General features: G+C 39.2%; 3 protein-coding genes across 4 annotated transcripts; 1 reads left to right on the forward strand and 2 right to left on the reverse strand.

Annotated features, from left to right (window-relative positions):
• Positions 1-17,695: 17,695 nt before the first annotated feature.
• cnot6a (CCR4-NOT transcription complex, subunit 6a) lies at positions 17,696-28,496 on the reverse strand. The gene is made up of 12 exons (XM_006781478.3): positions 28,417-28,496; positions 27,304-27,425; positions 26,803-26,989; positions 26,383-26,468; positions 25,747-25,851; positions 25,467-25,535; positions 24,214-24,371; positions 22,688-22,842; positions 21,029-21,183; positions 20,578-20,811; positions 19,075-19,277; positions 17,696-18,891 (listed from the first exon to the last, which is right to left on the reverse strand). The coding sequence occupies exons 2-12, from the start codon at positions 27,413-27,415 to the stop codon at positions 18,676-18,678; spliced, it is 1,680 nt and encodes a 559-aa protein (XP_006781541.1). The 5' UTR covers positions 27,416-27,425; positions 28,417-28,496; the 3' UTR covers positions 17,696-18,675.
• A 537-nt stretch (positions 28,497-29,033) lies between these two features.
• Positions 29,034-38,188, reverse strand: simc1 (SUMO interacting motifs containing 1). Of its 2 annotated transcripts, none has more exons than XM_006781474.3 (10): positions 37,664-38,188; positions 33,457-34,659; positions 33,116-33,363; positions 32,915-32,984; positions 32,524-32,684; positions 31,970-32,059; positions 31,446-31,577; positions 30,601-30,757; positions 29,764-29,848; positions 29,034-29,270 (listed from the first exon to the last, which is right to left on the reverse strand). In XM_006781474.3, exons 1-10 carry the CDS (start codon positions 37,805-37,807, stop codon positions 29,059-29,061), a joined length of 2,502 nt encoding a protein of 833 aa, XP_006781537.2. In that variant the 5' UTR covers positions 37,808-38,188; the 3' UTR covers positions 29,034-29,058. The 2 variants fall into 2 exon arrangements, with proteins under 2 accessions (XP_006781537.2, XP_006781538.2); XM_006781475.3 differs by having other exon boundaries at positions 33,457-34,104; positions 37,664-38,186.
• Positions 38,189-53,402: 15,214 nt separating this feature from the next.
• Positions 53,403-55,626, forward strand: adra2db (adrenergic, alpha-2D-, receptor b). Its single transcript, XM_006781473.3, has one exon. The coding sequence runs from the start codon at positions 53,779-53,781 to the stop codon at positions 55,048-55,050; it is 1,272 nt and encodes a 423-aa protein (XP_006781536.1). The 5' UTR covers positions 53,403-53,778; the 3' UTR covers positions 55,051-55,626.
• The last annotated feature ends 16,463 nt before the right edge of the window (positions 55,627-72,089 follow it).

Genomic DNA, 72,089 nt, shown 5'->3' on the forward strand with positions numbered 1-72,089 from the left:
AAAGAGAGAGTGTGTAAAACATTAGACAGAAATCTACTGAAAATTTCATTGGCATCCACGAATCTTTCATCATTCAACCCAGTCTCGGGGCAAGTCATGAAATAGTCAAGAAATGCAATCCATTTATTAATGTACATGGACACAAATTGTCCTTTGTTTTTGTAAGAGTCAGATTAACTTTGAAATTCATACATTTCAAATGGAAGTGTGTTTCACGCCATCATAACACATTTTTTTTAGCTTCTTCTAATGAGCGTTCTCATCCATGCAACCTGGAAAAAAAGGGATTGTAAAGAAATGATGAAAGTTCAGTTCTAACCCAAACCTGTAAAGAATGAATACACAATTAAAACTGAGAATAAAATAATGGTTAAAAAAAACCAACAATACAAAAGAAAGTTAAAAGTCCCACATGTCATATATGCCAAAAGCTCCTACCTTCCAACTACTACAGACAACTGGAAGCATTCCAAGTGGTTTCCATGGTCACAAATAGGAAAAAAAATCCATGACTGTTTCACAAATTGATTTTTAGACTGGACATGTTTGCCCGTGCCCATGAACACAAATCAGTAGATTCAATTTTGTGAGTATTTCACAAGCTGATGTGAGTCATGTAATGAAATGTGTGTTCAATTCAATTTCATGACGAGTTTGTAACAACTATTATCTCATGGGCACTTTATGTTATGAGGTCAGGTCACCTTATACTTTTCCACAATGCACTTTCAGACCTGCTGCAGCTGCTGATAGGCTTAAACAAGGTCCACTACCAGTACATTACAGTACAGCGATTTTCTCAGTAAAGTGATTGGGTAAAGTTCAGAAAATTGAATGGCAGCAATTCTCATGCGGTATATATCAAGCTATGAAATATTACTTACTGTGCAGCAGCTAAAGCCAACAAAGGCTTGATAAAACGTTTTTTTAAGAAAAATGTTGGGTACTACCAAAAGTGTATCGGCAATGTTAAAGAAAATATTCACTTTTATAAGCAGAAATTTTGGTTTTGGAGATTTTAGGTTCAGTATTTACTATATAACAGTAAGATTCCAGCTAAAATCTTCAAAGGTGCATCTTGCATAATCTCCCTGTCTTCATACATATATCATTAACTAAAGTTGCTTCAACTGATTTCAAAATTGGCAGAGCTGTACTCTTGTTTAAAAAGGAGACAGCAATTTTGAAGTTCACTCTAGACTTGTATATTGCCAGTTGCATCCAAAATACTTAAGAACTTTTTAATGATCAGTGGCAAGACGCTATTATATAAATTTCATTGAGGTTTCAGACCAGGGTATTCAACTGATACTGCTCTCATATACTAAGATTTAATATGAATAGTGGTTTGATGTTGTATTGACTGACCTTCAAAAGGCTTTTGATCGGATCTTTCTATTGTAGAAGCAAAATTAAAAGCAATAGGGTTTGGTCATTTTTTTGTAACTTGGCTGAAATCCCATCTGTCAGAAAGAAACAGTATGTAGACTCAAACAATGGCTCCTGTAGGTTCCCTCTTGGAAATGTTAATTGTGGTGTACCACAAGGCTCTATTTTATGCCCATTACTTTTTTTCCCCATCTATGCTAATGCCACGTCTCAGGCTGTGTAGTCAGTGAAAAAAATCCCAAAAATAATAAAATTGTGTCAGAAATGACAATATGTTAGCCTTTGGCTGGTATTAAAAGTAAACTACAACATTTAGATTCTTACGCTGGGGGAACGAAGGCATCCTTTTCATTAAAAGAAATGTAAAGGTTATGCTCTGCACTGATCTAACCAAACTGCATCTGAGTCATGGTTTAGCAACCTTCAGGAAAAACCCAATACCTAATCACAGACAGCTCAAAATAAATTTGTACCTTATATTCTTAATTATCCAAATCAGTAAAGCCTGGTGTTTAATAACTTCTGTAGACTAAAGTGGTTAAGCGTTCCAGTAGTGGTGGATCACTTATCTTTAAACCTCATGTATAATATTCATAGCAATACTTCTATCGTGGTTTGGAGACCTCTTTGCAGTCCCTCAGTCATTTTCCATAAGTTACTCTTAGTGTTAAAACACAGAGACAAAAAGAAACTATGGAACGAATCATGCTTCTGTGTAAACATGCTGAATTTAGGCAAAATGTTAATATTTTTGTTAATCACAATGAAGAGTGTTGCACAATCAACTCAGTATGTACTTTGTTACAGGCATAATTATGGTAATGGTTGTTATTTTAATGTGATGGTTAAATAATGTCTTTGAATTCTAGTTAGCCAGCTTGTGATTTTTTTTTTTTTGTTTGTTTTTTTTAAAACGTGCACTTTTTCTGTTGGGTTTTCTGTCATGTAAATCTTCCAAAAGATCCACAATGGAAATAAGCTGACCTTTATGATTAGTTTTTGGCGATCCTTATTGTGGTATATTATTACATCCACAGTATCATGGTCTTTATTCATATATGTTTTAGTCTGTGATATTGTTTGGTTTGTGATATGCACTGGAAGTAAATAATTTTTTTTTTTTTTTTTTTGCCTGTCCCGTTTGGTTCTTTTGCCATCAGAATTATTGTCTAAAGGCGAGGAAAGATGCCCAACGGATTTCCTTTACCAAATTGACCATCCCAGCCTTGCCGTAATGGTCTATTTGATTCATCTTTTATTGTTTATTTTATTTATTTATTTATTTTTATTTTCACTAGCTAGATATGGGACAGACTTGAATGAGGAACAGAAAAGGGAGAAAGGAAGAGGGGGGGGAAACAGCGGAGAAGAGGGACGGGGATAAAGGGCAAAAAAACCAAAAACCAACTAAATAAGCAGACAAAAAAAAAATACATATATCAATCACCTGGATCACCTGTTGAGAAAGAAAAAAGAAAACAAGCAGAAGAAAACGAGAGCAATACAATAAACAACATCACGATGATATATGTGAATATAACAGTAAATACTGTCACGGTCTCTGGGGCAGACCGTGGGGATGAGGGGAATGAGGACCCAAGATGCAGGACTTTGTGATGAAGGCAGTGTGTTTATTTACAATGGTGTAAACAGTTCACAGAATAAACCCCATGTTTTCCCCTTGACTTCCGTGTCGTGTCTTCACCCACAAGTTCGTGCTCCGTGGTCTTCGCTCCAGTGTGTCCCCGCACCCCGTGCTCGCTGCTCTTGTCTTCCCTGCTCCTTCCTGGAGAAAAATAACAAAGAAGCAACTTGTCAGGACACTCGACTACCGCGGGCATGTACTCACTGGACTTGGTGCTAATGACACTAACGTGGAGTCAAACTCAATATTCCAGCGACGAATGGCTCAGAGCCCCAGCCTTAAAAGCCAGAGAACTGCAATCGCTTGATCAGCAGCAGGTGCGTGGCCAAGGGCAGGAGCCCAGTCAGAGCTCCGCCCAGGCAGACAGGTAGGAGAGAGAGAGCGTGAGAGAACAACAACACTTGTGGCCACACTGGGCTGGCCGGGGAGGCACAGGGACCATGACAAATACTAAATATTAAACATTATTGTGCAGCACGTAAGATCGACAGCACACAGTGTGCTTTGAGGTAGGAGCCAAAAAGGGTGTCGTTTGTGTGTGTGAGCACCCGTGTGTACACCTGTGAGCATGGACGCGCTTGTTTTTAAAAGGTTCCTTCATGTAATGATCTGCTAGAGGGTGTGGGGGGCCACAGCCCCGTCCTCCAGGGCATGAAGCAGGTATGGAGGAGATCAAGACTCCAGACATCCAGAGGCCCTCAGAACACAAGAGACCAACGAAGACTTACAGAGGGGCAGCTGCGCCACTATCCCAGAAGGAGCTGAGGAGAGTCCCAGATGAGGGGTCACTCAGCAGTCGCGGAGCAGAAGCCAGGGGGGGATTGCAGTGACGTGCCCTTGAGCTCCGCCGGCAGCCAGCTGCGCCAGAGTGACCGAGCCCCAGGCCGAGAGGCCGAGGGCACCCCACCCCCGAAGTGGCCCGAGCGAGCCCCAGGCTCCAGGCCCCGATAAGCAACCGCCAAGGAGTGAGCCGGTGTGTACCTGGGCGCCCACCCCCGGACACAAAGAACCACCAACGCACCGATGTCTGAGGGCGTCTGCCACCGGCAGGGGAAGTGGTGGGGGGAGATAGGCCTCCAAACCTTGGAGGGCCTGAGATGTCCCCAGAGAGGTGGCGTCTGATACCCAACCTGACATATAGACACAGACATACAGGCGCACACAGATACAAACATCCATTCCCACCCTCATGCTCTCATATGCAATTACTCAGCACTCAACCAACGTGGAGACAGACCAAGGTTATTATCGTTAACGAAAACTAACGAAATAACGAAAACTAGAAGTGAAAAAACATTTTCGTTAACGGAAATAAAAATAAAAACAAAAAAGGAAAACTAACTAAAACTGGAATGAGTGTTCACAAAACTAACTAAAATTAACTGAATTTATAGCAAAAATGTGTTTAGTTTTCATTGATGTGTGCATGTCATACAATAGCCAAGGGTGAAAATGAAGTTTAGTTTCCAGATTTTTTTCTTGCTGTGTCTCATTATGCCAGCAGGTGGCAAGTACGTTAGTCGAGTCGTCTGTGTTGCTGCTCCGTCCATGCCCAGAATCATGTCAGGAAAAGTCAGAAGAAAGCGCCAGAGTCCAATTTGGGATTACTTTGAATATGACTGTGTTTTGGATAAAGCAAGTGTCTTGTAGTGGAAACAGACAAATTATGAGGGACATTTCTAAAGGGAAAAAAATCCCACAAACCTTAAAGTGCACTAGAAAAGCTCACACAAGAAGGCTAACCTAGCTTACCTTGAGAAGGTAAGGGGGCACACTCAACCCTCATCCCCAGAAAACAGAAGCTAACCCCAGGCAAGGCAGCGTGATGCATCCCGAGACAACAGGACTGGGATATCTACACAACTGTGTGAGTCAATTACCTTCAAAAAGTTTATCAATTCACTTGAACCAAAATTACGAACACCCGGTGCTGCAAGAGTTAATAGTCTCATTGGGGCCAAGATATACATTTTATAGTTGCCTGGTATCAATGGTTGTTCATCTGCCTTTATTTATTTATTTAAAGAACCCATAGGTGGGAATGTGAGTTGTCTGTCTCTGCATGTTAGCCCTGCGACAGACAGGCGACCTGTCCAGGGTGCAGTATGGTAGCTGGAATAGCAACATACCCAAGGATAAGCAGAAGAGAATGACTGATATGATGAAACTGTTAAAACTTGTTACACTTAATTATTGCAAACACAACTAAAACTATAACTAAAACTATAACTGAAAAAAAAACTAATTAAAACTGATATAAAATTGAAAATCTGAAGTCAAAACTAAATAAAAATAAAAACTAATGAAAATTGCAAAACTATTAAAACCCTGAGACAGACATAGAGAGACACTGTACACACAATCACACTCCCCAAGCGTACTCTAAGAACCGGGTCTAGGTACCTTTGCCCCTGGAGGGGGAAACTGCACCCAGACCCAGGTGGCGTTACCCTTTTTCCCTGCGGTGGGGAGAAGCAGACCGCCCCGACTCCGCAGCAGCAGGGAGGCCCCACACTCCAGACCCCAGTAAATAAAGTAAATAAAGTAAATAACATGAATTAATCAGTCATTTAAAAAAATCCAAAATTCCTTCAATTACAACTTATTACCCACTGTGTGTTGGTGAATTTGTCTGCAGAAACTCTGCCCTCCGACTGTGCTTTCTAATTTTCTTCCTGTTTTTCTGCTGTGGGCAGAGTGGGTGAGTATCCCCCACAATGTCTATTTGCATGAACCCTATTATGAAGTGGCAACCATATTTCATTCTTTTAGCACCTCCTTCTTCAGTGCTTTCTGTCATGGATGAATAAAATGCAGATCAGTGTGCCTATTTGACCAGTGGCAAAGCTGAGGGACACATAAAAACACAAAGAAAGGAGGCAACAGAGAACAAGATGCAGTGTGTATGCACTGAGCCACTTTACCACAGGTTTGTGTGAAAGTGTTTATTTGTTCTTTAAAATGTTGCCGCCATGAAACAGTTCACTGCTTTGTTCATGCTAATGCCTCTTTCTCGTCATTAACTCTCCATATAGCTCAACCATAGCTGTTATCACTCTCTTGCGCTTGGTTAGCCTGGAACACTGCACAAAGTTTAAATGTCTACACAGAAGTACAATTGCTTTATTATACCTTTAGGTTAGGTTATGATTTTTTTTCACTCTAAAGTACAGATTTTTATCCAACGCTACTGCTGGTAACTCCCATCCCAGCATCCCTTCGAAAATAACTAAGTCACACCCTGTAGTTAAACAGGGTATTAAACACACAGAGACACACACGCATGTGCTTTGTACACAGAAACAAATGAGCAGGTGTCATTACCTCCACAATAAAATGTTTTGGTCAAACATTTTCTCCAGATTATTTCATTCTCATTAGTTTTCATTCAGCAACCATAAAACTCCTTTGTGATTTCCACTCACGCAAACTCTCAGGTCCAAGCACTGGCCAGGCTCTGTTAGGCCTGCGTCTGGTCTGGCACGCCAATGCTCAGCTGGACTCACGCAGATATGCTTCATGTACTCATTTCTGGAGCTTTACAACTCGAATCCACAACCATTCAACCCAAAGAAGTATTCTGAGAAAATGTTAGGAGGAGCTGGCTGCACATCACACGGCAACGGGCCCAGTAGTCATTCGTGAGCGTGTAAGTACACACACACACACACACACACACACCTACACACACACACACCTACACACACACACACACACTTAGACGCACCAGCAGGAATTTCAGAGGAAAAGGGAAACAGGGGCGAGACAGAAAGAGAGAGTACATGTGTAAGAAAGTGCAGAGCCTTTGAAATCATGCTGCCACGTCAACAACTTGAACTAATGTCCTCCTTCTGATGCACTAACGCAGAAAAAAAACATTTGGCTAGCTGTCACTACAACGAATTCCACTTCTAACAAAAACTAGTTCATGACCTCGAGAACAAAAATTACCTCTTGGACAACCCTTAATGTTTTCTTCCAACTTCCTAACACCCATTTTAAACCGATTAAATCGACTGAATTAAGGCAACATGTTTAGAAAGCCTCTGGTTTCCATATGATAACAGCAAGGTGAGAATGTTTTTTACTCTCACAGAGCATTTTGGGCTAAAAAAATGATCCGTGTGGCTTTTTGCACACAACTTTTGCTGCATTAAAAGCTTTTTATTAACTGTATAGAAGTGGGCATCCACTAACAACGCAACAAAAATACAGGTACACTTATTTTATATTGTTTTGAGTGCAGGTTTGCCTGCATTTGTTAGTGGCTTTCTCAGATTTATTCTGCAACCATTTCATCATGTCCTCACCATTGAAAAAAAGGGCTCAGACTCTTGAAGGTCTGTTAACTACAACTAATATAATGAAAAACAAGTGAAGCAGACACAAGCGCAGTACTGAAAGTCCACAAAGTTCTGCAAAATCAAATTTCCCTGTGCAACTACAACAGTTTGAAAGGAAATGTTAATTTGTTTTTACAGTCAGTAAAGAAGCAAAACAGAAGCAGTGGATGCCACACTGATTACAGACTGGTTATGCTGCATTCTCAGCAACATTGCGGACTGTTCAAGGCATGCATGGTGTCATGAGGAAAGTTGCAATTATTGGAGTGTTGGACTGATTAATAACTCTGTTGTTTAAGAGTCAAAAACTTAAAAAAAATCCAAATAAATGGCTTTAAACTTTAAATCCACTAGCCAATCAGGGGCCTTTCTGTGCAGGATTTCTCCAGGCACCCTTTGACACCTGGGAGGACTTCAATCCTCAATGCAACCCTGAATTGTATGAGAACTTAAGAAAATGAAATGCTGAAAAATCCAAATTAAAACAAAATTTGAAAAAATAACGTGCTTTTACGAACAATTTATAAATCAAGTGCAATTACAGAATTTATAACAATTTTTAACAATTTTTTTAGGTTAAAATCGAGAGCATGTTTGCTTGTCCTTGAGAAAATATCTACTTATACAGGGTGCATCGTCAAGAATCAAATGATTTCAAAAGGCTTTTTTAAAAAATAAAGTAATGGACATAGAAGCTTAAAATGTGAGGCTAAACAAAGTTTTACATGTGTCCACCTGTGGACACAGAACATATGCCCATACGATGACACCCCTCATTAATACTAGGTTTTGCATTCCCTTGGAGAAATGCTTCAGATAAAGGTAAAATAGTTATTTACAGCTGTGTTTTAATATTGTATTCCTGAACTCCCACTGTGTGGTAGGAACACACTCGATTGTCTTTATTTATGGGGAGTGAAACCTGTAATCCACATTTCCTAGCTCAGCTCCTCAAGTGGAACAACATAACTGAAGTCACTTTAAGCGGAGCGGTTCACAGATTTGTTGCCTTGTGTGCTGTGACTGTTTACTCAGCCTGTTCAATAATGGCCTGAAAGGTACCCCTGTTTGTGTGTTATTAGTTTAGCTGGACTGTGTTTGTCTTTGAAAGTCAATCCCAGTAATAGCACAAACATTTTCTTTAGACTTCATTTAATAGAAACACCACAGGTAGAAATCCTGTATGGATTAACAGCGCCATCTTAGCTGATGCTAATAGCGGTAAAGACTAATTCAATGGCTTTTAATGTCTAGTACAGCTAAACTATGCTAGCACAGTGATAACTTAACCTAGGATCTTCAGAAAACTGCAGCCGTGTTCACAGATAGCAGTTGGATACTCTTGCAGCCAGTTCTTCTCAAACAGTAACACATCTGTAGCATTTTCATAGTGTTTCCCTAATCTAGCCATGTGTTATAAACAGATCATCTGTTTATGTGGATCAAAGTGTGGGAAAAGGCCCAAAGGTTAATATCAGGAGGGTTTGTGTGTCAGTTATGTCACACAATTTGCCCCCAGCTTGAGTACACCTTTGCTTCAGTTGCCAACATTTAGCTGCAATTCAATTGAACAACAGTTGCTTCACTCAGTTTTAATTACTATTTTTAGCATGTGATCAACATACTGTATAGAATGTAACTACTAAGTACTTGTACTTGCAGCTTGTAAAACCACCATCTGCAATAACTTGAAATAATTGTTTTTTGTATGACTTTTTCAGTCACTCACATTATTGCGGAACAGCTTTGGCCCCCCTTCCTCCTTACGGCAATGCTTGTCTTCAGGTCCTGACACGCAATTTCAAACAGTCTAACGTTTGACCGAGGCATAGCAACACTTGGATATTTTCTTTTTAATACATTCTGCTGTCAATTTGGTGCTGTGCCTGGGATCATTGTGCTGTTGCGTGATCCAGTGTCGGCCAGGCCTTAGCTTTTGACTCTGGAATACTGTGGTCCACAGAGGAGTTCATGGTTGACTCAGTGACTGCAAACAAGTCCAAACCATCACACATTCACCACCGTGCTTGACAGCTGGTAGGAGGTGTCTGTGCTGATACGCTGTGTTTGTCTATGACATCTCAGCATTAGCACACACCTGAATGCCCCAGACCAACAAATTGTCAAGACTTTTGCACAGAGTCCTGCAAATTAAAAAATTATGTACATTTTTTCAAGATTATTTAAGATAACTTATGAAAGAACAACATTTGTTCAGAGTTCTGATATTATTCTTTTTTAAATGCACACACTGCTATTCTGGCTAACAGTTTGGAGTGGAGTTTGATTTATTGGTCAGCATCAGAATAATCAGGAAAAAATCTGATTTTCCTTGTTTAAGATTTTATGTGGTACATCTGAGATTTTTTCCATTCTTCACATTGCTGTCAGGATCAGATCAGTGCGCTGTGCTTGTCCAGAGGTAATCCTCTAGCTCCATCATGTGCCCGTGAAAGTTAATGCAAAAAACTGTCATCCTCAACCTACTTAAGGTACTAAATGTTAATGTTAAACTTTATTGATCCCCAATGGGAAATTCTAGTTTCATTTGCTGTTCTGGAGGAAAACCAAAGGTCAGTCTCAGCTAGATAACAGCACCCGTGGCGCTGTTAACGGTTTAGTGTCTTACTAAAGGACACTTCAGGGGGTGAGTGCGCTTGCTGAGACAGGTGCTTCAACCGAGACAGTCCTCCTCGCCCCACAGTCTGGAAAAAGTGTGTCACAGAGAGCCGTGAGTGCGCAGGTTTTAATTTTGAGCAGATATTCACGTATTCTAATGAAGCTGGAGGAAGGCTTGGCTGGAACAAAAACCTGCAAACTTGCATACCCTTGGGTCTCATAATCCAGCCTTCGCCAGCTGTGTGACACACTTACAGCTACGGCAACAACTGCCACACGATGCTCCTGAATCTAGTTTAAAAATGTTGAATTATCACCTCACCGTTGCAAGCTTGTGCCGCTCAGTTTTACAGTTTTAAAAACACACGCCTGTCTATAGACTGCCACAAACCGAAGATATCATAGAAAAAGTATTGAGTGATTCTTGTTCATTGAAAATATTGATGCTTTCTCCACATTATCAGGTGGGGTGACAAACATGCTTTGAGATTTCTTTTACAGTATCTCACAAAAGTGAGTACACCTCTCACATTTTTGTAAATATTTTATTTTATCTTTTCATGGGACAACACTGAAGATATGACACTTTGATACAATGTAAAGTAGTCAGTGTACAGCTTGTATAACAGTGTAAATTTGCTGTCACCTGAAAATAACTTAACATAGAGCCATTAATGTCTAAACCGCTGGCAACAAACGTGAGTACACCCCTAAGTGAAAATGTCCAAACTGTGCCCAAAGTGTCAATAATTTGTGTGGCCACCAGAGATGGGCAGTAACCAATGACTGTATATGGCAGTAACGCGTTACAAGTAACATATTGGATTACAGTAACGCGTAACAAGTAAAGTAAGGGATTATTATTGCAAAAAAGGTAATTAGATTACTGTTACTTTCAAGTAAGCACACTGCGTTACTGTGTTACTAAAACTGATTTTTTTGCGAGAATGTCTCATGACAATGACGTAAGCGAGTGCGACGCAACAGCTGTGTGCAGATTAACAATGGATAATATAACGAGGGCGGGAGAGAGTATGACCGTGCAGCATTTAAAGCGTGGAAATACTGACCTTACTTTCAGTTTGATTCTGTAAAAAGTGACAAAAACATTAGCCTCCGCTGCTCACTGCGTCGGAAGAAAACTTCTTTTTACAGCAAAAAACCCCCCTAAACCTCCGAGCACACACCGAGTGCGCTACCACGTAATGGGAAATTCACAGAGGAATTCGCGGATCCTTCCACTGACCGCTGCGGCACACCTGCACCAGGGAAAACATCCGCCTGCCTCACTCCCACTATACAGGTGAAAATAGAGCAACAGGACCGCTAGTCTTTGATTTTATTTATTTTCTGCTGTGTTTCACTTGCATTTATTTGAAAGAGTGAGTGTAAACACAAAAATCTATTGTATTTCATGTGCTGGAATGTGCAGAAAAGAGGTTTAAATGTTAAACAAATTTCTTCCAGTCAGAGAATGTTGCATATAATTTAATGTTTGCTTCATGCATAAAGTTAAAAGATTAAAACTAATAAAACAAAATTTAAAAAGAGACTTTTTCCATTTGATTAAAGTTTATATGATGGATTATGCAGAAAAAGTAGAATTGGGCTGAAAGATCTATTGCTTTATTATCTATTCAGGTTGTAAATCATGTTTTTAAAAAGTAACTAAGTAACTAATTACTTTTGAAAATAAGTAATCAGTGAAGTAACGAGATTACTTTTGGGGGGAGTAATCAGTAATTAGTTACTGATTACTTTTTTCAAGTAACTTGACCAACACTGGTGGCCACCATTATTTTCCAACACTGCCTTAATTCTGTTGGGCACGGAGTTCACTAGAGCTTCACAGGCTGCCACTGGAATCCTCTTCCAGTCCTCCATGATGACATAATGGAGCTGGTGGATGTAAGAGACCTTGCGCTCCTCCACCTTCCATCTAAGGATGCTCAGTAGGATTTAAGTCTGTAGACATGGTCAAGTCAAGTCAAGTCAAGTTTATTTATAAAGCACATTTAAAAACAACCAAGGCTGACCAAAGTGCTGTACAATAAAATACAAATATAAAATACAATAAAACACAAGTACATAAAACACCTCACTGATAAAAACAATAAGTTAAAACAGTAAGTTAAACCTTGCTAAAAGCCAATGAGAAGAGGTGAGTTTTAAGAGCAGTTTTAAAAGTTCCTAGGCTTGTGGAGAATCTGATGTGAGGAGGTAAACTGTTCCACAGTCTGGGTGCAGCCACAGCAAAAGCCCTCTCTCCCCTAGTCTTTTTGGAGGTGTGTTGGGGTTGTTATCATGTTGGAATACTGTCCTGTGGCCCAGTTTCTGAAGAGAAGTAATCATGCTGTGCTTGAGTATGTCACAGTACATGTTGGCATTCATGGTTACCTCAGTTAACTGTAGCTCGCAAGTGCAAGCAGCATTCATGCAGCCCCCAAACAATGACATCCCACCACCATACTTGACTGTAGGGAAGACACACATGCCTTTGTACTCCTCACCTCGTTGCTGCCACACACGACTGACACCATCTGAACCAAATACATTTATCTTGGTCTCATCAGACCACAGGTAATCCATGTCCTTAGTCTGCTTGTCTTCAGCAAACTGATTGTGCGGTTTCTTGTGCATTATCTTTAAAACAGGCTTCTTTCTGGGATGACAGCCATTTGATGCAGTGTATGGCATATTGTCTGAGCACTGACAGGCTGACCTCCCCATGCATTCAACCTCTGCAGCAAAGCTCACAGCACTCATACATCCATTTACAAAAGACAACCTCTGAATAAGTCGCTGAGAATGTGCACTCAACTTTGTTGGTCAACCATGGCGAGGCCTGTCCTGAGTGGAACCTGTCCTGGTAAACTGCTGTATGGTCTTGTCTACCTTGCTGCAGCTCAGTTTCAGGGTGTTGGTAATATTCTTATAGCCATCTTTATGTAGAGTAGCATTTTTTTTTCCAGATCCTCAGAGAATTCTTTGCCATGATGTGCAATGTTGAACTTCCTGTGACCAAATTCAACACACCTGTTCCCCATTTGCATCTGAGACCTTGTAACACTAACGAGTCACCAGGAAGGGAAAACAGCTGATTGAAAATGTCTAAATTGTGCCCAATTAGGGGTGTACTCACTTTTATTGCCTGCGGTTGAGGCAATAACAGCTGCATGCTGAGGTATTTAGAGGGGACAGCAAATTTAATTCAGTTCAGCTCAATTCAATTTATACAGCACCAAATCACAACATCAGTTGCCTCAAGGTACTTTATATTGTAAGGTAGATCCTACAATAATACATACAGAGAAAAACCCAACAATCACTTGGCCCCCTATGAGCAAGCACTTTGGCAACAGTGGGAAAGAAAAACTCCTTTAATGGGAAGAAACCTCCAGCAGAGCTGTGTATCATCACTTTGTGGAACCAGACTCAGAGAGTGGGGGCTCTGAGCCTGGTTCCACAAAGTGATGATGCACAGCTCATCATCAGTGAGGTGGTGGACTAGAGGAATTTGAGAAAAATGAATTACGGGGGTCTCTTACAAGTTAAAAAAAAAAAATCATCAGGATGGGCAGACCGCACTTTCACTTTTCAGAAGACAAAATTGCTTCATTTTCTCCCAAGTTATATAAATAACTGACAAATTACTTATAACATTAAGCTATATTATAAAATATAATCTGACTTTCTTCCTTCAAAATTAAACCTTTGAATTATATTTAGCGTATAGAGTCTCAACACAAGAGGTCAAAGTGCCCTTCACCCTCAGCGTTTCTGAGATCATGTTCACAAGAACGGTACAGATGGAAACCACCACAGAATGACTCCGACTGTGTGGAGCCGTGAGAAAACGATATATAATCTGAGCCAGTGATCTCCAGTTGGCAACATCTGTAACATCTGATGAAGTCACCAACCGAGGAAGAGGAACAGAAATACGCAAGTGTTGGGAGGAGGGAGGAAAAAAGCAGGCACGACAAGGAGAACAGATATAGAATTTATTTTCCAATATCCATTGCAAAGAATAAGAGGTGACACGGCTTGAAACAGATAATACAGAATTTATTTTCAACCAGAAGTAGGAAAATACATAGGTAGGTGTAAAGGAAACGAGCAGAACCTGTAGTCAAAGAAAAAAAATAAAAATATAAGAAACGAAAAATAATAAAAACTAGACCAAAGAGAATTGAGAGGACGGCTAAGGGGGTACAACGGAAAGCATTGTTTACCATTCAGTTTCATTTTAAAACAGTATGTGTTGATTTGAAAACAGCTGCCTTGATTTCTCATCTGGGTTAATGGACATTCTACAACATTGTGCAAGTGTTTTTGTCTTTTTTTTCCTTTTTTTGCTGGTATTTCATGAATGGTAAACAATAATTGGTCCAGTGCATAAACACAGTGACACAGATCAATATATGTACTCAGCTGACTACAGATAGACAATCCTGATCATTGAACAACTACCACTAAATTGGCAGGGAGAAGGAGATGAGTAAATATACAAGATGGATGATAAAAGGAGAGAGAGAAAAAATGCTGTTCAGGTAACCTGGAAGGGTAAAGATGGGAGTTTTAAAAATAATTAAACAACCACACTGTGAAAGATGAAATAGCTACATATTCCAGGTAAACATCTAAAGAAAATCTGAATGTGTTTGAATGCTTCTGGGTATTATTGCCAAGTTTTTAGGACAAAAAAAAGAAGGGGATGCATCTGAAATGAGACGCCAGGTTGAGAACTCAAACTGAAAACGGGTGAATATGCGGTTCAGGAAAAGGACAAAAGTGCTTCGTTTTCCTTACAGCCCTACATTTCATGAAAACTATGAGCTGGATTTAAAAAAAACAAAAAAACCCAAAACAAAACCCTGAACTGGATCTAGACTGGAGAACTTAACTACGAGCAGCTTTGGTGTGCACCCATGCAAAGAGACGCAGCCTGGGGAGGTTAGAAAAAAAAAAAAAATACAGGGGAAAAAAACTTTTAAAATCTCTTTACACCTAAAAATGAAACAATGTAAGGAAGAAAAAGGAAAAGCCAAAAACGTGATTAGTCACTGGGGCTTACAGGTTGTCACAACTCAGCTTTGATTTGACAAGATTCAGTCTGAAGCCATCTGTGGTTTAACGGGAAATGATGAAGAGGACGTTTTTATCAATAGTAGCCAACTAGTTTGACAGATTTAACCACTGTGATGCACAAGAACAGAATGAGATGGACTAGTAGTACTCAAATCATCACAGTACCAGTCTAGCGGCACATCATTAGCTTAATCTTACAAACATGTTTTACACCTCTCACAAAAAAAATCGAAAGACACAGAAAGAAAAATAAAAAATGTTTTTTGTACTGAACTGCAGCCACTAGAAGACAGCTCTGCTGCCCTAACCTACAAGCACTAGCACTCTCCTGCTAGTGCCATGCAAAATCTAAAATAAAGCTGAAATGTAAAATAATAAGAAGAAAAAATTAAAACTGCATATCCCTGCGCTCAAAGTCGTGCTGTTACCAATGATGCAGGGATTTGTTTTTCCTTTTACCCCCATCAGTAAGCTCTCCATCCTTCACTGTGGGAGGTATTATTCAGAACATTCAACTTATGATCAACCCATCAAAGACTACGTCTCATGATTTCTACAGAGGATTTGGTTTGTGATGGGATGAGTCGAACGGGGAAAGAAAAATTGAGTTTAAGTAAAAACAGCGTAGCAAACATAACACCATCGTAGAATTCATGATTTACACATCAACAAACACAATTCAATCTGTTTAGAAAGGAAACATGAGATACATCTTTTATTCACACTTTACAACAAAAAAAGAAAAGAAAATATATATAAAAAAAAAAAAAAACTACCCTTTGAATCTACTACAATACTAATGCCATTCAGGAAAGAAGACGGAAAAAAACATATGCATTAAAAAAAATTATTAAAAAAAAAAAGAAGATGGGGACCAAATTTATTCTTCTTATTTAGGTGCTTCCCTCTCACTTTAAAACCTGAATTTCAATGCATTTAAAGTAATGAGATCTTTACTACAAATACAACAGGGAAGGGAGTGAGGGAAGCTGCATATGAACCTACTAAGTGCTTCTCATCTGTATAAAAGCATGACTGTTTAAGTAGCCATCTTGCTTGTGACAGATTTAATTCATTTTTTTAAAAAAGATGTATCAAATTCATAAGCAACAGGTTAGCCCATCCTAAGTTTGCTGACCCTCATCCCTTGTTTATCCAATCGCAGAGAAAGGAGGACCTTCAACCCTTTCCAAATTATAGAGGGAGGGGCGGGTCCACAAATGGCACTATAGCTGCAGTAACAAGGGTAGGAAAACTATACAAAGTGGTTGAAAAGGGGATTAAAAGATGCAGCTTGTGTAAGATAGTCGAGAGGTTAAAGTCCTAGATGGGCAGTTTGGGTGAGAGGTGTTAGGTTGATGGACAGGCTTAGGGAGGTTTAAATTTGTGGCCGGGCAGGGGAAAGCTAGGGGCTATGCATTTCTGGGGGCATGGAGCTGTGTAAAAAGAGAGCAAAACATGAGGGGATTTATAAAGACAGGAAACCCTACTCATGTTCCTAAGAAAAGGAGAAAGGGTTGGTAGTGAAAGCATACCTGATTACTAGAGAGCTTAATGAATAGCAAGGATATACACATCATCATAACATTGTCACAGCTCATAAAAAAGGAAAATAAACATTAACAAAAACCAAAAAGGACATAAAATCTTCACAAATGTCTCAACAGTATTTAAAAATAAAAGGAGAAAAGGTTGTTCAGGCGTTCGTCGCATGTAAATAGTGCAAGACAACGTCAACTGCTACAGTGAGGCACGATGTACATATATGTGGGGTTTATATAGGTTTTGCCAGTTACATCACTATTGAGCAAGTTATAGAAATGAACAGATGTAACTCATCCTTGCGTGTCCTTTTGTCAGAAGTGATGGCAGCGGTGTGGATTAATGGCTTTGTTAATGGGCAAGAAGCAACAGTTTACTCTGTCTATTTACATATCAGCAAATGCCAGCAAATCATTTAAAAAAAACTGCAGAGAGAAAGGGGAAAAATATACTGATGCATTAATTACAGTTAATCTCAAGGAAGTGCAAAGTTGTGACAGCGAACGCCTTGAACAATCTCTTCTTACGTCTTTTGTACAAGCTGGTAATATCAATTCATCTCAACATTAACTGGATAAAAATTTAGCCTTAGTTTACAATACAATCTTTTTTTTTCTGATCATAATTTACTGATCATAATTTACTCTTCGTACAAAAAACGCCAGAAAACAGGTCTTTTGTGGTTCATATACAATCATGTAAAGACTGAGTCTAGATTTCTATTCTGTACAAACACTTGTGAAAAAAAAAACCCACGGCTTTGTGTATGGAATTTACGGCTGGGGAAAGTCACTACTGGCCTCAGTGCTACAGATCTGCCTGCAAATTACCTGTGTGGTGTGTTTATTTGTGTTTGTGTGTGTGGCATGTGTGGAGCTGGATGGCAACTCCTGACAGTGAGAGGAATGCTGGTTTTATTCCCGTGTATCAGCCATTACTCGCTGTCCCTGCCCTAGAAGCAATCAAGACAAATATTGGTAATAGCCCCCCCACTCCCCAATCGCTTTGCCCATCAGCCTAAATCCTCTCACCGCTTGGTCAAAAAAAAAAAAAAAAGTGACGCATGGGCCACATGAGCTCCTAAGCACAAGACTAACCTAACAGCTATACAGGCTGGGGTGAAATTGTCAGCAAACAGGATGGTAGCGTCTATCAAATTTTCACATCGTGGCTTTTCAGCACTACACACCATCTGTGTGAAACATCAAACCTAAGCTCAGGATTCTTGTTTTCTAGGCATCTGTGGATTTTGGTAGCAGTACCAGGTCCAGGGTCAGAGGTGTAGACTATCTTGTAGCACCACGGGAGGCCATGACTACACAAAAGGCCTCAGCACCACAGTATGACAGCAGGAAATCTCACCTCATACGAGCTGCGCTACATCCGCCTCCTGGGATACTTAAACTACCAGCAAAAAGCTGCTCTAATCCCAACACATCTGCCTCAACAAATGTGTGTATCCTAGAAAACCGATCATGTAAGCTGGCTGCCCAAAGTGTAGGGGAGAACTAGCACAAGCAAAGGATGGAATATTGAGACTGACAAGTCTGCTGTCTTTGCTGGTTTCAGGTTTATACAGGACAGACAGACATGCAGACCATCAGCCATGGAGCTCTTCAGTGGAAAGTAATTTCCTTCAGCCAAAATAAAAAAAATCCCCCCTCACTCTTAAACCAAACAGTGCCCTAAGTGACAAATATGAATGAGCTACCATCCCTTCTCATTTTAAAAGACAGAAGCAAAGTGTGTAGGGTTGGTGGATCTTGAGAACAAAGGGGAGTCCAAAAACAAAATATGGTACATGAACAGGACTGAATTGAGCAGTTAAAAAACAAAACAAAACAAAAAAGAAACAAAAGAAAAAGAAAAATATAGAATATCTATAACATTATACGAAATCCCTGTCAGCCAGACCTCACTGTATGAATATTTTACAGGTTGTGTTTTTATGTCTTCCTCCTTCAGTTTGGTGGAGGGAAGAGCTGGTAGTGGGAGGAAGGAGGGTTGAGAGGGAGAGGCTCCCCCTGGTGGTTAGGCAGGGTCTCACTACCTGCGTGTCGGCAGATGGAGCCCATTCACCTGGGGGGGCAGGTTGGGCAGGAGCAACTCCAGCTGAGCAAAGAGGGAGAAGTGGTCAGAGGGGATGTGTGGATGTGGGCAGCCGCTGACATTGTTCTCTACAAGCCAGTGGTGGTCCAAAGGGCCCAAGATACCCAGCACGTTCAGGTGAGGCTTCGAGTAGAAAATATAGTCGATGACACCCTGAGAAGAGAAATAGAGAAGTGACTTTTGCACAATTTTGTGTAAGAACAGACTGGTCCTCAATATCATTAAAAAAAAAAAACAAAAACAAAAAAAAACAAATACATTTAAAATAAAAAAAAAAAAACAAATAAAAAAACAAAAAGAAAAAAAACAAAAAACACACCACATATGTGCAATTACCTTAAAATCGAAGGTGTAGTTGGTATAAGGCATCAGGCCGTTCTCATAGGCGCTCTTTAACTTGAAGCCGTGGGTGATCCTGCCATTAGACGTGCTGTTCTTGCCATTGCAATTGAATTTGGTCAGACAGTCGCTGTAACGGAGCTCCTTGAAGTCCTTGTGTGTGCAGTCCACTCCACCAGTACTCAGGTACTCCACTACGCCTGAACAGAGAAGAACTGAACCATCAGCATTTAAAAACAAAAAACAGATGATGATGACGACGACGACGACAACAACTTATCCCACTATAAAAATATTTTTAAAAATTAAAACAACAGGTGGAACATGGAACATTTTTTATTAGTTAAGAAAAAATACACAGTTTGCAAAGTAATTTGTGAGACTCCATTGTTATTTCAACTCAAATTTGACTATAGTAAAAAACTTAAATATATTGCACTACTGTATGCAGTGAGCAGGCTAACAATTTTGTTCACCACCACAAAAAGGCAAATACTGATGTAATTTATGTTTTTATGAATGCCAAACAATTATTTTCATCTATTTATCCAATTATAATCAAACCCATTCTCAATTGCAAGGCAAGAGAAAATTAGGCAAAACAAGGTTGTCAGCATCTTTAAACGTGCCAGATTTAACCATCCTTTACTCGCTTCACTGAGATATGTTCGGCAGCTACAACATTAATCAGCTGTTAACATAAACTCAGCACTTCACTGGAGGCACCTCAAACACCCTCAAACCTGCCTGGCATGAAGGTTAACGTGCCCAAGTGTCAGAAGAATAAAGCATAACCACTGAATAGGCTAAAAGTAGTCTTTTAACCACTGTACAATTTTTACTGGACAGTTTTAATTTATCATGCTTTTTTTAAAAAAAACAAAAAAACAAACAAAAACCTTTGACTTAATGTATCCCTTTATTGGCAATTAGATTTTCCACTTAATAATCATGTGGAATTTATCCACTTTTTTTACTTCATGTTCTGATTTTTTTTTTGTAAGACATCAAGCCCCCCCTTAAGGGAGTAAAACAAAATCAACCCACAAAAATAATAGATACATAAACTGTGGCCATAAACACCTGAAGAGCAACATTGTTTGGTATAATATTTTAGTATTGTCCTAAGACAACTCCAACAGTATTATTTATTTAATTATTTAACATTTAGAAATACACCAAATAATTATATTAGAAAAAATATTTTGTAAATGGTATGACAGATAACACTGTTAGGAGATACTAAAAGATCCTTACAAATACTTCTCTATTTTTAATTACTACTGTTTTACGTTGTGGTATTTATGCAACAAGGCTTTAATGAGTACAAAGTTGTAGAAACATTGCTCAAAGCTTTATAATACAAAAAAACAAAAACTTTTGTTTTTAATTTATTAAAAAAAATGTTTACTTTTTTTATTTTAATTTTATGAACAATTGGTGCACTCCAAATAAAACATTTTCTTAAGAGCAGGTCGAGTACAGCTCTTTCCTACTTACCCGAGTCAGGCAAGGAGTTGAGGTCAGCGCACAGCACCAGTGGAATGGCATTAGTCTCGCCAGAGACAGAGGACAACTTGAGGCTGCGTGTGGCCTTATCCACTATGCTTTTCACCTCTGACAGGAACATCATGGTCTGGACCAGCTTGACATCAGAATACTCTGGGTCCCAGTGCATGTGAGCATTGGCTACAAGGAGCAGCTGCTTTTCCATGCCATGGAGAGACTTACCAGCTGAAATGAGTGGCAGAGAAAGAAGGGTGGGGCATATATTAACAGGCATGTTTAACAGGGTGAAGGGGTACTAAGAGCATTAGGACAAACTGAACACATTGCCCTTGGCATAATCATCAACAAAATCCTCTGCAATACCTCTCTTGAATAAAATTCAGCGAGAAGATGAATTTGTAGTACAAAGGGCAGAACTGTCTGATCTTAACTGTCTACTCACAGGAGAGCTCCATCATCTCTTTGCGGACCTCAAGCAGTACAGCTACCCCAATGTTATCCTTTGTCATCACCCTGTTCAGCATAGCCTCTGAGCCCTCGGAGTTAGCCATGGCCAGCTGGTTAAACTCCACTGTGTGCTTCTGCACTGCACTGAACCTAAAGACAAACGGGGAAAAAGAACTACTTAAAACACTTTCTAAGCAGAGATGAGCAGAAATAAATAGAAAAGTCTTAAGAGGCCCATAGAAATCAAAACCTGACTTATATTTGGCATTTCTCACATTCGGGGTTATGACTTTGCTATTGTGGACCATCTTTTGTGCGATACTGGCAGTCTTTCCTTGGGGAGTCCAGTTCAAAATGCACAGCCTGAATAGAGCCTACCCACCAACATATTGTTTGCAATCAAACTAAAATAAAATTAAAAACAAAATCCATAAATATTGTATCGGTCTGAATGCTACAAAGAAATAAGCATACTTTTCCTCTGACTCTACACAAAACTGGATGGCTTTAGATTTGGGAACTAACTGAAAACCACTCAGCCTTGTTTGGGGACCCAGGTTTCATAAATATTTATGATGATTCACACAAAAATTCAGGTCACTGTGAAAGCACAAGAGTGCAAGTGGTTAGAAGAACCAAGATGATGATCTGGATTTGAGAGCAGCCAAATATCAATCAGGTAAGGTTTCTCATTTCATGGTCCTGCTATCAGAAGCTTTTAATCACCTTACTAAAGGAGTTCAGGACCTCAAACCTGAGAGGTTGGGGTTAAAATTATACATGAATGGTGTGTATTATATAATTATTTATTCTTTTAAACCTCACTGACTGTATGCATTCTCTGGTAAATCACAACTTCTCTAAAAGAGACAACTAGAGGTGAGCAACAACTATTTGAATGCTAATAAAAGCTACATGTAAAGCTTTTCATGTCTCTAGAACAGTTTTAACAAAATGTTACAAGGTTTATCGTTTCAGTTTAACTGTTTGTTGCACATATTATCTTTATGATGGAACTTTTTGACAGTGATAAAAACATTACTACTATAAGGTGCTATATGCATAAACCTTTTAGCTTTAACGCAAGCATTACTAAAGACAAACTACATTAACCACTAAAGAGTGAAACAAAACTACACATACCAAAATAATAGTTTCACTTCAAGTTGAAAACAACAGTTAAACTTTAAGTTAAGCTAAAGCTAGATTAGCCTTTTTGGTAATGGCATTATACGGCTGATGGCATCACTGTCTGGAGATTACAATAAAAACCTAATAGACTTTCTCCTTTGAAGTGTAGTTAAACTGATAAGATATACATAGCAATACTTAAGCATAGGTTACAGTGTCCCAGTGTAATAGACTAGATTTTGAGTGAAAGGTTTACAACATGATATTTCATTTCTTTCTGAGAACTACTGCATCCACTTTGTGGACACTAGAGACAACCCAAAAGGAACATCGGTCACTTGGACAACAGCAGTAGGTGACGTCAGGTTTAATTGAGATTGTTTTATCACTAAGCACTGGCTAACAAGTATTAGTGAATATAGTGAAGCAGTTTCAATCTAATTCACCACAGGAATTCAAATCACTGCGAGCTATTCTTAAACCAAGAAATAGTTGCCATGGGACAAAAGCTATAGACACATACTTTTCTGTCCTGTAAAAAATTGCACATCCATCCACGTGCTTTCGATCCGACTCAGACATAGTTCTGGCTCGTGACTTTGGACTGAAGAACCCATCATATCCTTGCTCCTTCAGCTCGGGCAAGAAGAAATTGTAGTACTGCTCTGTCTCAACTTCCTGCAATTAACAGCAAAAAACAAGTTCCAGGGTAAACAGGAAAGGCTGTTATTCATGGAAGTACATCAGTTAACTCCCTCTAGATATAAAGCCATCTGGCTACATTAGCCATCTATTAACAGGATGGGTAAGAGACAGCGTGTGATAAAATAGCCATGGAAATCTGCACAATATAATAACTAATGGTGATCTTTGGGGATGACACTGATGAATAGGAGAAAGATCTTTGTGGAAGACATAATTTAAAAAGCTCCCAATTAACACTTCTTGGGGTATGTACACATTTGAAATGCAATACTATTTCCACCTTTTTATTCTTTTATATCTACAATTTCCAAAACTCATTTTGTTTTTATGTTTTATCTGATTTTCTTTTTTTTCCTTTTCATTTTTCACAAAAAAGTATAACATTTTAATTTGACGCAGACTAGAGTTTACATATTAAAGTATTTTCTGTTTTAAAATCTGGTTTTGAGCTTACACATTTTTACAAATGTAAAATGTAAAAACTAAATTACAACATTGATAAATAATAAAACTGAAAGTGATACCAGAAGATTCAGGTTCAAGGAAAGTAAGACAATAATATAATTTAACCTACATGTCCATTGAATAAGTATCATCTGAAAACATCATAAATCTCTGATTATTAGAACTGGTAGTCAATTTAGTATTGATGATCATGCACTAAATTAAATGGGCCAGGCTTGGAAGAGATTCCCAGAAACCAATACAAGTCTCTCCAGCTTGTATAGTTTTGCCTTTTAGCCGACATGACCCCTCCCAAGCATAGCTGCTACATCCATAACAAAACAGTGCAAAACTAGTTTTGCTTCACTCAGTATATGTGCTTGTCTTTACCCCTCAGCGGTCCTAAGGGCTGACAGGTTGCAAAGCAAATAAAAACCCATCTAGTGGTGTCTTTATAATGAACAGGTGGCATCAGAGCTAACGTGGTGCATTTAAAAAAAAATTTAAATTAAATGGATAACAAACAAATGGATAAAAACATAATGAATTAGGCCTAACAAACACATAAAGATCACTAGTTCCAACAGAAGCACCTGATTATTTAGCTTCAAACAAAGGTCTAATCTAAGCACTCAACCACAAAAGAAAAGTTTGCAATTTGTTGACACTGTCCATTAAACTGAACACATCACAATTTTCACAACTGTCAACTGAACATAGTACTCTTATTAGAGTGTTAGCATAACAGTTTAAATGTGATATTGTTAAAATAATGAGTAACAGAATTTTGTGTTTGTGTGCAGTCATGAGAAAATGTTTGACCAATTTCTTGGATCCATTTGATAGAAAACAAAATGGAAACAATTAGGAGACAGTGAAAGAAACTTTGACATCTCTCACCTGCAAGCTGATGATGTCTGCATTGCAGCCCATGATCTCCTGCATTATGGATTTTTTCCTGTACTCCCAGTTTAGAGCCCAAGTGGGGCAATAGCCATATAGCTGACGTGTGGCATACTTATCACACAGCACATTGTAGCACATCACAGAGAACAATGCTGAGGAGACAAACAGGAGAAAAACAAACAAAAACATCTTATCAAACTGTGCACACAGTTACAATTAAAAATACATTTTAAAAAAACAACAAAAGAACCACAAATCTGCAGTTGCTTGCAACAGTAAAAGAAAATAAAAATGCTGAGTAAATCTCATCATTACAGAAAATGGTAAATGGCCTGCATTTGTAATGCGCTTTTCTAGTCCTTAAGGACCCCAAAGCGCTTTACACTACATTCAGTCATTCACCCATTCACACTCACATTCACACACTGGCGATGGCAAGCTACATTGTAGCCACAGCTGCCCTGGGGCGCACTGACAGAGGCGAGGCTGCCGGACACAGGCGCCACCGGGCCCTCTGACCACCACCAGTAGGCAAACATGGGGTTCTTCTGATTAGTGGCTGACCTGCTCTGCCACCTGAGCTACAAACACCAAAATCAACTACCAGTATATCTTCAAACCAGGAATCAGATCAGCCGTTCTTTTTGACTAATTTGTTTTGCTTCAGCAACCGAAACAATGCTTATACACTAGACTAAACACAAGAGGTAGAGCTTCTGCTCTAGAAAGAGGGGCGGCACTAAATTTCACACCAAACAGATTATAAATTTTTGCACCTTTCAGATCATAGGAAACATTCAGCATGTTTGTGTCAAACTGGGCATTTTCTTGATGATCAGATACCTGCGAATGGCAGTCAGTTTATGTGGGTGCAAGCTGGAGCCATACTAAACTACATCAAACTTTGGTTTGCAAACTTTGTACTTTACATAACTGTAGCTTCCAGACTTGATATCATCGTTTACAAATCCACTACCAACTGTTGTAACCTGATGACGCAGTCTTCTCTGGACTGTATACTACTACGAGGACACTTGTGCGCAGTGTATATCTTTAACAGGTCTGAGCTGTCTAAATGAGTTGCAGTCTGAACTGCTCTTTTAGGATCTACCAAATATTTGTGGTTTAAAGCCACAGTGCTCAACTGATCACTGCATTGCATACCATCCTGAAACTCACAACCACACAAGACAAAAACCATACAGGTACTTCTGTTCAAAGTCATGTTGTGTGTGTTTTGTTCTTACCAGAGGGCCGTGCTCGATCAGTTTCCTGGAGTGTAATCCACGACCGGGGTGGGGGTTGTTCTGTTGGCACTGAGTTTATGGAAAATGGTTCAGCATAGGTATCAACATGATATTGTCAAACAGTGATTTATTTAAAGAAAACAAACAACAACAACAAAAAAAAAAAAAAACCCACACACACACTACATGATCTGTTGAGCCTGCTTACTGATTTACCTTTTCAGTAAAAATGACAACATATGCTGAAACTTCTCACAAAAGCAAGAGAGAGAACACTCACTGCGCTTTATAGCCCCCGCCAGATTGTCTAACAAGTAGCTCAGCAGCCTCCGCGTGCCATCAGGTTCCTGGTAGAGGCTCAGAATTTCTTGTGCAAGTGGGTTTCCTGTTGAAGGAAAAGCAAGTCAGGCTAAATAATCAGTGTTTCCCCTACCCGAGACCTCCTGGGCCCCCAACTAAACATAGGAGGAAAAAAGAAATGTAGACACAAAAAAAAGGATATATTTATTTTGTACATGTCATTACCAATGAGCATTTGTTCATTTCCGCTTGAGTCTGAACTGTACACGTGTTTAACCATGTACTTCACTGAAAATGTACAACCCCTAACCACCCACCCACACGAGGGGATCAGGATAATGTTACTCAAGTGGAACACTTGTTAGGTTACTGTACATGCAATGAAATGTTGCCAGCAGGAGTTACTCTGTCTAAAACAACAGCGTGTATGACCCTATTTCAAGTTTGTCTTTAATAACAGAAGAAAATGATAAAATAAACATCAGTTGCCACCACTGCCAATTCACCCTCTACTGTTGCTGCATCCCTAGAGAAATTTAAAAAAAAAAACAACTTATAATAAAATGGAGGGATTTTCAGTCCAGAATGGCTACAAAAACATTGAAGAGCCACTCACCTTTCAACCCCAGTGTTTGTAACTGAAAGAGTTTCCCCAATTCAAATGGCAGAACCCGCAACTGGTTGTTATTTAAAAGCAGTTCCCTGTGGAGGGCAGATGGGAAGTGGATCATTAGAAACTAAACTTCTAAGATTAAAAATAAATAAATAAAAATCTTTGTCTTTCAAAAACATTTTCCAAAAGTCGTCATTTAAAAATACAAGCATTACTTGACAGTGTTAAAATGATTATGAATGTAGCCTTTTAAATTAAAGGGAGACATTTCAACAGATGGGACAAGAGTGACAGTGGTAAAAATCAGCAGCTGGTCATTGCAGCTATATATATATATATATATATATATATATATATATTAAAGTAAGGTATGAAGAAAATAGTCCTTTATAACCAAATTTAGGATACAGGTTTATCACTTACCTGAGAGACACCATGTTGCCGAGCTCTGCCGGCAGGCTCCTGATCTTATTGGATGAGAGATCCAGGTACACCAGGTTGTGTAGTTTGGCAATGTCTGGCGGGATGCGTGACAGTGAGTTGTCACTGAGGTGCAGGGCAGTGAGGTGGGTCAGAGACCACAGGGCTGTGCTGAGACTCCTTACTCTGCCTGTGGCGAAAATGGGAAAAGGCCAAACAGGACAATAAGTCCAAGAATCCAACGCCATTTTCACAAAGATAAATGTGAAAGAAAACTGTTCCCCATTGATATGAATAAGTCAAAACAGGTGAGCTGATTTCACAGTGGAGAAAAAAAACCAAACAAACATGTTTGCAATATTTCTCTTTGATAGTGAGGATTTAGTAATTACTTGTGTGCAGCTGTGCAAAGCAATGGAAAAAAAAAATATGTGAGAGGAAAATAAGTTTAAAATCCCCCAAATGATTTATCTACACAAGCACAAACACCATGAAGATACTCACCACTGATTTCCAGCTCAGCCCAGTATGACTTCTTCCCATTTGCTGCCTCCTCGCTGGACATAATTGTGTACATCCGCCTGGGATCCGGCGGGTCATATTTTTCCTTGGGCATTCCTATAACACTAGAGAAATCATTTATATTTTAATTCACCAACAACTATATACTAGTATACTAAAAATGAAGTTCAAGCTCATAAATGTAGCCTGAAATAATCCAAAGTAAGTTTGAAGTGATGTGTCTCGCTCATCAGGTTAGCCCAGGTGACTGTAGCGACCACCGAGATGTGATTAAAGTCATAAGTTTCTGTTTACTGATTATAAAGCAATGCGTTTCCTTCATATGGAGCTGTTAAAATGTCAACAGCTCCCTATAAAGACCGTGATTTCGCTTGAGTTACATAATTTAACAGCGTAAAATAATTACAACTGTAGAGCCATATTTTCCACGCCAACTTGAAAAACTAGGCTCTTAACAGTGTGAAGCTTTAATTTGTGCAATAATAAAACCACATTTTTTGAATTTAGGTTAGCACATTTTTCCTCTCAGTGACGCTAACTGATTAGTCTAGCTTAACCTAATTAGGCAGCTATCGAACTATACATAACAGACGCTAGTTAACGAACTAGCTCGCTTGCTAACTAGCACGACGGAAAACAGACAAACAAAATTTACCAGTTAGCCGACGCTAACGCCCTTTTCAAGTGGGTAAATGGATAACACACTAAATAATATTAAAAGATACCATGCAGTCTCGCTTTATATAATAGCAAAGCACTGAGTTGCGCATAAACACTAGGCCACGCAACAACGCATTAGTTAGCTGTCATTAGCTAGCTTCCACTAGCAAGAAGCACTATCACGGAGATAAACAGAGAGGAACCCAATGCACACAAAGCGACAAAGCTGGACTTGAAAGCAATTTTGAGCCATTTAGCTTAGCTTGTGTTAGCTTATTGGCTAAAAGCTAACATCCTAATTATGTGAAGCTGACCACTTCCTATTAAATAAGTGTTATTTCGGAAAATTACGGCAGCACTTCTAACATTCCGCATAAGATTTTGGTCAATTGGGTGAAAATGGGTGAGTTATAACAGAAAGGATTCAATTTTTACCTGCAAGAGCATACCAAATCGCGAGGACGACTGCGTGTTCTCTTTTGTTTTCTAGCTACTTCTCACCCGTTTCCGCTGCTGTATCATGGCGACTGTAAGGATTTTTTTTCCTGTGCCGATAACGGCGCCTGATCTTATTGGTCAGCGTGTGGAAGGTCCAACCAGCTGTTGAACCACAATAAATATCAAGTGAGGAATGATGGACCATGAGATGGAGCGACAAAATACCATTATTCACTTTACTGTGGCTTATCTAGAAATCATGCTCAATCAAGCACAATGATTATCACGTATTGTGTAGTCTATCGGCATAATGATGTAATGCTTGCATCTGTGTGGAAGTAAATTACACACAACGACAAAATTTTTCATAGAAAAAGGCAATATAATTTATTGAGAAAAGTGATTTCTCCAATTAGTTTGATTTAATTAGGCCAAACAAAGAGGGCCACAGTTTTATACAAAAAAATAAAATTAAAATAAAGGTCACCAACATGTAGCCACACATCTGAAAGCACATTGATTTGCTCTCCTGATATGTAGACTGTAGTATTGATATTTTAACCTTATATATATATATAGTTTATTAGTTTACCTACAAAATAAGCATCAATATGAAACGTGAAACACAGACTCTTTTATTTAACACTGACAGACATCTAGGAGATGATCCTGTAGATAAGTTAAGGACTCTTCCACATGGAGAGGTAAAGCTTGGTCGAGGTCAGCCTGAGATCTGGACAGAAAGGCTTCAACAGCTTCCTGAACGGCAGGTCGTGACACCCTGTCATCAGGCTTATAGACTGACATGCCAACTCTGCCTCTGGGCTCTGTTAATGAGTTGCAGAGATAGCCTGTGGATAACAGATAATGTAAATTAGGAGGACACACAAACAAACATTGTAGAGTTAGGCAGTTGCTTGACTTATTGTTACAGTGGAGGATGTGGTACACTGGGTACAAAAAAGTGACTGTAACCTATGTTTTAGATGCATTCACCAGGAAATGCAATAACAGTGATTAAAAAAAAAACACATCACAGGGCAATAATGCCACAAACAGCAGTGCAAACAAGACTCCTGTCAGCAGGAAATATGCAAGCTCACCCAAAAGGCACATATTTCAATTTTTAATCTATTTATTTACCTGCATCTATAATTTGCTAAATACTGAAAAAGCTGATAACGCTGTGTACAACAAGCATTTATTGTATCAATGCAAAATTGCCCTCATTGTCGCCATCAACAATCATCTTGTCTTCAATATTATATACTTCATAGGATACCATTTATCTACCACAGCTACAGATACTGCGAAGCAATTTCCAGCTGTTTACCAAAATCTCACCTTTCATTGCTTTGTTATAGCTGAGCAGCAACATCCAGAGGAGATGCACCAACTCCTCCCACTTGAGCCACTTTTCAGTGCCATCCTAGAGATTACAGACATTAATCAGTCGCATTGAATCATCGTTTATGGTCACTTTTTTTATTTCTCTCAAAAAATTTAAATAGAACAAGAAACAAGAATCACAAATTTGTGACTTGAAAACATCAACAAGAAGCTGTCTGCATCTCTAAGGTGAAGATCACGATGATATAAATCATTCCCATAGTATACTCAATTACAGGCTCACAATTATGTTTATTTTGAGGATTTATTAATATACAGATGTTAACAGTACCTGATGCTTTTTTCATTGTCCAATAATAGAATTTGGAAAAAAACATTCAAATGAGGACACAGCACACTTTATTTGGTTGTATTAAATGCAGTATATTGGTACACAAAGAGTAGGCCTGAATTAAAGACTTGGTCATGTTAGCCACATTAGCCATGCACTGTTCTGTGGGAACACTACTATTGAGATAATGATGGCAGACTGTGAGGCAACTAGATTTAGCTGGCTAAATGTTGTTTAATCCTAAGCCAAAGCAGCCACTATAAATAAGAAACACAGGTCTAGTGTTTCAGGCAGTGTATCAACAGTTTCCTTTCAAGAGAAGACAACATTTGACTTTTATAACGTTGCAAACTTTGGGAAAATCTACACAAGGTAAATAGCACACACTAAAGAACAGTGGAAACCCCTCCCCCAAAAGCATATTCTGGGAACTAAAGTACTGTAAAGAAGTTGGCCAATGACATAAAAATGAAGATAACAATCAGGAATGTAATATTCACCATAGGGTCTGGTGCTACAGTGCAGTGTTTTAGAAAGTGAAGCAGCAGACTGAGCGACATGGGCAGTGAGATTTTCACTGGGCATGCATAGTCCAGCAGATGTTCCAACAGCTTACATCTCAGCAGCTTACTCTGTAGGCTCTCCAACAACAACATCCTGGGAGTCAAAAACAGATTAGTCAAAGGCAGCTTGAAAGACTGGTGGGAAAAAAGGGTCAACCTTGCTATTAGAATAAATATATGTTTGCTTATATAATTTACTTAATTGATGTACTTACAAGATTTAAATATATTTCCATTAAAGCAATGCAATGAAAACACAATTATTTATTTTTCCATACAAACAGCCCTTTATTTAGTTTAAGTGAGAGTTTCTACAATACAGACAGGTAAATTTTGTTTGTGATGATATTACCACTCATTACCACAAACAAGCAATATTTGGGCTGCAAAGGCAAGTACCCAGCAACATAGGGAAAGTAATCGGATAGGACAACAGGAAGCACTGTTAATGTTTTTTAAAAGGTGCTCTACAGGGAGGATAACTACAGAAATACTTAAAAAAAAGAAAAATGATTTCTGGCTTCTTGTATTTACACTTTCCACTTCACGTTTTAGTAAGCTCCTTTTCTGTTTTGCTAAGAGTTCAAACGATTCAAGGTAAAAATGTAAAAAGGTTAGTGTAAAAATTAATAATAAAGAATTTCCGTACTCATCATTCCATAAATTCTGATAGAAAATGGAATGAAAAACATTTACAGACTACTGAGCAAAAATAACGTGATTTAGTCTAGTAGATTTTTCCCTACACCATTAAATATTCTGAACACACGTCTCCTCCTCACCTGTGAGCTCGTAGGGGCACGTTACTGATGAGCATATGGAAGAGCTCTTGGGACAGCTTGGCAGAGGTTAGAGCAGGAGAACAATCCACCTCCAGAGCCAGAGAAAGCATCCTTTGCAAGCAAGACACCATTCTGTAGGAGACAGAGAGACATACACTTTAAAAAGCAGACACAGATGGAATTGTTAAAACCTTTCATAGTTTTAGCTCTGTATGCCAACACAGAAGATTTTAAATCAAACAGTCGAGATGCATTTTCAGTCCTGACTTTAAGGGGTTGAAAAAAATAAATAAAATACATAAACTGTAGACCTGGAAAATTACAGCTGAGAATATGAACTTCAAATGCATATATAATGTTTTATTACAAATTTTCTGTGGTGGTGTAAAGAGCCAAAATCACGCCACTAAATCACTGTCTAAACATTTCTAGAGCTAACTGTGACATACATGCAAATCAGTTGTTTATTCTGCTCAAACTGCTGCAATCTGCTCTTTATTTAAGAACAATTTATTCTAATTCACCTCATATATTCTCTTTCTTGGGTCGTTTCTCTACCCTTTCCATGCTCTGTTGATTTCATAATGGCAGAAAACAGCCACTTGATGACCTCCCTGTAAAAAAATTAATTAATTAATTAAAAAAGATATCAAAAATGACTTTAAATATGATACTTATAAAGAAAATGGCAAAATAATTAAAACAATCTGGTTTGTCACTGGGTATATGTGATAATTATTTGTTGTGAAATGTATGAGTATTATACTTCATGAAAGATGTCATCATTACAATTGTAAATGACCATTTGTGTCAATTAAACCTGATTATTTTTGTTTGTTTATGTATAGATGAAGGTAGGTTAAAAATGAAAAAAAAAAAAAACACCTCTCTGCTTTACAAAACATTTGCTTCCATACTGTTAAAACAAACCCAGCAGAATATCTTCACAGAAGAAAGTTTTACCCAGGCGTCCATCATAAACTAGCCAAGTAAGGGTATCCAACCTCAATGATATACAATCAAACTCAAGTGCTTAAAGTTACCCATGTTTATAATACAAGTTGGCTATCATGCTCACCTAACACGGGGAAACTGCTGATCACACGACAATGTTGCCTTTGCTATCGAATGGTGCAAGGAGGATGTAGAGCATTTGGCCCGAAAGTCGTCCTCCAAAGTCTGCACAATGTACTCCAGGAACATGCGCACCACATCACACCGATGCCTTTGTGTGTGCTCCTAAGGAGGCAAAAGGTTAGCAAGTAGGAAAATTATTCTGGGCTGCAAGTATCTGCATTTTAAAGCAGATTGAAAACAAAAAACAGCGTGACAAACAGGGTGAAACAAGCAAGCAAACTCAAAATGTTTGACTAGTAACGGGACTGCAAATGTTTTTCACCATTGCAACAAAATTGTTTTCAATATGCTCTTGTTCATAGAGTTTTGGGATAAACTTTGTAAATCAGTACCTCATCGGTCATGACTGAGGTCAGTAACTCCCAATCCCACGGAACTGTGTTTTTATCAACCATGTGGTGCCTGCAATCACACAACATTCTTAGTCTAAGACATTCAAAGACCAAAAAGCAAGTGACAATTTGTAAGATATGATGCAAAGACTATGAAATTTAAACATACTCATCAAACTCATATCGCTACAGTCTCTTTACCTTTGTGACCTCATCAGGAGCTTAAAAGCCTGCACACAGAGGTGATGAGGAGACTGCAGGTCGAGCAGAATGCCGTGGAGTAGGTGGGAGGTGATATCTCTGGGGGGATAGTAACCAGGCTGTAGTAGGTCAGACAAAAGCTGCAAAGTACCTTCTGGATAGTTCTCGTCAATCGTACTGTAAACCAGACTCAGACTCTGGCGACATAGCACCTCGGGAGTTACAAAATCTTCATCATCCTCTTCAATCTATGGAAAGAAAATGCACTTGCTTCAGCATTTGATCAGTTAATGAGAGTACCGGGAAATACAAATATAGATATCTGGGCAGCAGTCTCTCACCATTGCCTTTTGAGTTGTTCCAGCTAGTAATTTCCTGAGTGTAGATGGGCACACAAAATGTCTATCCTCTCTACTGACCGCCCTGCAGTCCATGGTCTCTTCATTCATGTCTTCTCCATCACTTTCATCTTCCCATGGGAAAGAGCCTGGACTGTAAAGTCCAAGATCTCCCTTGTACGTCTCAGTCTCCAACTGCCATTCAGGCGTATCTTCAGCTGATTCGGATCTAGGAGATGACTCAGCAGGGCTCTTTCGACTATGAGATATAGGACTTGTATTGGAGGGAGGGTCAGGCTCAAAACGCTCAGAAGAGTTTGATGCAGTAGTAGGAGAGAAGGGGGATGAGTTACCAGAGCTGCAGGATTGTCTAGATTTTTCTGGTTCGTCTAATTTTGGCTGATTCAGGTCAGAACAGGGGGATTCCATTTGAGCTTCGTCCTGTGATGACAATGCCAAATCTATGGATGTAATGGGTAGAGCTGAACTAACTCCATTGCTCGGACCATCGTGTATGCTATGCTCTTTTGAACTTGCAACAGAGTTTTCTCCCACTGAGCGAGGAGAATCGGCAGGGCTATGTAGGTGCTGTGGTTCATCATCTTGTACCTGTGTGTTCATACATTCCTCACTGTTGTTTTCTTGTCCATCCTTAGGAGGAGACACATCAAACAAAGGCCCAACGTTAGAAACGTTTGGACTCGTAGTTGTACTTAAATTACTATTGCAACGAGGTGCTTCACCGTGACTGTTCAGAGACATTTGAGTACAATCTTTGGTCACATAGACAGAACACTTTGAGGTTTTCAGTTCTGCAACATGTGTTTCTAGAAAAGGCAATCGTTTCAACTTTACAGCTGGTGTGTTAGGACAGGGGGCTGCTTTATTGTCTTTTTTTGGGTGTTGTGTTTCAGGTATTAGAGGATTTAGACGTCTCTGCTTTGGTTTTGGGTCACCACAGTCCTGCTGTGGAGCACAAACAACGGAGTCCGTCACAGGCGTTTTTTGGTTATTAAAATCTTGACATTGTGAGATGTGATTTAAATTTGTATTTGTGTTTTTTGATTGACAGTCATCTGGTGGTAAATTCTCTGTCTCCTGCTCTGTTTCATTTTCAGTCAAGTCTACTAATGCTGTGCCAGTGCCATTTTGCCTTCTCCGTAGCTCTGGAAGAGTCCATCTTGGATCTGTGAGGTCAATATAATTCTAAAAAAAAAAAAAAAAAAAGGAAAAGATAATTATTAAAAAATTCAATAAATGCTATGTTTTGGAGAAGACAAATATAACCTTTGATTGTTTTTTTCATTTCTGAAAGAAATAGGGGGAAGAAGGAAAATCATCCTTACCTTACTTCTAAAAGATTATTTAGCTTTTGTAACTATGTGCTACTTTATCAGAAATTTCACATTTGAAAATAAAATGATCATTCAAGCATAGCAGCATAATCATTCAAACCCAAGGGATGAACCAGTACGGTGTATACACAAAAACAAACAAATTATACATAAATGGACAGAAAATCAAAGGTAACAGGCCTTATTAATATTGAATTATTCCTGAAGAGAACTACAGAAATTACAAGAAAACTTGCCTCAGAGAATTTAGGATACACTGAAGGTGGTCATACCAAAGAGTGTCTGTAATTATTCAGACTTTATTTTACCTGACTTACCTTTAAGCTTTCTCACCAGTCCCTCAACATAAGCTTAAAAAATTACTCTTTCCATTTAATCACATATTCATCTACTGTGAGCTGCAGTTACAGTTATAATAGTAATATTTCTAATACATAATATCTAACCACCTCCACAAATGTCAGCCAATGGTTTTGGTAGCGGCTTTAATCAACTCCATCAAAGGCAAGAAAAGTTTAACTGGTGACTTTAAGTCACCAGCAGTTTATTTAGCTGTTGTGAAGTCTCTGAATGCCACTGACAATCTATGGTCTCTGGTTATCAACTTGCTGCTTGTCAATTTGTGTGTGGTTGCACCTCCCCTAATCAGTTGTCAGGATCTGCCCAAGTACTGACTAACCAGACTGATTACCATCTGCAACTAAATCTTCAGTTTTCTTTCTTCTTGTCAAATGCTTTAGACAAATTGATCAACAATCCAATGCAACACTCCTTGACTAGAGATGCGATCATATAATTTACTGCCTCTTGTGATGCTGTCAAGGTACTACACTATATTGCCAAAAGTATTCACTTGTCTGCCCTCACACATATGAACTTGAGTGGTGGCCCATTCTTAATCCATAGAGTTTATTATGATGTCGGTCAACCCCTTGCAGCTATAACAGCTTCAACTCTTTCTGGAATAATTTTCCAGGAAATTTAGAAGTGTGCTTATGGACATTTCTGACCATTCTTCCACAACTACATTTGTGAGGTCAGACACTGAAGTTGGACAAGAAGGCCTGGCTCAAACTCTCCACTCTTATTTACCCCAAAGGTGTTCTATCAGGTTGAGGTCAGGACTCTGTGCAGTCAAGTTCTTCCACACCAAACTAACTCATCCATGTCTTTATGGTCCTTGCTTTGTGCACTGGTGCACAGTCATGTTGGAACAGGAAGGGGCCATCCCCAAACCTTTCCCACAAAATTAGGAATATGAAATTGTTCAAAATTATTTGGTATGCTGAAGAATTACGAATACTTTGCACTGGAACTAAGAGACCGAGCCAAACTCCTGAAGAATGATCCCACATGATAATCCCCCCTCCCCCAACCTTTACACTTGGTAAAATACAGTCAGACAAGTACATAACATGTCTCCACTGCTGTAGAGTCAAGCGGTGGCATGCTTTACAACATTACATCCAGTGCTTTGCATTGAGCTTGGTGATTTTTTTAAGGCTTGGACAAAGCTGCTCAGCCATGGAAACCTATTCCATGAAGCTCCCTTTGCACTGTTCTTGAGCTAATTGTCTAAACTGACTTCAGAAAGTTGGTGATCTCTGCACACTACGCACCTCAGCATCCGCTGACCGCTCTGCAATTTTACGTGGTCTACCACTTCCTGGCTGAGTTGTTGTCATTCCCAATCATTTCCACTTTGTTAAAATACCACTAACAGTTGACTGTGGAATATTTAGTAGCAAGGAAATTTCACAAATGGACATATTGCACAGGTGGTATCCTATCACAGCACCACGCTGGAATTCAGACAGCTCCTGAGAGAGACCTATTCTTTCACCAGTGTTTGTACAAAGAGTCTGCATGATTTTATACACCTGTGGCCATGGAAGTGACTGAAACACCTGAATTCAATTATTTGGATCCGTAAGTGAATTCTTTTGCCAATGTAGTGTATCTCCCGGTCAAAACCCACCGGAAATAGTAGTGCAACTGAAAAGCTATGGAGTTTTCTTTTGCAATTTTTATAGATAAAAGAACTAATGCTTTATTTACGTTTGCTTTAATGGCTGATATACACAATGTCTGTATTGTTGGTTAATTGGTTAAACTTAAAACCCAAATAATTATACTTTATGGAAGGACAGCATGTACAGTTCAAGAAGAAGGTACAGAGTTGTTGTAATTGGTCTCACAGTTCTTTTGGAGGTGGCTCTCCCTTTAATATCTGGATGTATAAGACCAAGCCACAGAATAGCGAGCAATTTGAGTCAAAAAGACACTCCTATCAGGTTATCTTATCCTTCCCCATGGGCAGTTTCTCATTTGACTCTCATTTGACTAGCAAATGCTCGCCTGGTATAACATAACAAAGAGCTCCTTTACATAAAATATACAACATAAAGATTTTGGTAGACACATTTTACTACGCAATTTAATCCGCATTAATGTTAACTATCATTCCCCGTTTCATGCAGTATGAAAAAATTAAAACTATTTAGCAGCGCATTTACAGTACAGTAGTAATACATTTATAAACAATAAAGACACACAGCACATACTAATGACACCGTTTAAACATAAATGCTTGTTTGAGCAACAAAATTATTTTACAATAACAAAGTTATAAACAAAGCGCCAAATAACTTATTTACCTTTAAGCTAGGTTATAGCATCTGTCACCAGTAATGTCGCTACATTTGACTAGTGCTGCTACTTGACCGCAGAGCGTTAATAAGCAGGCCGTATCTTTTAACTTTTGTTTGTTTTTTCTCTATCCAGGTGACGAGCAACAGTCTGAGAATACTAAATGTACCCTAGTTTCTACAGCAACCGAGTTTCAGTCCGCTTACCGGTGGGAGGGCGAGCTTCACGGCATCGACTTCAACCCGCACAGCGGAGAGAGGCATCGGGTCAGGCTTGGCAGTGAATGTACAATAGGACCCGACGATCTCCACATCGGAGTCGTCTGAGCTGACATTGATCACATCATCCATTTCTCTTCAGTCATTCAAATTCAGCAGCCAATGCACAAAAGCATCACCTAAAGCAGACCCGTGACGGTCAGGGCAGTCCTAAACAGCCATGAGCTTCCGCCGTAGATGTCTCATTCCGATCATGTTTTGTAGAAAACACAAAATAACTCCTCCAGTGAGGCGTGCAACCTTCGGCATTTCCTTGTTGAGATCGTAGATTACATGCGTCGTGTTCGGCAGGTGGGTTAAAACGTGGGTGTATCGTTACAATTCCTGGGTTGCTGTGAATTAACTACATAGAAGCTAGACGCCAAAATTGAAATCCAAACGCTTAAAATTTATTGATAATTGCAATGCAACATATGAAGTTTATGAACGCTTCCTGTTTTTTTCTCCCCATAGCTTTTCTTCTATGACCGTGGTGGGTCACAACAAGCGCCATACTTGAAATGATCTCCACCTGCTGTACTGGAGTGCAACCTGCCTGCGCAGATTCTGCCTGTCCTCAAAGAAAATTAAGGACAGACAGAGATACTAAAGACAGACGAACACATTCAAAATACACCTTAATTCCTAAAGTGTGGCTGGTTACAGCCAAAGGCAACGGAAACGAGAGGCCAAACGTGTCTTTGGACTATCCACCTCACACGATCATTTTCTAATTTATATTTAAATTACACTTTAAATGTGTTGTTCCTCCTCGCCTCATAATGACTATCGATGCTAAATTTTAAACTAATGATCTATTTAGAATATATAAATAGCTTGTCTTACATCAATAAATAAATGATTAATTCTTAATAGGGATGGGTATCGTTTAGGTTTTACCCTGTACCGGTGCCCAACCGGTACTTTTGAAACGGTGCCGGTGCTCAAACCGGTGCTAAAAAATGGAAAACACAAAATTGGTCCAAAAACCTCTCATGTTCAGCTGTTTTTTTGTAAAAAGATAACAATGTTAGCCTTTTCTGCAGCTATGGGGCATATATTGTATCACTCTGGGCTGGAAGCAGTTCTTAATCAATGGAAAAAACACAAACTTTGTCCAAAAACCTCTCATGTTTAGCTGTTTTCCACTTTTTCTTTGGTCATTTTAGCCTTTTTGGCCAGGGTGAAGGGAGTATCTGCCATCAAACAAGAAGACAGCAGCATGTAGCTATGATGATGTTTGCTAGTTCACCTTACTGCATTAATGTAATAAAGTGGTTAGCCTACTCAGCATAAATTACACAGAACAACATTAAGCTACTCACGCAGAGAAGAACGGCTGCTGCTGCCGTCATCATCCTTCATCATTTCTGCTACACTGGCAGGGCTAGGGGCCATGACTCTCCTCTTCGGGTTGTTGGGGGATGTTGCTAACTCTGGGTCTGATAACAGGCACCACACCCGCAGTAGATGTGCATGGTGTGAGGTCTTGCAGCAAGCTATCAAATACGGCGCATTTCTCGGCTTTAAAAAAACCCCGCTATGCATCTCCAGGTGTTTCATCAGATTTGAGGTGTTACTTCCTTTGACAGTATCACAGTATCAGCTTAAAGCACTTGTTGCAGGCTGCTGAATTTGCATCTTTTGCTGTGAAGTACAGCCAGACTTTTGACCGCTTCGCCTTGGGCATTTTTAATCTGTAGCTCTGCTCTAAAAGAACGTACGTACCTGGACCCGCCTACTATCCTTGGGAACGTAAAATGATTGGCTAGAATCTAAAGTGTATCATTCCATACCAGTTGGTGGCGGTAATGCACCTTTCAGTTGTTTGCCAACCACCAATACAAATGTAAGGAAGAAGAAAGTGTACCACAGCTCAGGAAAAAAATAGCACCGAAATGTCCGCTCCTTTCCGGTCTGGTTACTACCGTTTATGTCAGAACCGGTGCCATCATGGCACCGGATACCGGTACCCATCCCTAATTCTTAATTAGTGGTTCAGAGTGCACATTGAGTATATTTTCTAGGATGTACTACATTTATTTTGAGTGAAAAGCATCAATTGTCACACAATGCAATATCCCGTGTTATCTAAAACATGTAAACATAACATAAATCCTTATTTAAATATATTTTACTGAAAGAACTTTCCAGAGCCGTAGCACCCTTCTTCCTATAAGGTGACAGGGCAAACCACTGCACCGCCATGTCAACCTATTTTATTATTACGTGTCAAGGTACTTTCTGACCTCTGTATGACCTCTTTTTCTCATGTGCACCATATACAGTCCCTATCAAAAGTTTAAGACCACTTAAAAATGGCAAAATATCATATTTTGCATGGTTGGATCTTAACAGGGTAACCTTGATGACAACCATGACAAGCAGATCCCACTTGAAATGTTTTCTACGTGACACAGTGGAGGGGGCGCCATAATGGTCTGGGGTGCTTTTTCTTTCAGTGGAACAATGGAGCTTCAGGAGGTGCAGGGGCGTCAAACGGCCGCTGGCTATATGCACATGTTGCAGAAAGCATCCCTCATGACTGAAGGCCCTCGTCTGTGTGGTAACGACTGGGTTTTTCAACAGCATAATGCTACAGTACACACTGCCCACAGGACAAGGAGCTTCTTCCGGGAGAATAACATCCTACGTGTTCCCCTGATCTAAATCCAATTGAGAACCTTTGGGGATGGATGGGAAGGGTAGTTTTTACAAAAATGGACAACAGTTGCAGACAGTAGATACCTTTTGTGTCGCCACTTCACCACTTGGAGAAATGTTCCCACTCTCATCGTGGAAACGCTTGCATCAACCATGCCGCAAACAAATTTTTGAAGTAATCAACAATAACAGTAGAGCTACTCATTACTGAGTTTATCTTTGGAACTTTGATTTCTGTTTTGGTAGGATTTACTGGGGTTTTTTGGAAGTGCGGTCCTAAACCTTTGATCAGCTGTAGAAAAAGCCTGTTTCAGTTCAATAAATTGCATGCTCAAAAAATGTTTTGTCTCACTTCTATTTCCTCTTGTTGCATGTTGAAGCTCTATTTGGAACTTTGTTAAGATCCAACCATGCAAAATAGGGTTTTTTTTGTTGCCATTTTTCAAGTGGTCTTAAAGTTTTGATGGGGACTGTATGATCAGTCCTATGCTGTTTTAGTAATCGAAGAGTCCCCCATGACCTCTGAAATACCATCAGATGCCTGTCTCTATGGAAACCTGGGCAAATGTGGTGGGATCACAGACAGTTCTCATGACTGAATCAAGCTCCTCCTTCGACTCTGTCACCCCTGGTCCATAGGAAAAAAAATAAAAACACACAGAGAAATAGCATGTACAGTTTCACACTTTCACTACTTCTCAACAATCAACATTTTCCATGATTTGACTGGTGAATCTAAATTGAACAGATAGGGGTCAGATTTGTCCTGGAACAGCCTTAATGTATTTGTAGCACCTGAACAAAAGCAGAAAACATTTAAATTAGTGTACTGTTGTGTATTTTGGGGTCCCTTCAGAAAAACTTCAGGCTAAAAGGCTATTCATTTATGTAGTTATTAAAAAAAAATCACAATAAAAGATTGAGACATCAAACCTTTTAAAACCATCAATGCACTGAGCATCTTTGATAGTGTGCAATCTCATACATCACCACTGGAGTGCACTCGCATAGTGCGGAAGAGCCATCACAGGATGTTTGCAGCAATCAAAGGTGTTTTCTTAAGTTACAAAAAAAGAAAAAAAGAATCACCAGACGAGAAATGTGAACTGAACTGATCAGAGTAAAATCTGACCCATCAATGATGCATTGAGGCCTCTGCACAATAATATTTTACAGTTTACATTCCTGATATAGTTTTAGGGTCCTTCCTTTTGTCGAGCAGAATATCCAATACTACTGGGTTTACTTACCTGTACTTCTGAGCACACTGCTTAGAAAATGGGCACACTAAATTGTCATGTTGTTCCTGTTTGTAATATTACGTTATGATGCAAAATCTATGTGATTTAACACGTAAACACATTTAAGTATGCATTGTTTTCCTCAAAGCCAAATGCTGTGAATGCACATGCATTTTCAAGAAAAATTAGAAAATATCACTATCTAAGCTGTGCTTGTTTTTCTATGAAAATTTATATATCTATAATATCGTTTTTATTATCCTAGTCTCATGTAATGCGATGAAAAGGGATAGTAACCTCAGAGGGCTTCAACTATCTCTTTATACGGTCTGTGCATCCCACTCTGAGAGAAGTATCAGGCAGGATGAGTCATAGCAGTCAGACATATACAACCCCCTGACATCTATTCAGTAACAGGAGGACATTATTAGGGTGATTAATGCGTGCATAGCAAAGTATATGTATGTACGTGTCAACAGCAGTTTCTTCTGTGCCTTGGAAATCGTCCTTATCTTTTGTTAGATTAGAGACTATCCTAAAAATGTCTTGCAAACACAATATATTATATAATAATGTCCAACACACAGGATTAATTAATTCCAGACTGTTTTGTTCACTTTATTACTTCTGAGAGGACAAATATTTCCCAAAGCTCATTCAGCTAGAAAAGGTGGTCCAAGTTCAGTTAGACAATGAGCAAGAGCTACAAAGACATCTGAAATCCCAGATGAACCTCCAAACATTCTGATGCCCGTACATGGACACAAATTAAGCAGGCAACACTTTATCAGCATCAGAACACACAGTTTCTGTTTTAGAAAGGTGAACAACAGCATGCCTCTGCTCATTATTAGTTACTTACACTGGGAATCATTATTTGAGGCCCACTGTGGTTTTAATGTTTATAGAGATCTGAGCAATGGACTTAAAATACAAAAGACACCAGTGCCTGTGTTTTCCAAGTCGCAAAATCAAACTTGTACTTGCACAGATTGAGGTGGCGAGTAAGTGCAGTGGTTCTGAATTTGAAGCCACTTGTTTGCCTGTTATCCCTGTTCTTGTGTGGGGTTTCTGTGGGTGCTAAATTGGCCAAAGGTGTGAAGAATTGCCTGGCTCTCTGTGTCAGTGTTTCTGTGGTCCACTGGACTGTCCTGCCTCTTACCCAGTTTCCTGGGATAGTCTGCAGCCAATCCTATAAGCCTGAATTTTGTAAAAAGTTAAGACATTAATAATACAGATTATTTTCTTTGAACAAACCTGATGGAAAAATATCATTGCTTGGGTTTGCGATAGGTTTTATATTAAACTAACTCTAGTACAATATAACATTGGCAATATTTATGTTAACATTTTATTATTTTTTTATATTGTCAGTTCCATTTTCAAATAAAACAAATAAAAGAGAAAAAAATAACAATGAGTTACTTGTTTTATTATCTTATGACAGAGCTGTGGCAGCTGCTGCATTAAATGTCTCCTTTTTATTTATCCGAACAAAATCTCTCAAATCAAATTGCCAAAATGAGGAAATAGGACCAGGATCTCCTATTGTATTTTATAGTAGAGCATTCTCAAGAGCGAAATCTCAGGATGTTGCTCGAAGATTTCATGCATCTGCTACTGATTTACTTTGCCCTCTCTCTGTGAGTCAACACAGAAGGATAGACTCAGTCTGAGTATGGTCAAGTCCATTCACTGCTGGATATTGAGTATAATGACACCTGGCAACATCCTCAGGCAGTCAAGGTTTCCGTCTTTATCAGGGCCATCAAACAACATTCGTTCCATCTAATCTGACAATAATGTCCCTCACATTATATTAATAATACAGAAACCAGTAACATTGTTATTGTGTTTTTTTCCTTGGGCTGTATAATAAATATTTTCAAAAGATGTAGAGGCTAACAAGTCAGTTCTCCGAGGACAATGAGTAAAGCATGCTGGGAGTACTTAGTATCATGAACATCACAAGAATTTCTGATGGAAATTCTAGCTTAGCTTTTCAAGGTAAATGACAAATATAATCAGTGAGTGAACTGAGTTGACAAGCATGCATATTTAGTTTCATAAAAGAATGTAGCACTATGTGCTAAATAATTGGCGTGTGAAGGTTTTTTGTGACAGTACAGAAATATCACCGGTCAGCTACATGCCAGAGTAGGCTGAACATCAGTCAGTGAAGAATACTGAGAAATACCTTCGCAATCAGAGGGCCTGATCAGGTACAGTTGTCACAAAATTAGTGACAGCTGTTTTATCCCATCCTGTCCCAGCCTGTGAGTCGAGGCTCTTTGTGACACTGGCAGAATTAGCTGCTGTAAGACTGAGGTCATATCTGCTGTCTTGATACATTTGACAGAGAATGAATAATATTTAAACAAATATTTGATGCTCCATGAAACACTGTTTTGAGTGTCCAGTCAGTGTCATTAATACTGTGAAAGGATCTGCATAACTCTTCAAAAATCTATAAATAAAAATCTGATATTCCAGATCCTGCCCAATTGTGCCAAAGAGCCACAATGTTTTAAACAAGCGAAAGATGCCCCCCCCCCCCCCCCCCCCCCAAAAAAAAAAAAAAAAAAAAATTTAGTGACAGTTTAGTCATAATTCACACAAAGGTCATTGGTTTTTTCAAAAATAACAGATGAGTTGGAAGCAATAAATAAATAAATAATAAAAGAAAACTAAATAAAACAGAGAAAAAACCCACCATACTATAAAGATAATGTTTGATTGACTAAAGAAAAAAAAACATAGATATCATCTGCTCTTTTACTTACATACTGTACTACCAGTACATGCCCCATGTTCAAAATTCAGCCTAGGTAAAACTATGTTATTATTATCATTGAAATAAAGAGACGTTTGAAAAGCAAAAGTATTCCACAGAAAAAGACCCTCTGTAAGTGATGTAATATTTTACTCTAATTGATTTTTAACACAGATGCTTTAAGTATCCATTCTCACAAGTACAATTATACTATTGGTTTCAAACTAGCAGTTGACCAAAGGCTGAATAGTTAAAGCTTTGTAACTCTTAGCTGATGGTTGTTGAAGAAGATTAGAAATCATTTGGGACTTTTTTGTGTTAGATCTTTGTGTATTATACCCATCAGAATATATTAACATCTGCCAGATCACCGGTAACCCATTTAGATTTAGGCTTGGTTTAGCTACATGCTTAAAAAAGTCATATACATTCTGCGCACAATTTTTCTGTTAAAAGTGTCAGATATACAAAAACACGATAAAAAGATCTGGACATTACCAACCCAAACCCTGGACTTGCTGTGCATTAGGACTTTAAAGGGAATTTTTAGAGTATCTACTGACAACTACCTAAAAACACAGACACCACACACTCAGTTTGTTTTGGAGGATCAAAAACCAAAAATATTGGAAAGCACCGCTTTAATCTCAGTAATACATTGCATTTTATAGACTTAGTAGTTGAAAAATTAAACTCTGAAGAGTAAACACACAGTAGCTGACACACACTATTATGAAACCAAATATCATAAGCAAGGGATGGGACTGAAAAAAAAAAAACATGAACTCCAGTAGTTATCCATGTCCCAACTATGAACTTTTACATGCAACATCATTTGTGTTTAATTATAATGGTTGGAGCTATTCCTCGTAGTAGGCTTGTTTGTGAGGATCACAGTGATCACCGGATGCTGACATGCACTGTTGTAGGGCTGTACTACTGAAAAGTGATGGTTGTAAGCGCTGTGCTGGCCACATTTTCATTTTCACAGAGCAGCATGGAGAAGGACTGAGCTGAGCACCCAGCATATGGTTGAGACAGATAGTACTGTCTCGTGGAAATGTTCAGCCACAATAAGAGTGAAACAGAACTGCAGGTAGAGGAGAATAGAGGATAGAAGTGAAATAACAGTTTACTGAATCAACAGGTGTCAGCTGCCACCTCAAAGACATGAAAGTGTGAGCAAGAGATCGAGGTCTGACAAAGCTGGAAGGTGACAGGCAACACAAGGATGTTGCCTGAAATCAGCATCCACCTTGGGGTGTTGCTTCTCACATCCATGTCAAGCTCTTAAGTCCTGTAGGGCATGGCTGCCACATACCCTGCTTCGCACTGCCATCAGATTTCCGAGGGTGACATTTTTTTTTATTTTACCATGCCTGTGGAGCAGCACAGTATCCCTAACAAGGTTCATTTGACTGGCAGAGTGTGCCAGATCTAGAGACAGTGGAGCCTGATGGACCAGAGCCCAATGACTCACTCTGCAATCTGTGACCCCAGGGGCTGATGAGTGTCACAACAGGATCCTTTACCAGGCAGATATATGCTATAGCAATGAAGAACTGGGTGCTGTTTCAGAATTCAATGGTCATTTGATGTAAGATCTTTTGTAAATACAGCAACAATTTAAAGCACTGTTATGAGATTTCTCGCTCCGCTTCTATACAGCATGGATCTCATGGATGGAAACACTTGTGTTCTATAAATTTGTCATGCAAAAAGGTTCCTTGAGTCAAATTTAGCCAAAACATCCAAGTTAAAATCAATAGTAAAAGAAAAAATACCAGCAAAGCTCCTCAACAAATTTTGCATATGGGTTGTCATCAGTCTGGAATCTTTTAGATTATTTATACAGAAAAGGATTTTAATTTACATGAAAGATAATATACTTTTTAAAAAATCTATACAAAAGGTATAAGAAATGTAATATTATTCTGTAACATTTTAAATTCCAATGCAAATTTAAGACATTTATTTGACCACTCATAAAAACTTATGTTGTGAAACATAAATATTTTAGAAGTCTTTTAAAATTTGTTTAAAAATAAAAAATAATAATAAAAAAACATCATTTTGATTCAAGAGTTGATGGATTAACCATTACAGAAAAATAATAAAATGATTTTGGTTGATTTGGGCATAAACCTTACATTGAGTGGTGGTCTAATAAATTTGTTAAGAACTGTATATGTGTGTTGTATTTGAGAGAGAAGCATATCTGCCCAAAATGCTTGCATTTAATAAAGAGAGATATTTTCTGTATCACTAAAAAAAAAACACAATACACCGTGCAAGCTGAAAGAAAAACAGGCAAGGAAGCCAAAAGTCAGATCCGTAATGAATGCTCTGATGAGTTCTTGGACTGGTGGCAGGATAAACAGGGATACATTGCATGCTAGCTGTTTAATTTTAATGGTTGGGATGTGCACACAGTATACACGGATTATTTTGGAGACTTTAAAAAAAAGGAAAAACATATGCAAGCAAATTACTTTATTTTCATAGCCCACCGGGGGGTGCCATAGCCTGATTATAAGACACCTGTTGTGAAGGCAGTTTTCTTTTTCAAGTGTGAAAATGCTCAAATTTGACATGAGACTACATGCAGTTAGTAGTGAATTCGCACTGGTGCTTGAATGATAAGCTAGTAGCCATTTGAATGTTTAGTAGGTTAATTAGTTGTTCACAGTTGTTAGAGTGCTAACACACATAATAATGAAGCTGTATTGTATATATGTACATATGACCTGGGTCCTGCGATCAACTCCTCAATGTCCAAAGATAGAAGAAAGATCTCATAATCATACTGCATATAGACCAGATACATATTTTGCCAGAGGAAAGCACAAATTAGATCATTTTCACTTTTTCACAGATGCAGGGTGAACCCATAGACGGATCTTTCCATCATATTAGCCTCATAAAAAAACAACTTTTCAAGGTCCTTCAGGTCTGCTGAGGCCAATTTGTTGTTTCTGCATTTTTCTATATGAATAATAGTGATGCCAAATTTGCTTGACTAATAACAAGCCCCCCTCCCCAGCATTTCATGAGAGAATTTGATACTTTTTCTCAATAGGGTTCAGCTGGGGCTCAAGACATTCTGGAGCAATTTCCTAGCTTTGCTTGGCGGATTCCTCCGTCTCGGATGTTAAGTCTACATGATTGTCACACATTTTCTTCAATATTGTCGGAAAGCTTTTTCTGCAAGTCAAATATAAATGTTGATGCTTTCTAGTCATAGTAAATATCCCACTGCAGGCTTTCATGTTGCTCTGTCAACTACATATCTTATTGTAAGATAAGGTTATTTGTAAAGTACCCACGAAGTGTTTTCTATTTTCCACACAATTACTTTCTCAGATGTAATGGATGTAATACTTCTTCGAGAAACATTACTACAATTAAAAAGAAAAGAAAAGAAAAGAAAAGAAAAGAAGAATAAGATCTCATAATAGAGTACCTGAGAGCCCACTACTTGTCTGATAGTGATAGTTTGTTATACATGTTATGTAAGTCCTTGTGAGTTCTGAGTCATTCCTCCCTTTTTCTCGATGTCTCCAAATGAAGACAAAATTGGGACTTTCTGTGAAGTTTTCGGAGAAAAGACTATTGGATGTAAAAACTTTCACACTTCTTATGGCACAGGAAATTGATCCCACTGCTGAAGATAAAATGAGGCTTAATGTGCTTAAGACCCTTATTCCACACCCATTCTTTTTCATTTTCAGCCCAGGGCAAAGGGCCACCATGGCGTTAACTAAGTTACTACAAATGCTCTGAAAGTGAGCGACTTCTAACCAGCTACAAATGTGTTCTTTCTCTTAAAATGAGAAGGGCGATAATTCCCTGATGTGTTTTTGCAGGAAACCTATTCTCTACAGCCCTGGAAGTGACTTTTAAAAGCGCCTTCCTCTACCGTGCACACAACCATTATAGCTCTTTATCAAAGATGTAGCCCTTTATGCCTCGTTTTGATTCACAGAGCAGCTGATGAAACAAGCTGATCAGTTGCTAATCTGAATATATTCAAAGTAAGTTTAATGATCTGCAAAAAATATGCCATGCCTGCTTAATTATTTGAATTAATTTTATTTTTTTTAAAGAGCCAATTCTATTTTTTCTTGCAGTGAAATTGATGTAATTTGTGATATTTTTATTGCCGTTTTGGCATCAACAGCTTTCCTAACAAAAAGCCATCCTGAATTTCGGCTGATTGCTTATAATTCAAGGTGAAACTTCTTTCAGGGAATGTGGTGACATGCATGACCTTCAAGGGTTCATTAATCTGGTCACGCTTTCACATTCCAGGGGGGTTTTTGTCCAAAGCTGTGGAAAAATGTGAGGGAGATCTTGTTTGTTTGGGACACAACAAAGGTCAGCAGTCATGTATTTTTTCCTGACCTGCCGGGGCTCCCGACAGCAAAAGCGACAGTGGAAGAAGGTGGGAGATGTGGAAGATGTGCAATCTGTGAAAAAAAACAAAAAGACATGTGAATCACAGTGTAGCTGTGACACACATAGTCCTTCCCACACCCGAGCTATCTCCTACAAGCAGACACATCCAAAAGAGCCAAGGATCCTGTAATCACACATAGAAATTAAGATGGATAGACTGTACAGTATTTAAGTAATCATACTGGGTCATGGCAGATTTTTTTGCAGACTGAAATCCCCAAAGAAAGTGTTTACTATTACAAATCACCTGCAGCCTGAGATGAGGTTTTCACACGCCACCTCGGGCCATTTATTCCTGGAACGTTACATAACACTGTAGTGGGTTCTGCTTGCACTCAGCCAAAAAGCCTCTTTGTAAGAAAACAGGAAGGTAAGAGGATTGAGGTAGCAAGGAAAACACAGTCATCAGCTGCAACCTCTATAAGGTGCCCTCCCAGGGATCTCTCTGTTTTATCAACATAAAAGGGCATCCCAGCAGTGGGGTGGGGAATCGTGGAGGTAAATAATCACAGCCTCGTCATATATCCAGAAAAAAAAAAGCACTTTTATTGGTAATTCTGAAATGTAACATTATTATTAAACAAACGATTAGCTTATTGAAGGAATACTTTGATTTGCTCTTTATTGGATCTCCAGCAGTATTGGAGCTTCTGATGTATCTCCTACCCGCTGAAAGGTGCTAATGGTTTAGTCCAAAAGAGAAAAAAATAGTTTAGCTTTAAAGAAAAAACTGCATGATGCTAACTGTGACAAGTTCAGGTGTACGTTAAAGCAACTGACCGTCTGGTGGAAACACACTACAGCTTTCCAGCAATGTTTTTGTCCTGAATTCTAATTAATGTCTGAGCTATTGCACATGTCAAATATAGCTCATAAGGCTATTAGGCACTTTTAAGGTGCTTGTGATCCAGAACCTTCTCCAGTAATAACTTAATCTGACATGATTTAGTAAGAAAAGCTTAATAACTTGGACTCAGTTAAATATGTTAATACCGGTCAGTACTGAGAATTTTACAGCGTGTTTGTTTTTGGCTTTCCCTTTCAAAAGTTTGATTTTAATGCATCTATGTTTCTACAGACTGCAGTAACGGAGTCTTATTGTGAAATACAGTGCAGTCTCAGCATGGGGTGCACACAGTGCTTACCAGGTTTTTTCTAATGCTTAACATGAGTGCAAAATTTGTCACACATATGGAAAACCTCACAGTGACTCACAATATTTACATAATGCACTCCCTGCAGTTGCATCGGCTCACATATATTTGTTAAGTTACTTATTCCCGTGACAATAGATATACAATGTTTATGCCCTACAAGCCTGCATATGTACTGAGCCCTGACTGTTCACACAGTCTTGTATTTCCCATAAACAATGTTATCTACGTTACTGTATGTCATAATAACATGCTTCTGCACTGCTTTTCATCATGTTGGTTTCCTGTGAGCTTGGACACACATCAGACCAGTGTGGTGGTCCAGTTCCTTGATTGCTAAATTTCCTTAGCGATTACCTTGGAAAGCGCCCACGAAACTGATAAGTGTACACACAGCAGCTATTCAGCAGTGAAATTATGTTCAGCAAGCATATTAATGATCACTGCTAAGCTAATGAATAGTTTCTGTGGGCAGTATTTATCACTAAAAACACATTACTCAAAGTATTGCCTGCTGGCGAGGACAGAAGTTGTTGAATCATGGTGCACGCCTAATGATTGATGAGTTGATGAGATTAAAATCGGTACGGATGGTGGAACAAGATGTGAACACTTTTCCAAACTTCAGCAGAGATTGATGCATCAGAATTACAGCTTGGGTGGACAGGATCGTCTTAAACACACTGCTGCAAGAGCACCTCGACCCAGATAACGTTCTCGAGGCTTCTAATGTGCAAGCACACACATCGAATGTGCCTGAAGTGCCATGCTATTTCTCCCATGGGAACACACTGGCTCCTAACACCTCTGCAGCTCCGGAGATCAGCTAAGATTTCATACCATGACAGTAAATGAATCTGGCATCTGCATTACAGAGTTGTCATGTGTGTCACCGAGATGTCAAGCATGTAACATGTTAAGCAGCTTATTAGTTTTGCCTCCTCGGTAATGGATTTTACTTTGAATTGGAAAGTGAAATTGTCTGAATAGCCAGTTGGTAAGATTTGTGTCAAATTTGGGGAGAAACCTTCAGGACTTCAGGATAGCTTTGCATTTATATGCACACCTCACTATGTCCGATGACTGCAGCATAACAGGAAGCTGTATCCAAAGAGACAGGATGTTGGGTATTGTTGCTTTGCTTGGAATAGAAATTACGGAAGGCTTGAAGGAACATGTCTGTAAGTGTTTTTTATATATAGATTTCCCAAGTTCACCCGATAATGTTCTGATTAGGTTTTGTTTTAGCTTGTTATGTCATGCTATTGTATAGAAGAGTGAGTGAATTGTGTTATCTCATAGCACAAAAGAATATATTGACAAGCTTGCTCAGTGACTTTCAGCTTTAGACAGAATTTAAAATTATATAATTGTTCATTTTGAAACCAGCAAAGTGCAGAAATGGGAAGACAAAACTGTTGTCATGAGAATTTGTTCTCTTTTGAAAAATTGCCTGCAATGTTCTCTGCAGAGAGCAAAGCTAGTTCACAAGCATTGGTGCTGATTAGACTAGATTTTATCAACATCTGCAAGCAGAAGATATCAAAACAGTTACACCATTTCTTTTCACCCTGTGGTTTAAAGATGCAGAAACAATAGTAGCATTTGGTTATACATTGCAAAACCACTGTATGAATATGCAACATATTGTTGGGATATTAATGCAAACACCCCGTAAATAAGATGTCTAATCTAACCTGAACAGCTTGTCTTTGTGTTTTTGTCCTTTGCAAACTTAATATGAATTCATTATTGTCCCTTTAGTGTTTAGAAAGCTGAGAAAGAAAGATATTTAATTACATCTTCCATCACAGAATTGCAAAACTAATCGTGCTTATTTATAATAATGGTAATTTGTAGGCAATTCTCTTTTAAAGAAAAAAAATGAGGTGCAATAAAGACTGTTTTTCCTGCTTGTAAAGGCTGTTTGAGGGTGCTGGTAACTGAGGTCAGTGTTCTTCCTGGTTTTTTTCAGCAGTAGACCCTTTAGGGTACATCTACCACTGACCACTGATATGTGGCGACAGTTGCCCTGCTCTTTAAAGTTTTTTTTAAATTTTTCATACTGTGGAGAGAGGTTACAGAGAGTGAGCGGGAAAAGAGTCAGAGAAACAAACATGTTCATGTTCTTGAGCCTTCAAGTGTGGACACAAACGTACACCTAAAAGCAGCTTTTATGTTGACATCCGTGTAGGTTTACCTGCACTGGAAATCCAATAATGCCAGGCTTCTGCTACATGGTATTTACTCATATACTTTAAAATCCCAAATAAGTGACGCGCTTATGTGTTGGGCAAAGCTACAGTCTGCACATCAGAGTACTTCAAAGTGACCCCTCTTCTGGCCTTGTGCGCACCTTTCTGTTTGGCCGGTACATTTTTCATAAACATCCCCTGGCTGTATGTCTGGTTGCCTAACATAGCTGCATATGTGTTATATAACTGAACCTCCAGAGCAAACAGATGCAAGCACCGCAGCAACAGGTATTACCTTCACTGTGCCAGCATAGAAAAATTCCAGATTATAATTCATGAATAATGGATGAGCGTGATTGCACATAAACAAGTCAGGCCTTCACAAAAGTAGTTTACAATGATAGATGGGCATCTATGCTTCACTGACAAAATTCATGCACTGATCAGTGCATCACTGCTTCCATTAAAGCTATTTTAATTTGAACACTTTGCCCTCCTAACTCATCACCTGCAGGGTTAATAAAGTTCAGAGAAACCTCCACCTGTGCTGTTTTACCTCTTGTTCCATCAGGGACTCTTAATGATGGTGCCATCATAAATTATTGAGGTTTTTCAAAGAAAAATTATTTCTGATGCAACATACAGTGCTTAACAAATGTATTCATCCAACCCTATACCCAGAATAATGTTTCACCCACATCTGGTTGAATGTTATGCTTGATTCATTTCTGACTTCTCAGAGTAGTCCCTTGTGCCAGCTCAAAAAATGTGAATTTAGCATATATTTTTTTTAGTTTTGAAGTTTTTGATAGATTTCTAAAATATTTGTGTGTCCTTGTTTTTACATTGATCAAGCAGTGTACTTATATAAAATCCGATTGATAAACAGCCATGAGAATGAGGCATCACTGTGGTAGGAAACCTCATTTTAAAGGATGAAGGAAAAACTCGCATGTGTCTATTTTTTCCTACTGGCGTTTTGGTTTGAATATGTAAAGCAGAGACATTAAACATGAAGAAAGAAAAAAATATTAAGGACAACAAGCAAACTTACATGTAGAGAAACACTTTACAGTTTTAAAGATCTCTCTCTCTCTCTCTCTCTCTCTCTCTCTCTCTCTCAGTTTAGAAATGGGCTGGTTCTCTCGGTGATGTCACCTCGCTCCTGTGTGGACATTTATTCCACTCAGTGTGCATCTCCCGTTCGTCTCCATAGAGAAGCGGTTCACCCTAACGCAACTAGCATTACGCATGACATGGATGCCGCAGGAGCGAGTTTATTCTCTGAGTCTTTGCGGATTGTGAACTCTGCTCCTCTCGCAGTTTTCTCACACAGTCGACATCTGATGTGCGTGTCGGATCTCCCCAAAGGACGTGTGTTAAACAGTTTGCTGTTTCAGGAGATCACGTCTGCAGCCCCCGTGTCTTATGTGGGCTGCACTCGATAGTGACCCGGAGCTTTACGCGCAGCCGATCCCCATGCTTTAGCAACACAGCTCAGCGCACTCAGGCGTAGATGTTTCGAAAAAGAACAGGGTGAAATAACAAAGATGATACAAACGGACATTTTTCAGACAGAATGGATTTAACCCAGCTAAGCCTCTTGTTGGAAAATGTTTCCAACGTTGAAAACACCACCGACGCACCGTTCGCTCTGCCACACACAGAGGCAGCCACCGCACTCATCATCCTCGTGGTTACAGTGATCATTTCGGTCACAATTGTTGGTAATGTGTTGGTGATTGTAGCGGTTCTTACTAGCAGGGCTCTCCGTGCCCCTCAGAACCTTTTCCTGGTCTCTCTTGCATCGGCGGACATCCTGGTGGCCACACTAGTGATCCCCTTCTCCCTCGTCAACGAGGTAATGGGCTACTGGTACTTTGGAAGTACTTGGTGCGCCTTCTATCTCGCTCTGGATGTGTTGTTCTGCACCTCATCCATCGTTCACCTGTGCGCCATCAGCCTGGACCGATACTGGTCAGTAACAAAGGCGGTTAGCTACAACCTGAAACGGACACCTAAGCGCATCAAGTCCATGATTGCTGTAGTGTGGATAATATCTGCTATCATCTCCTTCCCTCCTCTCCTCATGACCAAACACGATGAACGGGAGTGTCTGCTAAATGATGAAACCTGGTACATCCTCTCATCCTGCCTGGTCTCCTTTTTCGCTCCCGGTCTCATTATGATTCTGGTATATTGTAAAATTTATAAAGTTGCCAAGCAGCGCTCCTCCACCGTGTTCGTGGCTAAGAATGGCCTGGAGAGGCAGCCCTCTCAGTCAGAGACCTGTTTTGTCAGGAAGGACCGGTTCGAAATGGAGAGCCCTAGCAGTCAAAGCTCCGGCAGCCATCCGCAAAAGCAAGGGGAGCTGGACGACATCGACCTGGAGGAGAGCTGCTGTGCATCGGATACGAAACCCCGACACCATCGCTTCACCAAGCGAAGGAAAGTAGAGGGATCGGACAGTTGTCCACCCCAGAACTGCCGACTTTCCTGGGCTTCAGCCCGGGCGTTACAACTTTACCCGGAGCAGAAGAACCCAGCTGGGCGACAACAGCTGGCCGCAGCCAACAAGACCAAAGTGGCCCAGATGCGGGAGAAGCGCTTCACCTTCGTCTTGGCGGTAGTGATGGGGGTGTTTGTGCTCTGTTGGTTCCCCTTCTTCTTTACTTACAGCCTGCATGCTATCTGCAGAGAGAGCTGCTACATCCCCGCCGCACTTTTCAACCTTTTCTTTTGGATTGGCTACTGCAACAGTTCTGTGAACCCCATAATCTACACCATTTTCAACAGGGATTTCAGAAAAGCTTTTAAGAAAATCATATGCAGGACATCAAAACGCACATGAAAGGTTGAAAAATAATTTTCTGGCAATCAGAAACATTGGGAAGAAATCATAGTATTATAACTTATTGATCTTGGCTGACTATTCTGCTACTCCATCATTTAAATGTAATGTTTAGCATATTAAAATATCCAGTGTTGTGTACACATTAAATTGTCTATAATTGAAATAAATCATTATATATACTTGACCATTCCTGCAGCAAGCTCAGATATTTCAGGGTAAGGTGAAGTCATGGTCACTTCTGTTGCTGGACTCTGAGTGTTGGCAGCTGGTCACTGTGGGTGCCGAGATAAATAGAAGATTAATCTCCAGCATGGAGACTTTGACTTTTTTTGTGATATTGAAGAGGAAAAAAAGTGCTGAATTCTGCATGGATGAAATGTTTGGCCTTATTTCAGGTAATTTGTGTAGCTTTCTGTGCTTGCTGCAGTTAAAGGTACAGCAAGGTTATCAGCTGCCTCTTATCAGTGAACCCCTAAACTTATGTAAGAGTCTAATCTCACACCTCCGCCATGCTATCACACCACCTCAGGACCAGAACAATGGCAGAGCTGAGGCCTGCATTCGCAGAATTGATTGCACACGTGTCTGTATTTCATTTCCCTGCAACTGCTTAACATTTTGTCATTAAATATTTTAAGATGCTGTTAAACATGCAGTGCCAACTTACTATACATATCGTTTTTTAGTCTTAGACAAAAGCCTCCTGGTGGATTAAGTAGCTTTGACATATTTTTGAATAAACAGAAGAAGAACACTCAAAATAACAAAAGTAAAAACATTCCTGATAAGATCTCAGGACTGGTTCAATCCACTGTGAGCTCTCTTTGGTTAAAAAAACAGTTTAATATCTATAAGTCAGGCTTCACACTGTGATGCTAAGCTTTATAAAGCTGTTAGATTACCACTTTCTTAATATAGTGAAAAATCTGCAGAAGAAATCATTCATAAGGGACAATTCTTCAGTATGTGATTAAAAAATGATTAAGGCATTGGTACAACTCGCATACATAGGATGGGAGTGTTATTAGAAGACTGTATTAGAACTTCCCAGCACTGTTTTCCATACAACATATGACTGTGGTCGGTTGTTGATGCATGTGGGATACAACGTGTATGTCATACGGTGAATATATCATGAAGGACCGCGCTGAGTATAAATACACTATTTATATCCTCTTAGGAATGTCTTCAAAGCACTCCTACTGCTCACTGGCCCCTCTCCAAAGATAATCACCCTGTCTGAGGGATGTCATGCTGAAAAAGAGAAAAAATAAATTAAAGCAGTTTTTGTGAAGTATGCTCACATTCACAAGGGTATTGTTAAAATACTGTCAGGAGAAACAAGGGTGAAGATGGCTGCATATTTTCTTTTCTCTTAATGTGAACTACCATTTTATTTATGAAGGGAATCAGAAAGTCCGAGAGGAGTGTTGTTAGCGCGAGGAAACTTTATCTCAGAGGGATTCACAAACTCTCGAAAGAAATTAAACGTCTGGGTCAAGTCGCACTTGTAAGAGTCGGTGTAATTAGCTTTGTGTCTTCATCACATTTAGCAGGATGGGATTGATGCTTATTTATCTGTGACTTAATGGGATGTTGCTGTTACATGTAACCTTATTTCTCCAGAGAACAAAATTACAAGTGCATTTTTTATTACCTCAAAATGAAACACTCATATTTAAATTATTTGCTGATAGTAAACGGATTCGTGGCTGACAAGACACCCAACTCCCTTGTTAAATCACACTTCCGAATTCAATTGTCTTTTGTAATCAGCTGCTCCACTGCAGCAGGATTGGGGCACAATACTTTTAATTAGCTGTAGTGTTTTCTGACGCTTTCATGTGCACATCCTCCAGGCAAGTCTCTTCAAACGTCAGCGCAGCTCTGTTAAATCTTTTGAAAGCGAGCGCTTGCAATATTACATTACAGTGCTGTTATTTTCCTTTGGTGACCCAGGAGGAAAGTATGACAAAGCAAAACATGGAGAATTCTCACAGTCCTACATCAGTCGTCGCATAAAAGCTCAACTTTTATTCAAAACCAAGCCTGTGGTGGCTTTTTGTGTTTTGCAGATTTGAAGCTCTACAGTCTGCACAACAATCCACAAACTCTTTGCCTTATCCCAGAATGTAAACAAAGTTGGCGACTGGCTCAGGAAGGGAAGCAGAGCTGCAGTGACCCTTGACCTCCCAAACTCTCTTCTAAAGACTTAATGAGAGCAACAGAACAACTGGAAAGAGCCAAAACATTTCCTGATGTGGACTGTTGACAAAAAAAGCCCCACTCGAGCCTCTTAATAGGGGAAGAAGAGTGAAGATTTGGAGTTTAAAAAAAACCTTTTTTTAGAGCCAGAAAATTTTGCAAGGTTATTTGCAGTCCTAATAGTCAGCAAAGAGACAGTTATGAATATTTCAAGATAGGTGCGCCGCAGAGAAAAGTGAGCGTCTTAGGAAAAGGGAGAGAGTGGAGAAGAGAGCAGTTGCTTCTTGTCGTCTGCTACATTACTGTGTTTATCACACAACGGAGCATCTGCAGGTAATTGCTTTTTTCAATTGTCTCTAACAAGATAAGGATTGGAGGCAAGTGAGGCCAAATTTCGACTCAATCTCAGGAAGCTGTGTATCCAGAGAAGGAGACCTCAGTATGTCATTAGTGTAAATCAGCTGGTGTCATGTCTGAGCGAGGGTGGAACTGGGCTCATGTCTCCAGGGTGTTCTAATATATCGCCTTGCTAAACGCAACCACTATGTGACTTGAGTCAACAATATAAATCACACCGGTGCAGTACTAATTTAAAGATGATAGTGGTATTATCTGTGTTTGAGAGCAGATTTTACTAACTGAATCCCAGTGACGTTCATATTGCATTTTAAGATATTTACTATGAAAACAATGTTTTACTATGTTTCGTTTTTTCCGTAGAGATTTGGAAATTAAAATATTATTGTGCATTTCCCTTCACTGTGGTGAACATGGACACTGTTTAGATAGAGCCAGTCCAGCAAACACTTTCCCTGCTGCTGTGGAAACTCTGTAGCACGGTGAGTTTGCTGCTAAATTTGCATAAATTATCCTCAAATGACACAATCTACTCCAATTTGAATAACAATACAGTGGCTGGAAGTTTAAGAAAGTGGACTGGATCACTGGTTTTAAAATTGTCTTATGATTCATCGTCTGCTTTCTATCCTTTGATGCTCAACAAATAAAGAATGCGTATAAACAAAGAGAAGTATGTAAGCCATGTAATTAGTTATACCTGATACAATGTCGCTCATTTGGACTGAACATCATGCTCGATGGCTGTAACGCCTTAAAAAAAAAACTATGTTTTCCCCCTTGTATGTTCCCATACAGAAAAAAAAACATGTCTGAGGGGTGACTAATGACTTGGACTGTGCTGGAAATGTTTTAGTCCCCAAAGACCCAACTAGGACACGTAATCTGAGTTATCTCTGCTCTGGTACCTGCCTTATTATTTGTTATCCAGGATTAGGTACAAAGATGCGTAATCATTCTAGGAGACAACTTAAGTTTACCTCCATTTAACTCCAAACTATCTCTGATTTAAATGTTTGGTAGTGATGAGGTAATAATGATGTAATAATGATGCAATAAGGTGGAAAAAAGGTAATAATATTTGTTGCCCATTTATATAAATTTCAGTGAAATATCACTCAGGTATGATGATAGTTGACACATTACTTGGTTATTTGATATTACTTTTGTAGAGTGGTAATAACTTGTTATTACCATATTATTACCCCTACAGAGCTGTAATAGAAGGTGATACTTAAGTAACGGACTCTTCATCACTACATCCAGAACATCCAGGGACATTTGCACCTCTCTGAGTTTATATTCATGAATTCCTCCAGAACTACAGGTCTAAAGTATTGCACCATCCAGACAGAAAGTGGACAACAAGGCCTTCTGAATGCTGTGTTGCTGCTAACTGGCTTTACACATGAGTGAGTGAGAGATACTGCATCCATCCGTGCACAGTGTCTCATAAATTGCACACAATTCATGAGAGAGTAAATCTTTTTATCCTCAGACAATATTTAAACTCAAACAAAACATTTGTGCAGCTGCTTCATTTGGGGAAATCTCTGCTACATTTCTCTCACAATCTGGACTGTTGTTAACACGCTCGAGTGCTTTCCCTCACTCCTGTGATGAGACAGATTACTCGGGCTGATTATGCATTCTGCTGGACGATGGTGCATCTCTGCCAACTGATTATTATTTATTTCTATCATCACCGGTAAACGCATAAGACAAACACACTCTCAGCTCTCTGCCAGGCGCTCGTCTGTTTCACACATACAGGGAGTAAGTAAAGCATTAAGAGGATGTTTGTGACCTGCGATAGCCTACATAGTCTTTAAAGCCTGTGATAGCCCAGATAGGATATTTCACCTTTAAAACAGGAAATGAACTGGACCTGCTGTTTAGCAAAGGTATTTCACTGTCACACAACAGGTGCACTGCACTCTGAATATTGTTAGTTCACTTTTAAACAACACCTAACTCACTGCTAATTAAAATAACTGTAGTCTGAAACACAGCAACCTCCCTGCCTTTTGACCCTTTTATATTTCACCAACCATCCAGATTCATAAAAGCACACATGAAACCATTTTTTCCTTTCAAGGCTTGTTTTATCAAAGTATGAAGCACTAGTAGGGGTCACTTCCTGCAGTGTTTTTCTAAGTTGAAACAATTTTTGTGGTGGCACCTGCAGCAATAACACTCTGCTAACTAATATTTGTATCAAAAGGAGGATGAATATTAGAAATAATGAAAATGGGAGTTACTATAAAGAGCTTCATGTGCATAGAAATAAAGTCTGTGTTATTTTCTCAGGCAGGAGGGATCGGCTCTGCTGTTTTTCACCACCGACAGCAACAACAACACTTCGGCGCATACTCTCTTCTTCCCCAGTCTAAATGGATATGAAGGATGGGTGTAAATGCTGATGATTAAGAGTTCACATGCACGTTTTTCTTCAGACTAGTTATTAGTAAGATGGCTACTTAAAAGTTTAATTAACTTGATGATAAAAGAACAGTAACAGCCAAGGAAACCAGTTCAGCTGAAGGCCCATCACCATTTTTTTTATTTTACTGAGGATATTAAATAAGTGGCCAATAAAAGTAATTTTTAAGAACTTCTTCAACAGTATTGATTGTATTTAGTTCTTGAATGACTTACTTCTTCAGAAGTGGTGATACATCAGCCCAAGTAACTCGCCGAGGCTGCTTTTGCTCAGCGTATATATGTGTACAGTGATCATGAAAGATTTCTTTTGGTGTCGAGCATATCAAACATACCCTTCAAAAAATCACACGCATGCGACAAGCTTGTGCTTGCAATACTCCGGTGCAGGCTCTCAGCTCTCCTAATCCCAGAAGAGATAGGATGTTTTTTTCACTTTCTTAAGCTACAGTAAGAAGAGGATAACATGCTTTTACTCCTGTCCCTAAAACGATCAAATTCACATAGCCATGTCCATAATATTTGATATTTCAGGGGTTTAAAGAGAGAAAATAGAAAAGGAATTTAGCAAAACTTGTTGTTTTATCTTCAAGAAAAAAAATGAAAATCCATTAAAGCATTAAAGCAGCATTTATCAGCATTTGAATTATAATGTAAAAAGATCTTAAAAAGAAAATGACTATCGTGTGACTGTATAGTTTCCCCATGCCTGAAGGAGGATTATTATTTTGGTTTTTGATGATATTCTTTCATCCGCCTTGTATGGTACAGCTCCAACACCAAACATCAGATACATTTAAACTACTCGCAGATTGATGAAACCAGATTAGCATTTAGCAGCTAACGACACAAATATTTCCCCAAAGAAATGACACCAAAACACAGCTGGGAGCTGGGTAAAAATTGGACTTTGATTCATCAAATGGGCGGCAACAACAACTCCAAATAGTTGATAATGTTGCATCATGGCTGCTGGGTAGTTTGAGAAGTGTTGCCAGCACATTTATCAGAACACCTTTATGTAATAACAACACATGAGAGCTTTTCTTACATCACCTTTTTGCTCTGCCCCCAAGAAACCAAATAATGAAGGTTTTACTATTCAGATTATTACAACCTCAATTCTAAACAAAACTGGGAAGCTGTCTAAAACATAAGTAAAAACTGAATGTAATCATTTGGAAACATCATAAACCCGCATTTTATTCATAGCAGAACATAGAAAATATGTAAAACATTGAAACTGAGAAAAAATATAAATTTATGAATAAAATTCTATAATTTTGAATTTGAAGAGACATATCTCAAAAGACGGCAGTGTTTACCACTCAACGCTTCATTTACCAGTTGCTGGAATGTCCATTCTTGTCTGATATAGGATTCTAGCTAACAGCTAACAGTCCTGGGTGGCCTTCTTGTATTTTTCATTTCACAACGTTTCAGGTGTTTTCAGTTGAAGAAATGTCTGGAATGGAGGGAGGCCAGTTCACCATCCAGACTTTTCTACTCTGCAGCAGTGTTTTATATGTGGTTTAGCTTTGCAGTGCTAAAACATACAAGGCCTCCTTTAAAAAGATGACATCCAGATAGGAGAATATCTTGGATGTCTTGGTTTAAACCCTGTATATAGAATTCAGCACTCTTGATACGCTTCCAGATGTGCGAGCTGCCAATTTCAGAGGAACTAATGCACCTCGTACCATCAGAAATGCAGACTTTTGAACTCTGTACTAATAATAAGCAAATAAACTAAAAGGCTCATTTCGATTTGTCTGACCGCATAACAGTTTTCCACTTTCCCCCAGTCCATTTTAAATAAGCTTTGGCTTATAATTATGTTAACTAATTGCGTATTCTTTGCATCTTAGAGCTTTAACCTGCATTTGTAGATTGCACAGCAAATTGTGCTCACTGAAACTGATTTCAATGATTTGTTCCTGAGCACATGCGGCGATTGCTATGAACAAATCATGCAGTGCTGCCTGAGGGCCAGAAGTTCACAGGCATCTAATACTTGTTTTCAGCCTTGTCATTTGCACATTTTGAGAGAATTTGAGTTATATTTTAGGTCCAGGTTTATTCCTGGTAAAATATGTCTGTGAAGGTTCTCAGTCATCCAGGTCATCGTAGTCAAAGGAGCTTGCAAAGAAAAGCGTCTGGACTTCTTTAAGTTACTTGAAGATGTTTCACCTCTCACCCAAGAAGCTTCTTCAGTTCTAAGGTCAAATGGTGGAGAGTCCCTTCCCAGACGCCTTAACGCCCACTCACATCTGACCTCAGGAATTCGCATGATAAGGTGGGGCCAGGTTTCACAATGAACTCACCCGAAACTCTGGCTGATTGGGACCCACACCCAGTGTCACACCTTGGCTCAGGCGATTAGAGGATCATCAGGGGGTCCTTTTGTCCCTCTGTGGGGGGGATACTCCCACTAGGTTTATATCTGGAACTCTCCACCATTTGACCTTAGAACTGAAGAAGCTTCTCGGATGAGAGGTGAAACGTCTTCAAGTAACTTAAAGAAGTCCAGACGCTTTTCTTTGCAAGCTCCTTTGACTCCTGGTAAAATAATAATTTTATGGCAAAGTGAAATACCCTTTTATTTAGAAAAGTACTTTTGATGTCTGAGGCAAAAACATTTTTGTCAGATATTCCCCACATACTTTTCTCCATACAAATATCCCCCTGACTGAGAGATTGTGGATTATGAATAGTATGATGAAAATCCTGCTGTTCAGAGAGGAAGTGAAGGAAGTTGTGGGAAGGGTGGAAGAGGGGTGTTTTACCCTTGACCTCAGTCCCTGTGGCCAAGAACTGAACGCAGTACTAAAGAGGCCACACGCTCATTCCACAAGACAATCACCCATAAAAATTTGGATGTTATGCATCTGTTTCATAAACTTATTCTAATCCAAGATTGTGGAATAGTTACTCAAGCATTCACCCGTCACTCCCCGAGGGGTAAGAAGTCACTTGGGTCATTTAAATACAACCTGCAACCTCTCCAACACCAACCAAGCACAGGATTTACAGTCATTTTCTTTTCCATTCTTTTATCTCATTCCCTGACAACGTTGGTCAGCGTTCCCAAGCTGCAGCTAGAATATAAAAACTGAAAATATATAGACAATTTAGAAAAAATTCAGAAATTCTAAGAAAAGCAGGAAGTAATAACTCAAAGCAAGAAGCTGATTGAAGACGATGGCTGAAGAGAGCACAGCTGCAAAACATAGCAGCCGCTCATACGTAATGGAGATTGTCACAATTCCACTGTGGCATCAAAATAAGGGCAGGGGAAAAATGCAGGAGTAATGAAACGTTACTCTGAGAAAATAGACCAATGTCCCGCTGTGAAAACAAGGCAAAACAGTCCAAACAAGGGGACTGTTTATTTCCATGACATTGACTCTTCTCCACCACATTGATTCGCCTCCATCTCCCTTTGCTTATTACTATGTTCATCTATCTGCCTTGCAAAATAAAGTTCATATTCAAGGACCTTTTTACTGTATTGGAAGAAAGATAAATGGAACTTATTGTAAGCATCAAGAGTTTGGACATGTGAGAACACAGGAAAAAACTGTTAGTTCTTTTTGCACTTTACGCTGCACTCGCAAATATATCATCTTGTGCATTACCATTTCTTAAAAGAAAAATCACACAACAGCACTGAAATTCAAAAGCAAAGCTCTTATTACTCATAACTATTTTGTCAAGAAGTGCACACCATACTGAATAGGAAGCCTTTCATGGAATTTTAACTCTGACCCAGACTTCACTTTTATCGGGGTGTAGATGATGAGATTTATCACCTCGCACTTGGCAAGCTCTCCGAGAGGAAATTCATCTTTAAAAATAACCACCACCCCAGCTCAAGAGGTAAACTTCCAGCCTATAGATATCTGGTATTTGAGAGCTATGCATGGAATTCCCAGATGAACAGCAGCTCATTAATGGACTTTAGAAAATGTGATTGTGTATTACTAGGGGTAATTTTTCAGGTGTTACCTGCAACTGAGTGTTGAATGCAGGAGAAGATGTGCATATGTTTATGTTTATCTCTCTTTGGAGTTTGGTTTGGCAGGGCATCAGTCTTTCCTGATTCACTAGAAATGCAGCCTGAATGCAAACAACAACAAAGTATCATAGCTCATGTGTATTTAATATATGGTGAGCTCAGTATTACAGTTTGCTGCTTGGATTTCCTTTTTTTAATAGAAAAGTTGCTTGTTGGATATATAGTAAAACACCTTTTTTTCAGTGACACCACAAACCTCAATGTTTCAGCAATTGCAGTTATAGCCAGTCTATTACAATAGTAGTGAAACCTTCTTTTTCTCTGAGCATGAATGAAACTATCCACACCTACAGGGCCAGTGGCCTTTTATTAAATTTATCTAACAACAATAACACCTGGTAAATTTGGAGGCCATGTGTTGACACTGACCTCAATATCATACGTGTTCTCCAATTTTGGATTAATTCCGGCAAAGTGGGTCAGACAAAAGCTGAACTTCAGCAGCACTGGTCTCCAAAGTAGGACTCAGCGTGTGGTTTCAGTAACCTCACTTCACCTGGCACCTGCCATTATGGCACCGGTTCTGACATAAACGGTAGTAACCAGACCAAAAAGCAGCGCACATTTCGGTGCTTCATTTCGGTGCTTTTTTTCCCCTGAGATGTCATACACTTTGGATTCTAGCCAATCATTTTACCTTTCCAAGGATAGTAGGTGGGCCCAGGTATGTATGTTCCTTTAGAGTAGAGCTACAGATTAAAAATGCCCAAGGCGAAGCGATTTGCAACAGTTAAAAACTAACAACCTGATTACCCCACATACATATTTTATGAGGTTTTTTTACTCAGAAGTACCACTGCAGGACTTGGTTGTGCATTAGCAACAAAAAGTTTAATTTGAGCCTGAGAGGGCTCAAATACTGTGCAAAGGAGGTAACACCTCGAATCTGATGAAACACCTGGCGATGCATAGCGTTTTTTTAAAAGCGGAGAAATGCACCGTATTTGATAGCTTGCTGCAAGACCGAGCAAATCTGCGGGTGTGGTGCCTGTTATTGGACCCGGAGTTAGCAACATCCCCCAAGAACCCGAAGAAGAGCGTTCTGGCCCCTAGCCCTGCCAGTGTAGCAGAAATGACGGATGATGATGGCAGCAGCAGCGGTTCTTCTCTGCGTGAGTAGCTTAATGTTGTTCATGTGTAATTTACGTTGAGTAGGCTAACCACGTTATTACATTAATGCATGTACGGTGAACTAGCAAACACCGTCATAGTTACATGCGGTTGTCTTCTTGTTTGATGGCAGATACTCCCTTCACCCTGGCAAAAAAGGCTAAAAAGACCAAAGAAAAAGTGGAAAACAGTTAAACATGAGAGGTTTTTAGACAAAGTTTGTGTTTTTACCATTGTTTAAGCACTGCTTCCAGCCAAGAGTGATGCCATATATGCCCTATAGCTGCAGAAAAGGCTAACATTGTTATCTTTTTACAAAAAAAACAGCTAAACATGAGAGGTTTTTGGACAAAGTGTGTGTTCTCCATTCCAAGCACCGGTTCCAGCACCGTTTAAGCACCGGCACCACTTCAAAAGTACCGGTTTGGCACCAGTATCGGATAAAACCTAAACGATACCCATCCCTATGTAAGGGTCCATGTTGTCAAAAGATTCCTCTATTGGGCTGTTGTGACAATGGAGACCATCCGAATTCTTCAAACATTTGAATCTGGCAGCAGAAATGCAGATCGATCAGACCAGGCAATATTTTGATTACATGCCTAAATTGAGCTGACCCCATTTGATTTGCAGAAATCATAATTATTATTGGATATTTCTATATCTGCCTTTTTACTGGTTACATAGTATCCACATTGCTTTCTCCACTGCTTGAACCTGTCCTGAACTTGGAGTTTTTTAAAGTCACGTCTTATCTGCCCATTTTGCTGTCCTACAGTCTAGTATTTAAATTCTTTTTTAACCACGAAATGTCTGAGAAGTCAACTTTAGAGTCCCGACCTAATCCGCTAAAAATTGAGTGTTCTGCCGGGGTCATCGTTTTGTTAAACTCTAAAGATTTTATTTCTCTGCTCAATATTTCTTCTGCGGCAGTGTCAGCACACAGATGTTCAGTGTAACACCGCAGGTCCACACTGTAGAGAATTATTAATCTTTGAGGCCCCTGTATCTTTTTGCTTTTGTTTGTATTCTGTCTGAAAACAGTTCCATCATTCACACACAGCAGACAAAAGCCCTCGGCATTTTAAATTTAAGCTGGTAATGGGCCGAAAAATGCTATTCTAGATTATGTCAGGGGTATCAGTGATGTGCCACGGGACAATTAGGCTCATAGGGTGTCAATGAGTATTGATTCAAGAGTATGCAGAAGTCTGTTAACCTCTCATAAGCACAAAGCCCCACATCAGTGTCACACAGACAGACCCACATGCACATTAGCCCACTGCCACTGTGAAACACTGTCATTTAAAATAGGGAGAAACTAAGAGGAAGATGTGGCTCATCTGTATGCATATTTATACTGGCACATTTATGGTTCTGCATGTTATATATGTATGTTCATCTGTTACATGTGTGCTTACATAACCCAGGAAGCCAGTGCAACTCCCAAGTGACTCTGATTGTTCCTTGGATAGTTTTTAGTCCTCCTTTTTGATTCATTTGATAAGATGGAAAGTTAGATAGGATGAACTTTAAGCAGTCCCATGACTCGCACATGTTTCGGATTAATGAATCACATGTGTGTGTTCTTGTATCCATATTTGTACATGTGTGGATGCATGTTGTTACAAGGACGAGCCCTCCAGCCTACGTTATTACCATGTGGATTAGTGTTTGTTTTCCCTCCCAAGGGAGCACACGCAGTTGTTTTCAGTTAATTAAAACAAACTACCTGCAGTCGTAGCCTCAGGACTTGGATAAAATCAAATATCAACACAGCGTGGTGTCCACTTACTGCAATTTATGTACATTTTTCAGCATGTGGTCTCAGGAGATGTGTCGTGATTTAATTAAAAGGTGGGCTTTTAAAGCAGCTTTTAAAATGTCAGAAATACTTCAAAACTTTACATTTCATGACAGAAAGAGATTCAAAGTACACACCCTGTTGTTCATCCAATTACATACAGCACAAATCATCTGCGTGAGGCCTTCCAGCACAGGTAAGACACAGGTGACAAATAACTTGTTTTATTTAGTGTAAATGCTATGTTGGCTGCTAAATGAGTGGGCATGTATTTTTGCTGCTACTGGGAACGAAGCTCCTGGAAGGGGAAACAGGTGCAGGGAGGGGACAGCCTGTGCGCCTCGATTAACAAGCAGAAGGTGGAATAGCGTTTATCCTGGGCCAGAGAGCGGATTGTGAAAAAGAGAAGAGAAATAGTGAGAGAAATGGGGTTGGCGACACACTCAGACACGTAGACAGGTAAACAAGCTGGAGTAACCTAGGAGGAGAAACACGTAGGAAGGATTAAATGACAAATGAACCGATACCAGCCAGATGATGAGTGAGAGGATGTAAGAGGAAAGAGGAATACGTTTATGTCTATGTAACGTATCTGGGCAGTCATATGATGTTTACAAATGATGCCTCCTGTAATTTATGCAACTTTTGAACACGGAAACTTTTGCATATGTTGACTCTGAACTTTTCTGATTCATCTGGAGTCACCAACATGTCAAACTTTTAATTTATCCTCTAATTTGGTTTATGACCCCATACCCAGAAAGCTCATTAGTTCCATTAGCCCCACAAGCACTTTGTCTCTTTTGGCAAATACCACCATGCTGACATGTCCCGCTGCACATCATGGTGAAAGTGATGTGCAGGGAAATGCAAGTGGAGTTCTACTCTAAGGTACAATAACAGAAAGTGTGAAAATAGTTGTGGTACCTCATCAGTGGGCCTGTCGCAGCAGTGCTTTGCACAAGTCATATTTCTTCCCTGCATCTGACGTATGATTTGTAAACTTTCAAAAGGCTTAATCTGTTGTTTTTCTAAAGCTTCACCGTTGTGCTTGTTTTATCAAAATCTCACCAGTTGAGTCTCGGATATGATGCTGATTTTAGGAATATGATGAATATGGCCTTTGGATAATTTTTTCTCAGCCCGTGTATCCATTTTGATTTGTAAAGGAAGCTGATTTTGATGTTTGTCAATGTTAGGTTTTGTAATGTTGATTGTCATTTATGCTTAGAAATATCTACTTATATATGCTAAGAGTTCTATAATTAATTTAAGATTGGTAGAGGTGTTTAATTAATTGTGTAGTGATAGGATGTGTGATCTTTAGCAGGCTGCAAAGGCTTGGTGTGGATTCCAGAGTGTTCTGGAATCCACACCTACATCCTGGGAGCATGGGAAGAGGTTGTACCTTGTTTTATTGTTTTATGGTAGGATAAACGTAGCTATATCTGTTTTAGGCTAAGTGCTAGACTTTCCAGACCAGTAGGTTTAGGGAAGTCATTTATGGGGTCACACTCTGACCACACACACACACACACACACACACAGGCAAGGTACTCTTTGTTTGTATGTAGACGTCGTATGTTAATGAACCTATGCATATTCATGTAACCTCAATAAAAAAGCAGTGTTACGGGGGAGCGGACGAGAGCAACTGGGGCCAAGCGAAGGAACGGTGTTTGTCCGGTTCTCTCCCGTGCACGAGAAACATGAAGAACTTTGCCTACTTCGTGTCTTGCTTTGCTGTGTAATTATATTGTCTTCAACGTTCCAGCGAATAGGTTCAAGCTACAAACCTATCAGTCAAACATCAGTTTTGGATTCTCACCTTTAATTATTGTGTTCCCACTGGGCCAAAAACTTTCTCTCCTTCTGTTTGTGCTTCTTGGTTTATTATCTAGCATTATTCACAGTGAATGTCAGAAATTTCAGTTCATGCTAAAATGAAGGCTCATCTGTCAGACTGACATTCCTAACACCCAGATCTCACTACTGTTTTGGTTAAAAATCAAAGATGTCTGATAATTTTCTCTAAGTTTTCTCAAAGCGTAACAAAAAAAAGTACACGTTCTGCACTTGTAATGATATTCCTGTGCGTTTACACTCAACATGACCACTCAAAGCACACCGAACTCGTCAGCTCCTCTGAGTGGATTTTCTTTTACATGTCATCCTGTTCATTACAGCTTGAGGTGAGGATTTGTGTCACAGTGGCTTATTACAATGATGTGTCCCTGTGCTATGGCTATGAATTATGCAATACTCAAATAGCTTAGAGTACAATATATGACTGTGACAGCACTGTAGAAATATGTGGCATTTTATTTCCAGTACCAGTTCAGTTCAAAATCCTCCAACAGCGATGCTGTTTACAGCTTGAAGACCTCATCGGGACTGGAGTGTCGTTTTAATGATGAAATTTATTGAAAAAAAAAAAAACATGGTGGGAAAAGTGTAAGTGGTGTGTAAGCACCCCACTTACACACACACACTTACCTCCATTTAAATTTACAGTTTAAGACCAATGTCTCTGTTGTGGTATTCACAGGCAGCTTATAGAGAGACAGAAGGCAACGGGTTAAAGAAGTGCTAAAATAATTCAGAACTATCATGCACAAGGGTTCAGTCCTGCCATCCCACCTCCTCAAAATGTCGCTGCTTCTCCAGAGTAAAAATAAATAAAGAGACACACAAACTGTTGGCCCTGGAGGAAAAAAAGAAGAATAGATGTGAAATCTCTGTCAGCAAGCCCAGGTAGGCCTGCTTTTATTGCAGCTGAACATGAAAAGCATTCAGATTGACTGGTTAGCACAATGTTAATCAGCTGGGGGATGGAGCCTTATCAATGGGCTCACCTGCTGTAGCGTTTAGTTGGACGGAAATTATGAATTCTCTTCAGCTCAAATAAATGCTGTGATTGTATAAACCACTTAACCAACTTTTGAGAGCCAAAGCATCTGAAAGCAAATGCACAGATCGAGTGCTGAACGAAGGTAACTCGGGAAAAGCATTTCTTTTAAAAGAGACAAAGTTAGCATCTGTAAATAAACAATGGAGAAGCTTACACTCTAGTCTACTCTGGTGTAGAAGAAGACTTTCAAAGATAAAACCCCACCCCCCTCACACCGTTTGCCTAATTGTAACAACCATCTTGCTTCAGAGCAACCACCGCTCCTGATAACCTAACCAGCACCACCCTGCAAGCCAAATTGGCAATTAGCTGATAAACATTTAACGAATAAAAAGTCACATAATTCCCTTGGGAATTGGTTGACAGAGGACCAGAGCTAAAAGTAGTCCACATATTGACCAAAAGGTCAAGCTTATTACATCGAGTGAATGCTAGCGTTTCTTCCTAATTGCTAGCTATGAAAATAAACAAGTGTATGGGCCTCAGCAGCAGGAATAGACACAAAAATACCAACTCACAGTGTGCCATGATCCATGTCAAAGAATGCAAATCCATTCACTTTTTTTAGTATTTAGTTTTATATTTTAAATTGAATTTAAATAAAAAATTAATACTTTTTTTTAAAATGAAGAATTAAAAGAACATAATCTTATTTGACTTCTAAAAGAAAAGACCTTCTCTTTTTCTTGAGTATAAAATTTGCCCAAACTTCTGTATTTCCCTTTAATTTCCACCTGTCTATCCTCTCGTACCACCTCATTCAAAAACACACAACCGTCGTCGCACTGAAACATCTGCGTTCAATTAGCAGGAAGCTTTCAGTGGCAGCGCGCGTTATCAGAACTCCAAAGTTCAAGAGCAGCTAAACGTCTGCAGCGCATCTGTCTTCAAACATGTTTTTACTGTGAGAGAGCACTTTAATCTAAAACACACAACCTGCTCCGTCTCTGTGCTGCATAATGAAGTCTGGTTTTCATAAAGTGTACGTGCAGTCTAGTCACAGTTAAGGAGAGTGTTAAATGGAGTAAAACATATCATGACATGAACTTTTTCAGTGCGGACATCGTTCTGCTCTATGGATATCAAGTCTTGCCTTTGGTCTCTTGTGCGCTGAGTTACAGCATCCTAAACTGGCTCTCGGACAGGAATTCTCACCAGGTCTAAGCTGTCTCCAAATATTCCTGTGAATTAATTATTCTGTTCAATACTATATAAGGAAGTAAGTGTTCCAAATTTCGAGCCAATAGATGATGTTGGCTAGACCGGCTGTTTTTTTCTCATTCTTCCCAACTAAACATATACTTACTCCCTGATGTAAGCTTTAGCTCTCTTACCTTACTATAGTAAGGTTGTAATTGTTGTTTTCATACTGAGACCCCTGTTACTAGAACACCACTGTTTGTCTCCCAACACAACAAACAGTGATTGTAACATATCACTATCACAAAAAAGTGTAATTTTGACTGATGTAACCAAGCTATCAGGGACAATAATTAAAGCAAAAATGAGCTCAGCTGGAGAAATGTAAACACACCAGAAACACCTGGACACACAGGCAGCAATCCATTAAGTGTTTTCTAACATAACTCCACACCCTAATGCAATTTAAGTGGGTTGGCATATTTAATAGATGTAAATACCAGTGAAATTCAACTATTTCTTCCAAATTACTTAAATGTTTAGACTTTATTAACTTACTGCTAAACATACTGTCTTATTGTTAGTTTTTTTAAGCTTTTAATGTTATCACTTTCATTGTGTTCAATTACATTTTGAACACAATGAAAGGTCCTTTTTTGTTACGATTGGTACCTACTCCTCCTCCATTGCCCCTGTTACCTCTGGTGTCCCCCAGGGGTCTGTACTGGGTCCTATGCTGCTCTCTTTATACTTGTTACCCTTGGGCCGAATCCTTAAAAAATACAATATTTCTTTTCATTTTTATGCAGATGACATTCAAATCTATTTCGAACTGGCTGAGGATGTCACATCATCGTTGCAACACCTCTTCGATTGTATGAATGAAGTTAAAAACTGGCTGCTGAGCAATTCCCTCATTCTGAATGATAACAAGACGGAAACTGTAATCTTTAATAGTCCCATTCGTCAGGCTGAACTAACTATTATAT

Source organism: Neolamprologus brichardi, chromosome 2, assembly GCF_056152115.1.
Source record: "Neolamprologus brichardi isolate AB-2024 chromosome 2, ASM5615211v1, whole genome shotgun sequence".
Lineage (NCBI taxonomy): Eukaryota > Metazoa > Chordata > Actinopteri > Cichliformes > Cichlidae > Neolamprologus > Neolamprologus brichardi.

Bases quoted from the DNA above. Each gene is read 5' to 3' on its own strand.
- cnot6a (XM_006781478.3), bottom strand. From the start codon at position 27,415: ATGCCCAAGGAAAAATATGACCCGCCGGATCCCAGGCGGATGTACACA. The intron at 25,536-25,746 runs GTGAGTGTTCTC...CCATAAACTCAG, and splicing joins GGCGGGGGCTATAAAGCGCA to TGCCAACAGAACAACCCCCA. The intron at 22,843-24,213 runs GTGAGAGATGTC...TGTTAATTGCAG, and splicing joins CAGACATCATCAGCTTGCAG to GAAGTTGAGACAGAGCAGTA.
- simc1 (XM_006781474.3), bottom strand. From the start codon at position 37,807: ATGGATGATGTGATCAATGTCAGCTCAGACGACTCCGATGTGGAGATC. The intron at 34,660-37,663 runs GTAAGCGGACTG...TTTTTTTTTTAG, and splicing joins TGAAGCTCGCCCTCCCACCG to AATTATATTGACCTCACAGA. The intron at 32,985-33,115 runs GTAAAGAGACTG...GTGTGATTGCAG, and splicing joins CTCCTGATGAGGTCACAAAG to GCACCACATGGTTGATAAAA.
- adra2db (XM_006781473.3), top strand. From the start codon at position 53,779: ATGGATTTAACCCAGCTAAGCCTCTTGTTGGAAAATGTTTCCAACGTT.